General features: G+C 38.5%; 1 protein-coding gene and 1 pseudogene across 1 annotated transcript; one reads left to right on the top strand and one right to left on the bottom strand.

The window, feature by feature from the left end:
• The first annotated feature begins 31,554 nt into the window (after positions 1-31,554).
• LOC104106313 (receptor-like protein EIX2) lies at positions 31,555-34,458 on the top strand. Its single transcript, XM_009614836.4, has one exon. The coding sequence runs from the start codon at positions 31,594-31,596 to the stop codon at positions 34,375-34,377; it is 2,784 nt and encodes a 927-aa protein (XP_009613131.3). The 5' UTR covers positions 31,555-31,593; the 3' UTR covers positions 34,378-34,458.
• Positions 34,459-37,190: 2,732 nt separating this feature from the next.
• On the bottom strand, positions 37,191-53,258 carry LOC104106306 (putative disease resistance RPP13-like protein 1; annotated as a pseudogene).
• Positions 53,259-72,089: the final 18,831 nt, after the last annotated feature.

Below are 72,089 nucleotides of genomic sequence, written 5' to 3'. Positions count from 1 at the left end.
CGATTTTTTTATGCTTATTTTTATACCTTGTGCAATTTGTCTTGTTGTTGGTAAATTGATAACAATTTGATTTATGTTGAAATTGAGGGCCTGTGGCTATTTCCAAGCGGAATATAAAATGAAATGTGGGCACGAGGTGTCATGGGTAAATAATGAGGATATCTGGCACGTGAATAATCCGTGTAGTTGTGATATGAAATGTGGGCACGATGTGCTATGATGAAATGATAATGATAATTGGCACGTGAATTGTCCGTGCAATTGTGATATGAAATGAGGGCAGGAGGTGCCGGGAAAATATGATGATGTAATTCTGGGCACGAGGTGCTGTGAAAACATGAAAAATGGGCTGACACCCGTATTTATGAAAAATATGAAAATGGGCTGAGACCCATATTTTTATGATTATGAAATGAGGTGTCACATGGTGACTCTTTAATTGAAAGGATTATATTTAAAATATTTACTTGGAAGGATCTTTACTTAGAAAGTATTATATGAAAGATATGTATTTGAGGAAATTATATTTGAAAAGATTTATTGAAAGAATTATATTTGAAAAATAATTATTTGAGAAAATTATATTTGGAAGAGAATTATTTGGAAGAATTATGTGTAAAAGATATTTATTTGAAGGACTTGATTTAATTGGGTGTAATTGTACTTATTAATTGTTGAGAGATATTAATGGTATTCTTGTTGTCTGTTGTGCATATTACTGGTTGTTTCATGTCGCCCTGTTGTTATTTGTTTCCTATTATCTTGTATATTATATTGCACAGGTTATTAGACTAGTGAGTGTCTTGACTGTACCTCGTCTCTACTCCATTGAGGTTAGTCTTAATACTTACTGGGTACCGACCGTGGCGTACTCATACTACACTTCTGTATATTTTTGTGCAGAGTCAGGTATTGGAGATATCAAACTTGAGCAGAGTTAAAGCGTGATCGTAAGGATTCAAGGTAGAGCTGTTTGGCCGTCGCAGTCCCTTGGAGTCTTTTCATTTCATTGTACTGTTAATTTGTAATCAAACAGTATTGTATATTCAGTTCTCGTGATCATTCCATGTATTCAGTTAGAGTTCGTGACTCAGTACTACCAGTCTTGGGAGGTTGTGTATTGTAATTATTTCCGCTGTTAGTTTCAAAAACCAAAAATGGCTTCAAAAGGTAATCTAAGTCGGCTTACCTAGTCTTAGAGACTAGGTGTCATCACGACGCATGTGGTGGAATTTTTGGTCGTGATAATTCGGAAGGGACTCGGAGAAAATAGGACAACTGGGTAGTAGACGGGACCAGTATGGTAATGGTAGGATCGGTCCTTTGGGTAATTACGATGTGGTAAGACTTTACAAATGCTTTGGTGGTAATATTCTTGGGTTTGGCGACCTGCGAGGCTTGGTCGAGTTAGAGGAATTTAGTTCTAAGGGCTTGATTATGTCCAAATGGATTCCAAAGTACTCTCGATGGTTTGAGCCGGATACTTTTCTACCGATGTGGGGAACGTGTTGTGTATTGTGTTTCCTCCTAGAAGAAGCAAGAGAAAGGGTTCTAACTAATAGGGTATGTAAATTGTTGGTGACTCAAAATTTATAATAAGATTCTTGTGCTTTTCACATGATGGCAAGATAGATGTTATGTGTTGTGCGAAAAGTTAGATTTATATGTACGAGTTGGCACAGTCTTGAAGAGAAGGTAACAAATGTTGGACAACATGGAAGGTTCCAAATAACTAGATAAATACTATTACTGCTTGCTGTTGTATGAGAAGAGGGCGGATTTTAGAAGGCGCATTGTATTTTGACTTACGGATGTATAAATTAGTATTGCGGTACTCACATGGTTGATAGGCTGCTGATATTCAAATTTTGCCAAGTGGCACGGAAGAACTTTTAAAGTATTTCTCTTGGGATGATCGTGTGTGAGAGAGTTGTTAGGAATTCGGGCGGCGAAGATGGAATCAAATATGGTGATTCGCATGTTCTATGGATTTGGAGATTGGCAGTCCTCGGGAACAAATTGTTTTATGGTTGTGGACTGTGAAATTGTGGCCGAAGCTAGCCAGGTGATAGAATATGTTATAATTCAGTCATTATGGATTTTCGGAGGGATTGTTATCTATTTCTGGGTAACCCGAGTTGATTTGGGGTTCCATTAGTAGGCCCAATTAAGATGTGTATTCTACACAGGGCCATAATGGCTGGATCCATACTTCTATTATTGAGGGATGTGTCATTCGGTTGATGTTGAACTTATTCATGTTGTGAAATGATCTGTGAGTTACTCCTTTATGCTACGAGGAGTTGTGATTCATTGGTTATGTGCACAGATGGTGCGGTTCTATTTGAGCTTTATAGCGGAATTTGAGCATGATAGTTATTTGGGTATTGCATGATCGATTGCATAATGGTTATGTTCTTTCAGGTTTTGTGTGGCGTTTTTGTCATTTACCTCTTTTTGGTTATTGATTTTTAGCGGGGTGGCTCGAGGTATATATTATGGACCAACGTTTGGATGGGGTCACGCATTGCAGTGGAGTTATGTTAAGGTATGAACCTTGTGTTAGAATCAGGTGATGGTTCTACGGTTTATCATGAATTTTCATCGTTTCGTTGTGGCGGTACTTGTTAATCTGGCGGGGCAGTTCTCTCATTTGAGTCATTTTTCATGATTGGGTACATTTGAATTGTTTCCTATTCGTGCACGGATGGCACGGGTTGTGGATCTGAGTTATATTTGTGTGGCATGTCTATGGAACAATTGTGTTTAGTAATATAAGGTCATTGGACCTAGAATGGGTACTATCAGGTTTGATTTCGGTATATTCGGGAGTATAATATTGAAAGTCGGCTCAGAAAGTGATTTTGGTTCTGGTTGAGGCGAGAGAGCTCCGTGACTCGTTGATCTGGTAAGTGGTCATGAAATTTCGCGTGTTTCTTTTTTTTTTATCAACAGTGTATGAAGGTTTAGGGATGAGGTTTGGTTCGATATGGGTTTAACACTAGTATGTGGTTGGTTTCGGAGTAGTCACTGTGATCAGGAATAGTTCTACGAGCATGTGAGTTGTGTAATATGCTAGGTGATTATGTCTGCGGTTATGGTTATGGCTTGATACAACTTGTTCAAACTCATACAGTGTGTAAATGTAAGATTCGTGTCTTGAAAGAAATTCTAAAGGTTGGAAATTAAATTCCAAGGTTTATGGGTTAAAGTTAAATCAATGATTTCTGTCGTATTGAGTTGTCAAGCTTATATGGAATTGGGTGACGTGGGTTCACCCCCGGGTACATGTGTGGTAAGATGGAATAGTGATTTGATGGCTTGAAAACAACTCTTGGCACATTCGAGAATGTAATGACCCGATAGGTCATTTTGAGTATTATAACCCTGTTTCACCATTTATTTCTCAAATTGTACTTTACAGTTGTTGTGTGAATTGACGGAGTAATTGGTTCGGGTCCGGTGAGGTTTTGGAATGAATTGGAACATTTAGTTCCAGAGTTTAAACTTAACTTAAAATAGTGACCGGATGTCGACTTATGTGTAAACAACCCCGGAATGGAGTTTTGATGATTCCAATAGCTCCGTATGGTGATTTTGGATTTAGGAGCGTATCCGAAAAATTATTTGGAGGTACGTAGTGGAATTTGGCTTGAAATGCCGAAAGTTGAACTTTTGGGAAGTTTGACCGGGGGTTGACTTTTTTTATATCGGGGTCAGAATCCGATTCTGGAAATTGGGATAGGTCCGTAATGTGAAATGTGACTTGTGTGAAAATTTTGAGATCAATCGGACGTGATTTGATGTATTTCGGCACAAGTTATAGAATTTGAAGTTTCAAAGTTCAATGATTTCGAATTGAGGTGTCATTCATCGTTTGGATGTTGTTATGTGTGTTTTGAGGCCTCGACTAGGTCCGTGTTATGTTATAGTACTTGTTGGTATGTTCGGACGGGTCCCGAGGGGCTCGAGTGAGTTTCGGATGGTTAACGGATCTAATTTGGACATAAGGAAATGTTGGGGTTGTTGCCTACTAGTATGATCGCACCTATGGAGCTTTTGATCGCAGGTGCAAAGGCGCATGTGCGCGAAATCAGTCGCAGAAGCGGCCAAGTGTGGAACTGGTCAGTGCTCGCAGGTGCAAGGAATTTTCCGCGTCTGCGAGGCCGCAAGTACGAAGGTGTTGGCTCATATGCGGACTGGGGCTGGCGTGAGGCGAATGCAGGTGCAAAAGGTAATGCGCATCTGTGAGCACGCAGATGCGAGGCTTTGGAAGGATGGTTGTTTCCATAGGCACGAATTTTTGTCCGCAAAGCGGATGTGCAGGTGCGAGCCCAGGCACCGCAGGTGCGTAAATGCCTGTGCAGTGTTAAATACAAGGGTTTCGAGATTTTTCTCATTTTGGATATTTTCGAGCTCGGTTTGGGCGATTTTAGAGAGGAATGTTTCTACACAACTTGGGGTAAGTGTTCTTGACTCCCTTGTGGTTATATTTCATGAATTAATCTTTATTTTTGGTGTAAAATTATTGAATCTTCAAGAGAAATAGAAGGAAATATCTATAATGTCACAAAATAAATTTTTGGAGTTTGAATACCGATTCAGAGTCGGATTTGAGTGAAATAAGTATGGTTGAACTTGTCATTGGATGGGTTGTCGTATTTTGTGAGTTTCGTCAGATTTCGAGACTCGGGCACCACGGGTGAGTTTTGGGGCGTAATTTTGGATTTTGTGGAAAAGTATTAGTATTTTGATATGGAATTAATTCCTACAAATTGTGTGGAATGAATCAAATTAATTGTGGTGGATTCGAGCCGTTCGGAAGTTGATACGCGCATAATAGAATTTCTGGAGCATTGTTTAGTTTGCTCGACATTGGATTTGGCTTGTTCGAGGTAAGTAACGATTCTAATCATGGAGCTGAGGGTATGAACCCTAAATATATGTATTCTGTGAATTGTTGGGAGGTGACGGGCATGTGGGCGTGCACTATGGAAATTGTGACATAATTATTTCTGTGGAATTTAGTAGTCAAATAATCTTGGCATTTTCCATGCAACTTTATGTGTTAAAGAAATTGAGCTGAAAAGCATAATAAATATCATGTTGAGACTATATGCCAGTATTATTGGGACCTACAAATGTCATATTGCTATGAATTATTTGTTTTAAATTGAAACTTCATACTTAGTCATATTCATTTCATTGCATATCATATCTCAGTCTCTGTTGTTATTAGTTGATATATCATATCATCATGTTTGGGATATTTTCATGATATTGTGAGCCCATGAAAGAGAGACCGGAGAGATTGATGACTGAGTGAGGCCGAGGGCCTGATTGTGAGGATAATTATGAGATCGGGTTGCACGCCGCAGCAGGCCATATTGGCTTTATATACTTTATTATTATTATAGCACGTGAGTTGTCCGTGCGGATATAGATATTGATACTATAGCACATGAGTTGTCCGTGCAGCACGTGAGTTGTCTGTGCAGATTATAGCGCTTGGGATGAAGGAGCGCCTCCGGAGTCTGTACACTTCCCCAATGAGCGCAGGTACCTACTGAGTGCGAGTGTCAATTGCCGAGTGCTGAGTAACTGGGAGGCATGAGAGATGGTAAGGTATGCCCGAGGTGCTTTTTACGAGTGATTGTGAGGTAAGCCCGAGGGGTTGTATACTAGTGATTGTGAGGTCTGCCCGAGGGGCTGTTTATGATTTTATCACTGCGTTGCATCGCATTAGCATGCACGCATGACATACAGGTATAGAGATGTATTTTCCTCATGTTGTACAGCAGCATCACATCATTCATGATTTCTCACACATTTTGACAGATGTGCATAGTGATGCATTTGTTTTTACACGGGTAATCTGGAAGGAAAATGAAACATCTCATTTATTATTGAAAAGGTTTTTGGGAAAAAATTATTGTTTTCAAACATATTCATATTTTTGGCAACTTCGGTAAACGATTTGGGTTTTCACTGATGTACTTGAAAGGAAGAACTATTTTTGAAATCATGATCTAACTGGGCATTTTATCTCTGAGTTACTTCAAGTATTATTTGCTTTATGTTGTTATGCACTGTTGTGGACTAGCGGTTTTGGACCCGACCTTGGTAGAAGCTCGTAACTACTTTCAACCTAAGGCTAGGTTTGTTACTTACTTAGTATATAGGGTCGGTTGTACTGATACTACACTTCTGCACATTGCGTGCAGATGTTGGTTGTTGTTGTTGCTGTGCTCGATGGTTGCCGGATCTGAAGATGTACTTGCGTTCTTGTTGTGGCTGCATCTTGTTCATGGTAGCCTTAGATTTATAAAAACTCTATTTATGTACTATTCAAACAGACTATGTATTTATTTTATTTCCGCTTTGTAAACTATATTCTTAGAAGCTCATGATTTGTACTACCAGTTCTTGGGGAATGTATAAGGTTAATATCCTTACTTACTTAAATTGTCTTGTTAAATTACGTTGGTATTGAATAGGGAATAGTTGGCTTACCTATCGAGTTGGGTTAGGTGCCATCACGACTTGTTGTATTTTGGGTCCTAACATTCACGAAAAAGGAAAGTAAGGTTATCAAGAAAAACCCTTTGCGAACGCGAGGGAAGAAGTGCGAACGCGAAGCACAAGGGACGGAACCTTCGCGAACACGAGAGGTTGAACGTGAACGCGAAGAAGAAATATGGGGCTGCCATGAAGAGCTTCGCGAACGCGAGTGGCTAATCGCGAACGCGACGGAGGAAAAGGCAAACCTTTATGAATGCGAGAGGCTGAATGCGAACGCAAAGAAGGAATATGAGGTAGTCAGCAGTAACACTTCGCGAACGCGAGATGCTCTTCACGAACGCGAAGAAGAACACTAGAAAACAAAAACAGGCGTTCAAAATAGGAGGGAAATGATCTGTAGCCCATCTGAAACTCACCTGAGGCCCCCGGGACCCCGTCCAAACATACCAACAAGTTCCATAGCCTAACACGGACTCGCTCGAGGTCTCAATTCACATCAAACATGTTGAAACTACGAATCGCACCATGAATCGAAATTATGAACTTCCAAAATGTCCAACTTCGAAAACTCGTGCCGAAACCTATCAAACCAACCCGGAATGATGTCAAATTTTGCAGGCAAGTCCCAAATAACACAACAGAGCTGTTCCAACTCTCGGAATCACATTCTGACCTCGATATCAAAAAGTCCACTTCCAGTCCAAATCTCCAAAAGTTCTGTTTTCACCATTTCAAGCCTAAAGCAGCTACTACCTCAGATTCACAGTCCGGACACGCTTCCAAGTTAAAAATCACCCAATGGAGCTAATAGAACTGACGAAACTCCATTCCGAAGTCGTCTTCACCCAGTTCCGACTACGGTCAAAATCCTAATACTTAAGCTTCCGTTTTAGGGACCAAGTGTCCCAAATCATTCTAAATCATCCGGTAACTAAATTCAACCATGCACGCAAGTCAATACACATAATAAGAAGCTGTTCAGGGCCATATGCCTCCAAGCGGGGCTTAAATTCTTAAAACGATAAGTCGGGTCGTTACATTCTCCACCTCTTAAACAAACGTTCATCCTCAAACGTGCTAAGAATTATTCTGAGGTTACCAAATTGATGATTTTTACTTTTACACATATACTCACGGTTGATCCTTCGTTACCGCATTTGAGATAAGCCCGACAACACCATCTCCATTGAGATTATTTTTTTATCCATATTTGTAAACTTTAAGACCAATTTATTACACTCCAAACATTTTCAAAAAGCGATTTTCACAACAACGCACGGTATTAGTCTAACCTGGCTATAGAAAATCGTGCCTACGCACACATCAACTTTCTTGATAGTGTGGAAGTACTTCAAAAATTTTCTAGGGTGTTACATTCTCCCCCGCTTAGGATCATTCGCCCCCAAACACATAACATAACTTATCTCTTCTTTTGCATGTCTCAATCCCCCAAATATTTACCTCAACAGGGATCATACATGTAACTACACCATCTGGTGTATCGGCCTCGGCCACACTATAGCAATCATATCAACGGGCTGGGTCTCCACCTCTTAGGCGCCCTCTACCCGCCTGTCCTCCACCCCTAACTGGCTATGTACGTGGAGTATTAACTGGAATACCCACTGTAAGAACCCCGCGCTGGTGGTGCATTAAAAGAACTTACTGTAGCACCCCGAATATTATGAAATTGTTTTTTCTTTTGTGGCCCCGCTAATACTGAAATGTAGAATTATTAAGGACACATGAATACCGCAAGCCCCAGCATCATCCCATATAAATCTCACCTCTTAATCATATACAAGTTTCAGAGAACCTTTCGTTACCACGTAAATGCATCTCAGGCCAAAACTGGTATAACACATGACCCCGCAATCTGATCGTTGATAGTGGACTTCCCTCACTTGGAGCAAAGCCAGAGGACACATGCCGATGTTCCAAAATACTAACCTTCACCGATCATAAGTGTCACGACCTAGAATTCCCACCGTCAGGACCGTGATGGAGCCTAACATTTCACTTGTTAGGCAAGCCAATGTTAGAGAATCATTAAACCAATTCTTATCCTATTCAGTAAATAACAGCAAATTAGCTAAGGTAAAATATAATAAGTTCGTAATAATATAAAAAAAATGTATTAATTACTACCACCCGGATCTGGAGTCACAATTCACGAGCATTCTAGAATTTACTACAAGTAATAGTATGAAAGGAATACAAATGTTTGAATGAAAGAAACAGTAGAAAAGAAAGTATAGATGGGGACTTCAATGTATGTGAACTCCGACATATCTACCTTGAGTCTCCGGATAGCGGTCCACCAGCAAAATCTCGATCAACCTGAGCCGATACCAAAATTTACGCATAAAGTGCAGAGTGCAGTATCAGAACAACCGACCACATGTACTGGTAAGTGTCAAGCCTAACCTTGACGAAGTAGTGCCAAGTCTAAGGCAAGGCACCTACAAATCAACTTGTACAATTTAACAGTGTATATATAAATAACAATAATGAAGAGCTAGACAGGAAATATCGGGTGGGGGAAATATGCTGGGGGAAATACGAGATAAAGAACTACAGCACAATGATAACTGGAACAACCAATATACTATGAATCAATAGGAACATGAATACAGTAAAGGAAAAAGACACGGCATCACCCTTCGCGCTTTTACACTCAATTCTACCATAAATTCAATAGAAACGGTACGACATCACTCTTCGTGCATTAACTCTCATATTATGGCACGACATCACCTTTCGTGCTTTTACTTTCACAATATGGCACATAATCACCCTTCATGCATTAACACTCGCAATATGACACAGAATCACCCTTCATGCTTTTACACTAACAATATAGCACGGTATCACCCTGCGTGCATTAACACTCCCCCTTACCATAATGCAATGAATAAATAACAACAGAGAGATAGAATAACAGGTACAAACCTTACTTCAACATTTAGCTCCACAATTTCAATCTCAACTTTGACATAAATGCTCAATTATCACTAGAAAATCCGTAAACATGATAAGAACGGTCAATTTAACAACACTAGTAAAGACACGTAGCAATTAGGCGCTATCCGTAGACTCAATGTAAATTTGGCGGCGTATAAGTACTCGTCACCTCACATATATGCCGCTAACATGAATTTCACATAACAAATAATCTGAGGTTCCTAATTCCCTCAAGTCAAAGATAGACACAACACTTACCTCACTCTAAAGGCCACTTAATTCTGAATCACAGCTTTTCCTCTAGATTTCACCTCCAAACCACTTGTATCTAATTCAAAAATGACTCAATAATATCAAATATTGATAAAGGAATCAATTATATTGCATAAATTTAATTTCCCAAATGTTTCCTCCAAAAAGTCAAAAATCGACCTCATACCCGCTTGGTCAAAACTTGAGGTTCGGACCAAAATCTATTTACCCATTCACCCCAAGCCCGGATATATAATTGGTTTTGGAATCCGCCCTCAAATTGAAATCTAAATCCTCAAATTTCTGAAATCCCTAGTTTCTACCCAAACCTCTAATTCTACCATGACAACTCTAGATTTTAGGTTGATAATTCATAAAATGTAATGGGTAATTGAAAGAAAATGGTTTAGAATCACTTACCAACACGTTGGGGAAGATATTAGCTTTGAAAATCGCCTCTTGGTCCGTCTGGTTCTTGAAAAAATGGATTTATGGCCTAAGTCCCGTTTTTGGATTATATTAAGGGTCGGGCGACAGTGTGCATGGCGTTCGCGAGGTCACTTTTGCGTTCGCGAGACATTGCTCTCGTTCGCGAAGGTTACTCCCCCTGGCCTTCGCGTTCGCTAGACGTTGCTCCCGTTCGCGATGAAGGAACGACCAGCCCTCTCCCACGTCCTCAAGTGCTTTGCGTTCGCGATGAGCCGGTCGTGTTTGCGAAGGGTAAATCCCCCATCACATCGCCTTTGCGACCAGACCTTCGCGTTCGTGAAGAGTAAACATCATCCATCCTAGTTTCTACTTCGCGTTTGCGAGAGTGCCTTCGTGAACGCGAAGAAGGAAACCAGAAGGCATCAGAATCTGCAGAAAACCAGATTTTTCAAAGTCCAAACATCCCATGGCAGATCCAAAATTCACCCGAGCCCTCGGGACTCCAAACCAAACATGCACACAAGTCTAAAAATGTCATACAAACTTGCTCGCGAGATCAAATCTCCAAAATAACACCTAGAACTACAAATTTAGCGCCAAATCAGATGAAATTCTCAAAAACACTTTAAAATTTTTATTTTCTCAACTGGACGTTTGAATCACGTCAAACCAATTCTGTTTCTCACCAAATTTCACAGATAAGTCTTAAATATTATAATGAACCTGTATCGGGCTCCGGAACCAAAATACGGACCCGGTACTAACAATGCCAAACACCAATAAATTCTTAAAAACCATTGAATTTCATACTTTTAATTTTCATCAAAAATTCATAACTCGAGGTAGGGACCTCCGAATTCGATTTTGGGCATACGCCCAGGTCCCATATTTTCATACGGGCCCACCGAGACCTTCAAAACATGGATCTGGGCCGTACCAAAAATATTGACCGAAGTCAACTAAATCAACTTTTAAGGCAAAACTTCTTATTTTTGTCAATTTTCAACATAAAAGTTTTTCGGAAACATGCTCGGACTGTGCACGCAAATCAAGAAGGGTAAAAATGAGATTTTTAAGGCTTAAGAGCGTATAATCGAGTTCTAAAACATAAGATGACCTTTTGGGTCATCATAATAAGACACCTCAAGCCATTTATTTGGTGCATGTCACCCTCGTGACAGTTAAACTCGCTTTCTCCAGTGCCTTGGCTGCTAGTATGTACCCTTCGCTAAATAGAAATCCCATACGAACTACATAGTCTCTAATACCACCATCTATCTTCATATCTACATCCACCCCGTGGCCCTACCACGATTGTGACGATTAGGAAATTAATTAAACCTTCTTAAGAGCTTACTTATAAACCATATGTAAGAAACTGCTGCACCCCCACGTGCACAACTGAAGGATCTCTAAATAATTTCTCATCCTCGATCTAGATGACACGTTGTAATAATGGTTGAACAACCCTGGCACCCTTATAACCCCTCTGTAGTATCACCAACCGTTGGCTCATAGTTGATACTGAGTGCGTAATTTCATACACGAGTGGATGCAAAAGAACATAAGATATGTGCTTCAAGCTGAATAAATGCCGCACAATACGGAATGAAACAAGTGAATTATTCCTACTAGCTCTGTAGTCTCTCTAAGATAAGTACAGACGTCTCCATACCGATCCGCAAGACTCCACTAAACTCGTTCGTGACTCCTAGAACCTATGAACCTAGAGCTCTAATACCAACTTGTCATGACCCAAAACTCCCACCACAGGCATCGTGATGGCGCCTAGTCTCTAAGACTAGGTAAGCCAGTTTTTCCATTACATTTCGAAGCATTTTTTTTAACTAACAGCGGAAATAATTACAAATATAACAACCTCCCAAGACTGGTAGTACTGAGTCGCGAACTCTAACTGAATACATGGGATGATCACGAGGACCGAATATACAATACTGCTTGATAAAAATTTAATAGTACAATGAAATGAAAAGACTCTAAGGGACTGCGACAACCAAGCAGCTCTACCTTGAATCCTTACGATCTCTCTTTACTCTACCCAAGTCTGATATCTCCAATACCTGGATCTACACAAAAATGTACAGAGAGTGTAGTATGAGTACACCACGGTCGGTATCCAGTAAGTGTCAAGACTAACCTCAGTGGAGTAGTGACAAGGTACAGTCAAGACACTCACTAGTCTAATAACCTATGCAATATGAGATACAAAATAATAGAAGACAAATAGGAGTAATAGCAACACCAATCAATTAGTGTTTTAAACAGCAAAGCAACAGGAATACCATAAATATTACTCAAACGAATAATAAACACAGGTACAACCAATTAATCAAGTCTCTCCAATATACATCTTTTATCTATAAGTTTTTCAATAAAAGTCTCTAGAATATAATCATTTTCAATAAATATATTTCGAATATACTTTCTTCAAATAAATATCTTCCATTACAATTCCTTCATAAATATCATTCAAGTATAATTCTTTCAAGTAAATATCTTTCTAACACAATTCTTTCAAATATAATACCCTTCTAATATAATTCTTTCAAATAAAAGTCACCATGTGATACCTCATTTAACTTTCCTGGCGTGAGAAATATATTCAATATATCACATCAAATGGAACTGCAATACCTTCGTGCACTTGTCTCATTCTCACACAATATATATATATATATATATATATATATATATATATATATGTAGATCAAATAAATTACACGGTACCACCCTTCGTGCATTTATATATTTCTCACCGTGCATGCATATAACAGTACCAACTAGGTGGAAGAAATATCAATAACAATAAAAGAAATAAAGTGGAGGCACACAGGAAGCCACAAGGACTACAATTCACATAGAAGACATAGGTACACAATAACATCTCAAGATAAAGGCATGAATATATACACAACAAACGTTATCACAATGTAATGTATGTCTCTCGACCTCGCCTGCACGGAAACACCCTTCGTGCCATGCATATATGATAATATAAAAATAGTTTCAAGGCATCACCCTTCATGCTTTTACTCTCGTCCTCACTTGATAATATAAATGAAATAGCACGGCATCACCCTTCGTTCTTTACACTCTCAAATAGAACGGCATCACCCTTCGTGCTTTACACTCTCAAATGGAACGACATCACCCTTCGTGCTTTACACTCTCAAATGGCACAACATCACCATTTGTGCTTTACACTCTCAAATGGCACGACATCACCCTTCTTGCTTTACACTATTCCTTACCAAGCACATGCATTTCATTAACAAGTAAGGTAGGAAGCATAAATAACATTAAGGAGAGTGTTTAAACCACAACACGATGCAACAATTCATATGACAATTTTCCACTGACCACAATCAATTTCCAAATATGTAGCAAAATCAATAAATTTCTCAACAAATAGCCCAAGGCTCCACACAATATATAATAAACCTCAAAACAATCAACATAGGTGAAAAATACTCAGTATAGGGCAACACCTTCATTAATCCAAATTCTTGATAATTATATTAACTTCTCAAATTAAACTTATTTAATAAATATTTGCAGATAAGGATTCCATCATGAATTTAATCCCAAGAAAAATATCAAATCAAAAAATACACGGAATTCACATAAAGTCCAAGTGACCATAACACCAAATTATTATATAAACTACAACTTGGCAAATAAGGAACGAGGCGTGATAATTCAAGGATTTACTAATACCAGCACTTATCTAATTTAATACATAAAAATGCCTAAAACTTTAAACCAATAAAATTTTCACATATAAGCCCGAGTACGTACTCGTCACCTCGCGTACACGGCTTTTCACATTTCACAAATGTCACATAAGACTCGATGCCTAAGGGGTAATTCCCCTACTCGAGGTTAAGCAGGACACTTACCTTATTGAAGTTATGCAGATATTCAAAAATCGCTTTCTTACTTGAATTGACCTCCGGACAGTTCAAATCTATCCAATTCAAATGTATAACTTCATTAAAATTCATCGGAAATAATTTCGGATAATAATATGCCGACTTAAAAAACAATTCCAAAAATGTAATAACCCGACAGGTCATTTTGAGTATCACAACCCCGTTCCCCTATTTACTGCTCAATTTATGCCTCACAGTTGATCTATGACTTATCGGTTTAGTTGGTTCGGGTCCGGAAGAATTTTGGAGTGAAATGAGACACTTAGTCTCACAATTGAAAACTTAAGTTGGAAAAGTTGACCGGATATTCACTTATATGTAAACGACCTCGGAATTTAATTTTGTTGATTCCAATAGCTCTGTATGGTGATTTTGTACTTAGGAGCATGTCCGGAAAATTGTTTGGAGATCCGTAGTGGAATTAGGCTTGAAATGCCGAAAGTTGAATTTTTGGAAAGTTTGACCGGGGTGTTGACTATTTGATATCGAGATCAGAATCTGATTATAAAAATTGGAATAGTTTCATTACATCATTTATGACTTGTGTAAAAAATGTGAGGTCAATCAGACTTGATTCGATAGGTTTCGGCATCGAATGTAGAAGTTGGAAATTTCATAAGACTAAAGTTTCAAGTGAGTTCGCACAAGACCTAACTTCAAATGAATATAACTCTCATGATACGAAGTTTTATATGGTGTATTACATATCAAATGAAATAACTTTGAGTCTAGTTTCTAACGCTTCAAACTGTTTGTCATTTGGACATTCCTACAAGAAGGTATGATACAATTACAAACGGCTGGAAAAATGCAATTCTGCGACCAATTATGCAATCGCAAAACAGTTATGCGATCTCAAAACTGCTTCTGCGATTGCAAAACTGGTCGCAGAATGGACCAGAAGAGCCCAGTTTTAGGCGCCGATTTTGCGATCAATTTTGTGGCCCGCATACCCATTCTGCGGTCCATTATGCAACCGCAGACCTACTTTCGGAGGGTTAATTTTTTTATTTTCATAACTCGACCCCATTTTGATAAATAGGCTTTGGTGCTTATTTTGGGGCATTTATCTGATGATTTTAGAGAGAAGTGAGAGTGTTCTAGAGAGAGGAAATTGATGAAGTGTCTTGTTCATCAAATTCTTGTCCAAGGCTTGAAATCCAACAAGAAATCCCTCAAGTTCTTCAGCAAAGAGGTAAGGTTCTAACCCCTAATCTTCAATTTCGAGTTTGGGTAATGATGGGTGATTAAGAGTTTGATTCTTGGGTGTAATAGTATTATTTATACGTATCAATAAGGTTTATGGAAAGAGTGATGAATTCAAATGGGTAAAGATTGGGTTGAAAATGGTAGAAATCTTCAAAGACTTCAATTGAAGATTTGAGGGTCGAGTTAATGTCGAGATTTGGTGAAATTTGTATGGTTGGACTCGTGGTTGGATGGGCGTTAATATTTTGTAACTTTTGTCGGGTTCCAAGACGTGGGGCCCACGGGCGATAGTTTGAGGCTAATTTCAATTTTTTGAAAAATATTAGTATTTTGATATGGAATTAATTAATATAATTTTTGTGGGCTGAATCAAATTAATTGTGACTTGATTCGAGCCGTTTGGAAGTTGGTACGCACAGAATGGAATTTCTGGAGCATTGCTTAGCTTTCTCTACATTGGATTTGGCTTGTTCGAGGTAAGTAACTCTTCTAATCTTGGAGTTGAGGGTATGAACCCTTAATATATGTATTTCGTGAATTGTTGGGAGGTGACGCACATGCTAGGTGATGGGCGTGTGGGCGTGCACTATAGAAATTATGACATAAATGTTTCTGTGGAATTTTGTAGTTAAATAATCTTGGCATTTTCCATGCGATTTTATGAGTTAAAAAAATTGAGCTGAAAAGCATATTAAAAATCATGTTGAGGCTGTGTGCCAGTATTATTGGGACCCACAGAGATCATATTGCTGTGAATTATTGGTTATGTTGAAAATTCATACTCAAACATATTCATTTCATTCCATATCATATCTCAATCCTTATTGTTATTTATTGATACATCATATCATCATTTTTGGGCTATTCTCATGACATTGTGAGCCCATGAGACAGAGACTGGAGAGATTGATGACTGAGGGAGGCCGAAGGCCTGATTGTGAGGATAGTTTTGGGATCGGGCTGCACGCCGCAGCAGGCCATGTTGGCTTTATATATATTATTACTATTATATGGATCGGGGTTGCCCGCCTGCAGCAAGCCTTATTGGCTTATATTATGTCATGTGACTTGTCCGTGCAGCACGTGACTTGTCCATGCTTATTGCGCTTGGGCTGTAGGAGCCCCTCATGAGTCTGTACATATCCCCAGTGAGCGCAGTTAACTATAAATAGGGATCGGGCTGCACGCCGTAGTAGGTATTGTATAGCGCTGAGTGATTGAGTGTGCTGAGCACAGTGAGAGAGAATGCGAGACAGTGAGATTGACTACTCTAAGAGTGTGAAGACATGAGTACAATCTCTGAGATACATTGCATTGACATGCACACATGACATATATGCATAGAGATGTGTTTTCCTCATGCTGTACGGTATCACATTATTCATGATTTCTCACACATGTTGACAGATGGGCATAGTGATGCATTTGTTTTACAATGGTTATCTGAAAAGAAAATGAAATATTTTATTTATTATTGAAAGGATTTTGGAAAATTTTCTGTTTTCAAACTTATTCACATTTTTGGTAACTTTGGCAAAAGATTTGGGTTTTCACTGATGTACTTGAAAGGAAGAACTATTATTGTTGAAATTATGATGTGACTGGGCATTTTATCTCTGAGTTACTTCTGTTATTATTTGCTTTATGTCATTATTAACTGTTGTGGATCAGTGGATTTGGACCCGACCTTGGTAGAAGCTCGTCACTACTTTCAACCTAAGGCTAGGTTTGTTACTTACTCAGTACATGGGGTCAGTTGTACTGATACTACACTTCTGCACATTACGTGCAGATGTTGATTGTTGTTGTTGCTGTGCTCGATGGTTGCAGGATTTGAAGATTTACATGTGTTCCTGTTGTAGCTACCTCTTCTTTATGGTAGCCTTAAATTTATAAAAGCTCTGTTTATGTACTATTCAAACAGACTATGTATTTATTTCATTTCCGCTTTGTATACTCTATTCTTAGAAACTCATAATTCGTACTACTAGTTCTTGGGAAATTTAAAAGTTTAAGATAATTATTTACTTAAATTTCTTTAATAATTGTTATTGGAATTGGATAGTTGAAAGTTGGCTTACCTAGAGGATTGGGTTAGGTGCCATCACGACTAGTTGGATTTTGGGTCGTGACAAGGTGGTATCAGAGCTCTAGGTTCATAGGCTCTACAAGTCATGGGAAAGTGTCTAGTAGAGTCTTGCGGATCGGTATGATGACGTCCATACTTATCTTCGAGAGGATACAGGGCTTTTAGGATATATACTTCCCATCTTTCTTTCTTTATCGTGCGGAATTGATTCAGCTTGAAATATAACTCTTTGAATTCCTTCCACACATTCGTATGCGCACACGAGCGCTCTGTATCAGTTGTGCATCACCAGCTTGTGATTCCATGAACGAGGTTCGAAATGTGTATTCTGTGTTTTGGTGATGGGCCAGTCTGGAGGACTTGAGGCCATGGTTAGACCGCAGCTTAAGCTCAGTAGCTTTAGTTGTAAATTATGCTTTTGGATTCATATGTTCGGTAATGTTCCTTATATGGGAGTGGAGAGTTTCTTTTCTGCCAGCAAGGCGTATGTGTGGAGATTTGAAATTGAATCTGGCTGAGAAACTTGACATGAGTGACAAGAGAATGATTGCGAGCTTAGAGGATGATCGAGGTATTTTAGGGTTGGTGTCACATGAGCTTGAGAAGAATTTCCATTGAACTGACTACAGCATTATGGCAGTAAGAGAGTATGGTTATTGTGAGTTATCGAATATTTTGATCTATGGCTTTGAGCCAAGTGGGGGAGTCTGCTATCGGCAATTTAATTCATGGCTATGTGTCAAAATTTTGTTTTGGTCTAAGGTTTACTTGGCAATCTATGATGACTTACAGAGGTAGAGTTCGAGAATGACTCTAGTAAGGAAATTCCTGGATATGGGTTATATTGCACTTATGAGTATATGAAAGTCGTGGGATGAGTGAGTTGTTATTTGTGAATGATGTAGTGCGCACGGAGTATGAATTAGATAGGTGATATTAAAGTAGAGTTACTTCTTTGAGAGTTGTTGTGCTAATGGGGCACGTGTCCTTTGGCCCATTTGGGCGGTGTAATGTGGATTTAAACAAAGGGGGTGATTCTCTAGAAAGTTCTAATGGATTCGAGATTTATATGTAACAATTGAAAAAATTTGGCAGATTTGTTTGCGGCTAAAATCTGAGATTTAAGTTGGATGGAGTCAAGACTTGTGGCATTTTTGTCTATCATTATGGATTTTATATTTCGGTAACAGGAAGGTGAATGAAATGGCGTTAGACTCACACAGGGTATATTCAGAGTGAGTGTTACAGTTGTGGTATTTATGGAGTTGCTTAAAAAGAATACAATTGTTTAAGGGTCGTAGGGAGTTGTGGTTCTATGTTAAGGTTTCTGGGGTGAGTTATGGTTAAATATCGCAGTGTTTAGCGAGGAGAAGTATCAATTTGAAAGCAAATTTGGAATGGACTCGGAGAAATAGGACTGTTGGGTAGTAGGCTAGACCGATATGGTAATGGTAGGGTCGGTCCTTTGGGTAATTACGACGTGGTAAGACTTTACAGATGTTTTGGAGGCAATATCTTTGGGTTTTGGTGACCTACATAGTTTGGTCGAGTTAGAGGAATTTAATTCTAATAGCTTGGTTATGTGCAGATGAATTTCAAAGTGTTCATGATGGTTTCTACCATGGTTTGAATCAGATACTTTTCTACCAATGTGGAGAACATGTTGTGTATTGTGATTTCCTTCTGGAAAGAAGCAAGAGAACGGTTTCAAACTAATAGAGTATGTAAATTATTGGTGACTAAAAGTTGATAATAGGATTCTTGTGTTTTTCATATGATGGCATAATAGATGTGGTGTGTTGTGCGGGATTAGGATTTACATGTACATGGTGACAGTTCAGTCTTGAAGAGAAGGCAACCAATGTTGGACAGCGTGGTCAGTTTCAGATATTTTGATGGGTGTTATAACTGCTTGGTAATTCCTGAGAAGGGTTCGCATTTCAGAAGGCGCGTTGTGTTTTGACTTAAGGATGTTCATCGGTATTGCAGTACTCACTTGGTTGATAGACTGCTGATATTCAAATTATTGATATGTGACACAAAAGAATTATGAAAGTATTCCCCATGGGATCATCGTGAATGGAAGATGTGTTAGTCATTTAGTGCTGGAGTTGGGATCAGTTACGGTGATTCATGTGTTCGATGAATTTGGAGACTCGGAGTTCTCAGAAGTATATTGTTTCGGGGTTACGACCTATTTGAGGTGACTATTTTATTTAAAGCCCAGTGGAGGCACTAGTTGTGTTAATTATTTGTGTTATCTATATGCTATGAGTGCACATATATGTGAGGTTGAACCCATGTATGGGTATCAGGGCAAGTATTCCTACTCGAAAGAATGCTTAGGCTATGATATGCCTAGAGTTGTCTGTTAAGCGTAAAGTTATAGAGCTTCTTATGTTCGTACCTTTGTTAAAAATTATCTGGGCTACATTTGAGGTTACAAAGAGGCTAATTCCCCTGAATAAATGGGGTAGTTACAATTTATGCGTTAAATCGCCGATTTGAAGTGTGATAGCAGACTTTGCACATGCATACACTATGGCGTGTTATTTTTATTTTTTTTACTAGTCGAGGAGCATGAGAATCTTATTTCATTATCATATATACAATTGTACTTATTTAATTACTCATGTATGATATGCTGGGACTGGAGGCTTGTGACCATGCCGGGTGATTCATATTATTGTCATGTGAGTTGTCTGTGCCGTGTGTGGGAATTTTATTTCTATGATAATGTATCTGATTCATTAATTTCCTTCCTCTACAATTGTGCACATGCACCTACGGTTATCCTCTTCACGAAATTTGAGGAGTTGGTTGTAACATTACGGTTGTGGTGTGCTTGTTGAACTTGCAATACGGTTCTCTTCCTTGAGACAACTCCCTTATTTGGGTACACAGATTGCGCAGTTTATATTGATGTGGCATATCTGTGGGATAGTTGTGTTTAGTAATATAAGGTCATTGGACCTAGAATGGGTACTATCAGGCTTGATTATGGTATATTCGGGAGGATAATATTGAAAGTCGGCCTAGGAGAGGATTATGGTTCTGTTTGGGACGAGAGAGCTCCATGTCTAGTTGATTTGATGAGTGGTTATGAGTTTTGATTGTTTCTTTCATCATTGGCAATGTATGAAGGTTTTGGAATGAGGTTCTGTTGAATGCGAGGTTTTATACTAGTACTTGATTGGTTTTGAGTAGTTACTGTGATCAGAAATGGTGCTACGAGTATGCGAGTTGTGTAGTATCTTATGTGATTATATCTGGGATTATGGTTATGGCTGGATACAACTTGTTCAGGCTTATACAATGTGTAGATGTGAGATTCAGGTCTTGAAAATAATTCTGGATGTTAGAAATTTAGCTCCATGGTTTTTGGGCTAAGGTTGAATTAATGATTTTCAGTTATGTTGTATGGTCATGCCTATATAGTATTGGGTGACTTGAGATCACCTCCGGGTATGTGCGTGGTAAGGTGGAATAGAGATTTGGAGGTTAAGAACAACTCTTGGCACGTTTGAGGACGAACGTATGTTTAAGTGGTGAAGAATGTAACGACCCGACGGGTCGTTTTGAGTATCACAACCCAGTTCCCCCATTTACTACTCAATTTATGCCTCACATTTGATTTATGACTTATCGGGTTAGTTGGTTCGGGTCCGAAAGGATTTCGGAGTGAAATGAGACACTTAGTCTCATAATTGAAAACTTAAGTTGGAAAAGTTGACCGGATATTCACTTATGTGTAAACGACCTTGGAATTTAATTCTGATATTACAATAGCTCTGTATGGTGATTTTGGACTTAGGATCATGTCCGGAAAATTGTTTGGAGATCCGTAGTGGAATTAGGCTTGAAATGCCAAAAGTTGAATTTTTAGAAAGTTTGCCCGGGGGTTGACTATTTGATATCGAGGTTGGAATACGATTATGGAAATTGAAATAGCTTCATTACATCATTTATGACTTGTGTGCTAAATGTGAGGTCAATTGGACTTGATTCGATAGGTTTCGGCATCGAATGTAGAAGCTGGAAATTTCATAAGACTAAAGTTTCAAGTGAGTTCACACAAGACCTAACTTCAAATGAGTATAACTCTCATGATGTGAAGTGTTATATGGTGTATTATCTAGTTTCTAACGCTTCAAACCGTTTGTCATTTGGACATTCCTACAAGACATTATGACCAAATAACCAAAGGCTGGAAAAATGCAATTTTGCGACCAATTATGCGATCGTAAAACAGTTATGCGATCGCAAAACTGGTCGCAGAATGGACCAGAAGAGCCCTGTTTTGGGCGCCAATTTTGCGATCAATTTTGTGGCCCGCATACCCATTCTGCGGTCCATTATGCGACCGCAGACCTGCTTTCAGAGGGTTAATTTTTCTATTTTCATTACCCGACCCCATTTTGATAAATAGGTTTCGGGGCTTATTTTGGGGAAATTATCTGATGATTTTAGAGAGAAGTGAGATTATTCTTGAGAGATGAAGTAGATGAAGTGTCTTGTTCATCAAATTCTTGTCCAAGGCTTGAAATCCAACAAGAAATCCCTCAAGTTCTTCATCAAAGAGGTAAGGTTCTAACCCCTAATCTTCAATTTCGAGTTTGGGTAATGATGGGTGATTAAGAGTAAGATTTTTGGGTATAATAGTATTATTTATACGTATCAATAAGGTTTATGGAAAGAGTTTTGAGTTCAAATGGGTAAAGATTGGGTTGAAAATGGTAGAAATCTTCAAAGACTTCAATTGAAGATTTGAGGGTCGAGTTGATGTCGGGATTTGGTGAAATTTATATGGTTGGACTCGTAGTTGGATGGGCGTTAATATTTTGTAACTTTTGTCGAGTTTCAAGACGTGGGCCCCACGGGCGATTTTTTGAGTGTAATTTCGGATTTTTGGAAAATATTAGTATTTTGATATGGAATTAATTCCTATAATTTTTGTGGGTTGAATCAAATTAATTGTGACTAGATTCGAGCCGTTTGGAAGTTGATACGCGTATAATTAAATTTCTGGAGCATTGCTTTGCTTGCTCGACATTGGATTTGGCTTGTTCGAGGTAAGTAACTCTTCTAATCTTGGAGTTGAGGGTATGGACCCTGAATATATGTATTTCGTGAATTGTTGGGAGGTGACGCACATGTTAGGTGACGGGTGTGTGGGAATGCACTATAGAAATTGTGACATAATTGTTTCTGTGGAATTTTGTAGTTAAATAATCTTGGCATTTTCCATGCGGTTTTATGAGTTAAAGAAATTGAGCTGAAAAGCATATTAAAAATCATGTTAAGGCTATGTGCTAGTATTATTGGGACCTACAGAGGTCATATTGCTGTGAATTATTGGTTATGTTGAAAATTCATACTCAGACATATTTATTTCATTGCATATCATATCTCAGTCTCTGTTGTTATTTATTGATACATCATATCATCATTTTTGGGATATTCTCATGACATTGTGAGCCCATGACAGAGAGACTGAAGAGATTGATAACTGAGGGAGGCGGAGGGCCTGATTGTGAGGATATTTTTGGGATCGGGTTGCACGCCGTAGCAGGCCATGTTGGCTTTATATATATTATTACTATTATATGGATCGGGGTTGCCCGCCTGCAGCAGGCCTTATTGGCTTATATTATGTCACGTGACTTGTCCATGCTTATTGCGCTTGGGCTGTAGGAGCCCCTCATGAGTCTCTACATATCCCAGTGAGGGCAGTCAACTATAAACAGGGATCGGGCTGCACGCCGCAGCAGGTATTGTATAGTGCTGAGTGATTGAGTGTGCTGAGCACAGTGAGAGAGAATGCGAGACAGTGAGATTGAGTACTCTGAGAGTGTGAGTACATGAGTACAATCTCTGAGATACATTGCATTGACATATATGCATAGAGATGTATTTTTCTCATGCTGTACGGTATCACATTATTCATGATTTCTCACACATGTTGATAGATGGGCATAGTAATGCATTTATTTTACAATGGTTATCTGAAAAGAAAATGAAATATTTTATTTATTATTGAAAGGATTTTGGAAACTTTTCTGTTTTCAAACTTATTCACATTTTTGGTAACTTTTGCAAAAGATTTGGGTTTTCACTGATGTACTTGAAAGGAAGAACTATTATTGCTGAAATCATGATGTGACTGGCATTTTATCTCTAAGTTACTTCTGGTATTATTTGCTTTATGTCGTTATTAGCTGTTGTGGATTAGTGGATTTGGACCTGACCTTGGTAGAAGCTCGTTACTACTTTCAACCTAAGGCTAGGTTTGTTACTTACTCATTACATGGGGTAGGTTGTACTGATACTATACTTCTGCACATTGCGTGCAAATGTTGATTGTTGTTGTTGTTGTGCTCGATGGTTGCGGGATTTGAAAATGTACTTGCGTTCCTGTTGTAACTGCCTCTTGTTCATGGTAGCCTTAAATTTATAAAAGCTCTGTTTATGTACTATTCAAACATACTATGTATTTATTTCATTTTCGCTTTGTATACTCTATTCTTAGAAGCTTATGATTTGTACTACCAGTTCTTGGGGAATGTATAAGGTTAAGATAATTATTTACTTAAATTTCTTTAATAATTATTATTGGAATTGGATAGTTGAAAGTTGGCTTACCTAGCGGGTTGGTTTATGTGCCATCACGACTAGTTGGATTTTGGGCCGTGACAAAAAAGTCAACAAAAGTCAACGTAGGGCTCGCCTCTCGGAACCCCACAAAATGTTTATGAAACCCGAACTCCCATTCCGATACAAGTTCAACCATACCAATTTTATTAAATTTTGATACCATTTCGTCCCTCAAATCATGATTTTTCATTTTTGAAAATTTTCTTCAAGAACCACCATTTTTCTCAACTCAAAACATAATTTAAATGATAATAAAGATATAATCATGGAAATAAATAGATTCTAGGTAAAGAACACTTACCCAATCGATTTTCTTGAAAACCCCACAAGAAATCGCACCAAACCGAGCTCATGTGATTAAAATAGCCTAACCCTCGATTTGGAAAACTTATAATCTGCCCAGGTCTGAAAGCATCGCGAACACGGAGAAAGGCTCGCATTCGTGAAGAAGGAAAGTAAGGATGTCAGAAAAACCCTTCGCGAACGCGAGGGAAGGAGTGCAAACGCGAAGTACAAGGGACGAAACCTTTGCAAACGCGAGAGGTTGAACGCGAATGCGAAGAAAAAATATGGGGCTGCCATGAAGAGCTTCGCGAACGCGAGTGGCTAATTGCGAATGCGATGGAGGAAAAGACAAACCTTCGCGACCGCAAGAGACTGAACGCGAAGAAGGAATATGAGGTGGTCAACAATAACACTTCGCGAACGCGAGATGCTCTTCGCGAACGCGAAGAAGAACACCAGAAAACAAAAACAGTCGTTCAAAATATGAGGGAAATCATCCGTAGCCCATCCAAAACTCACCCGAAGTCCCTGGAACCCCGTTCAAACATACCAACAAATTCCATAACCTAACACGGACTCGCTCGATGTCTCAATTCACATCAAACGACGTCGAAACTACGAATCGCACCATGAATCGAACTTATGAACTTCCAAAACTTCCAACTTCAAAAACTCGTGCCGAAACCTATCAAACCAACCCGGAATGACGTCAAATTTTGCATGCAAGTCCCAAATAACACAACGGATTTGTTCTAACTCTCGGAATCATATTCCGACCCCGATATCAAAAAGTTCAATTCCGGTCCAAATCTCCAAAAATTCGGCTTTCACCATTTCAAGCCTAAATCAGCTACAGACCTCAGATTTACAGTTCGGGCACACTCCTAAGTCCAAAATCACCCAACGGAGCTAACGGAATCGAAGGAACTCCATTTCGGAGTCGTCTTCATACAGTTCCGACTACAGTCAAAACTCTAAGACTTAAACTTCTATTTTAGGGACCAAGTATCCCAAATCACTTTGAATCATCCGGTAACTGAATCCAACCACGCACACAAGTCAATACACATAATAAGAAGCTGCTTAGGGACTTATGCTGCCAAACGAGGCTTAAATTCTTAAAACGACAAGTCGGGTCGTTACACTTATGAAAATGCTAGGAAACTAGGAAGTGGATGCTAACATTTTGAAATGTGTCATTAATTATTGGTTATTTGCAATGTATAAAAAGCATTGGGCAGCCTAAAGAAACAAGCATATAAAAGCTTCTCATTACAGGTAGAGTTGAAAGTTTAAGTTAATTTTTTTTATCAAACTTAGAAAGAGATCATTCTTTTTGAAACAGACTAAAATAAACAAACGGAGTAATATTTTTCAAAGTCAAGAACAATCCAGCAAATCGTATCCACAACTTTATCATGGTCTTTTTTGTGTCCGCATGTACACCTCCCCTATCGATGAAGTGAAAGCTACCCAGCTAGATCCACAAGAGCGTATTTGGTGACTACGATTATTACTTAAAAAAATATTTTCAATGAGAAAAATATTTTGCGGGGAATTATTTGCCGCCCCTCGTTTATGGACAAAAGTTATTTTTCTTACCACTCTCTCAACTCTTTTATATTCACCAACCAATTTCCAATCAAAAAGTTCGTTCATCAAATCAAACACAAGCTTTCAAATGAAGAAAAGAAAAGAGATAAAAAGAAAACGTCATTAACTTTATAAAATAACATTGAAGGACTTATTGGTGGAACAAAATGCTAAGCAAACTAAGGTTTAGTGCATCAAAAGTGTGAGAGGGCGAAGGAAAGTTCTTCTGCCTCAAAATAGGAGTTTGACTGAATAGAAACAAGTCACTGGTACGTGAAGAATGAGTCACATAGTTCTTTGATTAACAGCAAAGAAAACCTGGTAGAAAGACTTCGTTCTCGTAAAAAAAAATGAGTAGCTTTATATTAATCAAAATCAGTTAACACAGTTGTATAATTTCACATAAGTTGATGATTCCTCTACAAACAAATAGTATATATTTAAGAGTCTGACAGCGAAAATCAATTAATCTTCTGAGCATGATCGACAAAAATTGTACTAGAAATATTTTGACATTCTCATTACATCTTTACAACTACTATTTTTTGTTGATGGAAATGTTTGCAAATTATTAAGAAAAGAATAAAAATGAATAAATCAGTCGAAAACAAAGACCTTTTTTCCTTTTTGTCCTACGTACTGAAATTCTTTAGAATTATTGACTTGTATGTCAAGGTCTACGGAGCATGGACCAACCAGTACTCTTATCCTAACTAATCAAACTGAAGTTATTTGAAAATGTATTAATTAAGCAAAAGACCTCGATCGTAGGATGTATTAGGAAAAATAATATATGTATTAACTTTGGTATTATTAATCTCTTGTTTTATATTATTTTTCAAACTATGTTGTATTAGTTATACACTCTATTCAGTATTATTTTTATAAATAGCAAACCGATGATATTAGCAATATCATGACATTTTATACGTGGATAAGCACGTATAAAGACAGAATTACACTTTCAAAACTTTTGTTACACCAAACCAAACAGTAAATATAAAATAATCAGAACATAACTAATCTCAACATTACGAATTTCAACATTACTAATACATCATATTCATTATCGTTCTTATGCACCCTACCAACCGACCCCTAACTTCAAGCTTTAGCGAATATCACTTGCCCTCTTTTAGAAAGACCTTATCTTTTAGTAATTCTTACAGCTATGCTTGCTATTAACTACCGTCCGAAAGTGACACATAGAAAAAAAGAAGCAAAAATGTCCATGTTTCTCTTTTCAATTAAAGAAAGACTTTTTACCCAACAAAAAAGACAGACTTCGTAATGGAGTCTTGGTTCTGGACTATTCATCGGCTGAATAATTGAGCCAACAGAGTGTGTTAGGTGTGCCTTTTGTTTCATTTACTTTTCCACCGCTCATTGTAGTGATAATTTTTTTTGGTTTCACCCGGTATACGGTATCCGTATTCACTACTAGAAATTCGGCAAAAATCGACCAAGGTTGATCGACCAACTTTGGTCGGACTTTGGTCGGTTTATCAATTTTTTTTTTATTTTTTTTTTTGACGAAACCGACCAACTTTGGTCGGTTTTCTTTGGCGCAAAAATGCGGGAAACTATTTTTGAGTCCCGCGAATTTTATGTTTCAAGAGACCGACCAACTTTGGTCGGTTTTTCAATTAATATAAATAAAAATTAATATTAAAAAAACCGACCAAAATTGGTCGGTTAATTCGGCGGGTCATTTAAAAAAACCGACCAACTTTGGTCGGTAATTTTACTTTTTAATAAAACCGACCAACTTTGGTCGGTTATTTTCGTGCGAAAATACAATTAAAAAGTATAAATCAAATAAAAGACAGTCTTAAAACAAAATGTATCAATGATCTAGTGGTAGAATAGTATCATGCCACAGTACAGACCCTGGTTCGATTCCCAGATGGTGAATCTTTATTTTTACATAAATAAAATACCGACCAACTTTGGTCGGTTTTTTTTTTGCAATATTTTTTTTTTTTGAATTTAATTGACCGACCAAAGTTGGTCGGTAATTTCCGACCAACTTTGGTCGGTATTCCTTTCCGACCACAAAAATACCGTCCACCCGTAAATGGTCGCGTTTTGGTCGGTTTTTTGCCATTACCGACCAAAGTTGGTCGGTTTTTTTGGTCGGTTTTTACCAGATTTCTAGTAGTGATTGGAGCCCGACTATATCTGGATTTCTGCCGTATAAAGCCCCATTCGGGGTAACCGCTCTCTATCATGGATTTTTCTATACCTATGGCTCGAACCCGAGACCTTTGATTAAGGGAGGAGCAATCTCATCCACCGCACCATATCCTTTGGTGGTTTATTAAGTGATAAATATCATAAAAATGTTTTAGAAATTGTGGAAATTTGAATGAACAGAGTATATATACACTACTATACAAAGACTACTGGAAGAATGCTCAGAGTGTATGCTAGCTGTGTGCCTGATTTAACAAAAGTTACATGTGCTTTCTTAAAAGACGTTATATCTCTCTCTTTCTTTCTTTTCAAAAAGTAAGACTTTTTAACCAACAAAAGACAAAGAATGCTCGTAACTTTAGATAGGGAGTAAAATATTTATGTACAAAAATTTATTAAAATTACAAAAATAATAGATATGAACCATAACTTTCTACTAAGATAAAATTTATGTACAAAAATTAATTAAAATTACAAAAATAATAAATATATACACATAACTTTAAAAATATAATGGTTCAATATTAATTATTTTTTTAAAATTAAACTCATAGATTTAAATTATGTATTCAGTTGTGCTTGCAACAACCCATTAAATTGTAACTATTTCAACGTATTTAGGAGACACACAGAAAACATCAAACAACAAAGGTACTTTAGAGTTTTCAATTGCCATTGTTGTTGATTTGTTGCTATATCCCTATAAATCTTAGTCTTCTTACATGATTAAACACCTCAAACACTCAGTATCTTAACATATATAGGTGCCTATTGATGCAGTGACGGAGCACGTTTAATGAAAGGGTGCTAACTGATATCTTTTTGTCGAAAATTAGATTGTATTGCTAAGTAAAATTTTTATTTTATTCAAATATATTATATGTTGAATCCCTTTATTTTTTCGTATTTAATTTTCGGCATACAGCAGACTTGTCCGGATTTAGCTATTCAGAGGAGACTTGAGGTATAGTTGCACGGCGTTCGCAGCTCTGAAGTCCTCTTCTGCTTTATCTTAGTTGTGCATTTTCTTTCAGACAACTTTATTTTCATTCAGATCTTTATTTGTATTATTTTAGTAGTTCGTGCACTTGTGACACCCGTTCTTGAATGGTATTTAGACATCGCTTATTCACTTATTTTCAGATTTTATTCCAGTTATTGGTTTCTTTATTATTATTTAAATTAAATTGTTAAAAATGATTAAAATTATTCTAACGTTGGCTTGACCAGCAAGTGAAATGTTAGGCGTCATCACGATTTCGAATGTTGGAATTTCGACTCATGACAACTTTTGGTAAATTGAAAAATATTGCTTAACTAGGTAATACAGTTACTATCATAGTATCTACACGTAAATCTTGGACAACATAAAGAAACAATCATATAACTATGTCCTGATTAAGGAAAATAAAAACAAAGACAAAGACTTCATAATGGAGTGTGTGTTTTCATGTATACTCCCCCAATTGATGAAATGAAAACTATCTACTAGATTCACCAATTATTGTATTTTCATAACAAGGATGATGGGATGATTGCACGTTTTGAAGTTAGAGACATGAACATTAGTCAAGTTGAGAAATTATAATTATAACAAAGATGATGGGATGTTTATTTTCTATTTATTAAATTATAATTATTTTTGTGGAATTATAATCTTCATTTGTCATCTGTGATTTTGTGAAACTTATTTTCATAAATGTTAGAATAGATGACTTACTTTATGAGAATCTTTGAAGTGCATGCTATAGAAAGACTTCATTGAATAATTGAGGCAAATAGAGGGCATGTGTTAGGCTTTCTATTGGAATGAAGTCCTCTCTGCTAAAACTTTAATACGAGACCCTTTTTTTTTTTTTTTTAGTGTGAATCCAAATTAGTCCACTATGTGAATGTTCAATTTCGAACTCGTAATTTTTAACGCGGAATAAAAACTTTGTGTGTAAAAATTCATTAAAATTACAAAAAGATATTAATGAATTGTGTCATATTTTTTTGAAGCGAAAGATATTAATGATTCACACTAATTACATATTTAAATAAGTTAATAGATAACTGATATAATCTATTTTCGCGCTATTGTATAATAATTTGTATACTCTCGGTAAATTATCTAGTGTTTTTGCTTATAGATTTTAGACTTACTTGGTCTCCTCTTCTAGTTTTTGCTTAATTTTTAAGTGAGTAATACCATCTAATTAAATAATAAAATGGTATCACCGAACTTTGAAAATTATCTAGTCTGAGGTGCAGTTTTCACTTTCTTCAAAGAAAAATGAACTTTCTCTCTTGTGGAAATATTTGTTGATCGGATAGCTTAGAAAATTAAACATTCAAACATGGTGGTAAACTTTTTTTACTTATGAAAATGCTAGGAAACTGGGAAGTGGATCCTAACATTTTGAAATGTGTCTTTAATTACTGGGTATTTGAAAATTTAACATTGGTACGTGAAAAAAGGGCACCATGGGCAAGGAAGACTTTGTAGAAAGACTTGTTCTATGAAGACTATTTCATGAATAAGGAAAATTACTATATTATCTTGGTTTTAATTTATGTGATAACTTTTTTCATTATAAGATGTATGACAATAGTCCATTATATGTCATATAGTTTTCTTTTTTACTCGATTAAACCCTTTTCTGGGTTAGAAGAATTTATTTTCGTTGATGTGACAGTCGTTTCAGACACATTTGATACTTCAAATTTTTCCAACGCTGTCATCTTCTTGTTAGAAACTTCACAGGCATAGTTTTTGGACGACACTGATTGGGTACCTTTTATATAATACATTTTATCCAAAAGCTGAGGCCTTTGTTTTTGGCTAATCTAATGGTTTGAAAATATTTTACGTTTTAATGTCTTTAGAGTTGACAACAACAACAACCCAGTATAATCCTACTAGTGGGGTCTGGGGAGGGTAGTGTGTCCTTACCCCTACCTTGGGGTAGAGAGGCTGTTTCCAATAGAAACTCGGCATCCTTCTCTCCAAGAACTCCTCACCTTACTCTTGGAGTGAATCGAACTCACAACCTCTTGGTTGGAAATGGAGGTGCTTACCATCAGAGCAAGAGATCATTATTTTTCATGGAATTAACTAAAAAATTTACCTCCAAGTAAGGGTAATTTTTTCTCCAATTAAAGAATTTATAAAATGATCACTACAAACTAAAAGGAGCTAAACAAAATGATCAATTAGGACGGTGTTATCCCAAACAAGGACACTTATTGTACTGTGCATAAGACTTAAATTAAGGTCCGCCAATTATATTTTTTTGTATAGTTTTTAAAAGGATAAAATACTTTAAAATCAACAAATTCTTTGAATTTTACAGTCAATATCTTTCTAGACAGTGTATTCTTGAACAACAGTTCTAAATGTTATATATATATGTATGCCTTCCCTAATACATTCTTTTCAGTTCCTAGTCTAAAGCTTTGCACATCATGAAAGCGTTACCGATAACATTCTGTTTTTTCTTGTTTTTCATTTTGACAAACACCACGTTTAGTGTTTGTATTGGCATTTGCAGAGAAAATGAGCAACAAGCGTTGGAGAGTCTAAAGAAAGAAGTATATGATCCCTCAAATTTTCTCTCCTCTTGGATTGTTGGAAAAGACTGTTGTGAATGGGAAGGAGTTGTGTGCCACAATCTGAATCGTCATGTGATTGAGCTACAGATAATCAATGATTTGTACGGACCAAATCTTGTAAGGATCAATAACCTTGAGTGGCTGCCAAGTCTTTTAAATCTTGAGAATCTGGGGATTTATAGTGTGGATCTCAGCAATGCAACTAACTGGCTACAGGTCATTAACATGCTTCCTTCTCTTGTTGATCTTCATTTATATAGATGTAGACTTCATTATATACCACATTTACTTCATCATAATTTTTCTTCACTTGAAACACTCGACCTTTCTCAGAACAACTTTAGTTCTTCTATTCCCAAATGGGTTTTCAATCTCCCTAGTCTTGTTTCTCTTGATTTGAGTGATAGTAATTTAATTGGCCCTTTTCCCGAAGGTCCCGTTAACTTTACTTCTCTCACGGCCTTCAGGGCAAGTGACAACTCTTTCAATTGTCTTTTACCGAGATGGTTGTTTGATCTTAATAATCTTGAATATCTTGAGCTTGGTTCTAGTGGTATTGAAGGTGCGATACCGAATGAGGCTAGAAACATAACAAAACTTAAAAATCTTGATCTTTCATCCAACAACCTCAACTCCACTATCCCGAATTGGTTATATCGATGCAAAGATTTGGAATCACTTAGGCTTTACAGAAACAATATTGAGGGAATAGTTTCAAATGCGATTTCAAATTTGAGCTCAATAAAGAGTATTGACCTTTCTAAAAATATGCTTTCTGGAAAATTACCAAATGTAATTGGAAAGTTATCGAAACTACGTTCGTTTAGTCTCTCTGAAAATCTATTTGAAGGAGAAGTATTTGAATTGTTCAACAGTAGGAGTAATTTCCTTCCAGCAGGATTGAGAAATAGTTCTTCTTTGGCGGAATTGATACTAAAAAACAATAAACTGACAGGAACACTCCCAGAAAGTCTTAGCCAACTCCCAGTGCTAGAAATCATTGACATCTCTAACAATAGGTTGGAAGGTGTTGTAACAGAAAGTCATTTCACCAACTGGACACAATTAAGACACTTCTTTGCATCTAACAATAATCTGACTTTAAAAGTGAGTCAGAAGTGGATTCCACCTTTCCAAGCCATTCGTATTCAAATAGGCGGCTGGAATATAGGTCCTCTGTTTCCCATGTGGCTCCAGACTCAAAAGAATATAGAGCGTGTGGACATATCAAATGGTGGAATACAAGGTGAGGTTCCAACTTGGTTTTGGAACTTATCTTCTCAAATTGAGTATCTCGATCTTTCTCATAACCGATTTTTTGGTGTGGTTCCAACCATCTCAACACCTTATATTTTGTTAATATTATTGGGTTCCAACAATTTCAGTGGTCCACTACCTCAGGTTTCACCCCATCTATTTGAGCTAGACCTCTCGAACAATTCCTTTTCAGGAGGTTTATCTCACTTCTTGTGCGAAACAAATAAGAACGGATCCTACATGTTGGAGATCTTAAACCTTGAGGGAAATGATTTGTCAGGAGAAATTCCTGATTGTTGGATGAACTGGTTAATGTTGAGCGTTTTAAACTTGGGGGACAATAACTTGATTGGAGGCATACCGAGATCCATGGAGGTTTTAAGTAATTTGAATTCTTTGGACTTCCGAAGAAATAGACTTACTGGTCCATTACCTTCATCATTGGCAAAATGTAGAGGGTTGCTGAAACTTGATTTAGCTGAGAACGAATTCGTAGGACAAGTACCACCATGGTTAGGAATGAAGTTTTCAGATTTGATAATCCTTAGCCTTAGCTCAAACAAATTCTATGGTGAATTGCCTCCAGAAATTTGTCACCTCAAAGATCTTCAAATCTTAGACCTTGCAAACAATAGTTTCTTTGGAACTATACCAAGGTGTATTAGCAATTTAACAGCAATGGTCGCCGGAGATAAGTTGGGGGAAGCTGATATTGAGTATGTTTCTTTTGATTTTGGAGAAATTGTGAGAGAAAGCGCAATGGTGACAACTAAAGGCAATAACTACCAGTATGATAAAACATTGGCGTTGGTTTCAAGCATGGATATGTCTAGCAATAATCTCTCTGGAAATATTCCTATAAGTTTTACCAGTCTTGTAAGTTTGAGATTCTGTAATTTCTCAACAAACCATCTAACAGGTACGATCCCTAATGGCATTGGCGACATGAAAGTGCTCGAATCCCTTGATCTTTCAAAAAATCAACTTTCTGGCCAAATCCCGCAAAGCATTTCGAGTTTGTCAACTTTGAGCTTCTTGAATATGTCTTATAACAATTTGTCGGGAAAGATACCTGTGAGCACTCAACTTCAAAGCTTTAATTCCTCGAGTTTCCAGGGAAATGAGCTTTGCGGGCTTCCACTCTTGGCGAACTGCAGTTCAGGTGGTCAAAATCCTGATGTTGATACTGAAAAAGATGATAGTGATGAAGATGAACTTGATTGGTTCTACATTGCAATGTCAATAGGATTTGGTCTAAGCTTTTGGGGAGTATGTTCTTGTTTGCTTTTCAAGAGATCATGGAGACATGCCTATTATCGTTTTTTAGATAGTTGTTGGGAATCCTTGTGTGTAAAGATACAAATATGGGGATGGATATGATTGAGTAGATTGTTATTCTCAAAAGTCTTATTCTATGCTTACTTTTCCTTCAATAAATAATAAAAGACTGTTTGCAGTTGATATTGTTTAGGCATTTTGTTTGAATCTCCCTGATTATAGTAGATAATTGTTCGCAAATTATATGACTATTTAAGGAAACAAAACAAATGTAAACTTGTTAAAAATTGCAAAGTTCTGAACTTGTGTTTTCTGATTTATGTTCGTCTACCTCTGAAAATTGCAAAGTTAATATCCTTTCAACTATGCGCGCTGCCAACAGATCAAAGGGCTGATAAATTGTATAATTGTTGCCTATAAAAATGATAACAGAAGATTCAAAAATAAATAATCCCTCTGTTTCAATCTCTCTTTTGCTACTAGTAGCAAAGGACTCATTTCCATGAAGAAATAATTTTGTATTGTTGAGCAGAGAAAGCAATCAATTGAACCTTGTACTATTATCAAATTCCTACAAAATAGAAAAGTTGTTCTTACTTAGCTGTAAATCCATTCTAGAGACGATATTTCTCATAACATAGATACAAATTCTAAGCTCTGGGTGATATCTGCACATCAGTAAGGAATTAAACATATCTTTTCTTATGAATGATGAAAACAAATTCCTGAATTGCTGCCAAAATCCCGGCAATGGAAGTATACTTATTTCCTAAAACTTTGGATAGTTATCTGCTCTATCCTTTTTTTTTTCCGTTGGAATTTAACTTCTGTATGTAGCCTTAACATAAAGATATGCTTTTGACGATGAGAAAAACATAATTCATCATTTATGTCAAACATCGTTTTCTGATTTGGTAAGATATTTTGGAAGAAAACCTGAAAGCATTGCAATCAAATGAAACTTGTTAAGCTGAGGAATTTGGTTGAGCAAAAGAATGTTAATTACTCAGAGCAATGTATAAACTGTGCAATATAAGCATAACGCCACACTCAGCTATAAGATCTGTAATGGCTTGCATATTGTAACCAAAATCCTGACAAAGAAAGAAAAAGATTGCTAAATTGAGATCAGAGCAATCTATCTATTTTAAGATGAATTTCCAAAGACAATAAACATCCGGATGACATATATGTGCATGGTAAAAGATCACCAGTTCATTACCTTAGCTATCAATTTTTTTGAGAAAATTATCTCAATTTCTGCATATACCAGATTTGTTTTTTACAATGTTTCAATGCAAATATAAGCATTTTAGCACCCTTTCTTGTTGTCATCCAACATTAAATTCATCTCGGTCTCAAGATGATTCCTCGACTTTATTGTGGCAATGGACACACTACACACTGCTCAACAAGACTTTTGACAGAGGAAAAGAATTAACAAACAAGCCAATAGAAATAACCAAAAATAAAGAGACGTCGCTGATCCATAGACATCGAAGCGATGTGAGGCACTGAAGACCTCTCGTCGGTAGTAAATGGAGCTCAAGAACCCCTTCTTCTAGCAGTGATTGAATTTGAGGTAAATTAAGATTATATAGAGATTCAAGAGAGGTGAGGCTTTTGAAAACTTGGGCAAGGCAAATGTTGTTTTTTTTTGCTAAGCTGATATCCTATAATGATATATAGTGCTGATATCCTATAATAATACATACATAGTTACCTATATAACTATGTTAACACATTTTCCTTGCCAAACAGAAGAATGAAATAATAAAGCTACTTATGAGTTTCAATTGCCAATAATAGTCCTTCATTTGTCTAGTTCTATGATGACTTCAATACTTGTTAATTTTTAATGTATCTTGTTTTTTCCCTATAAATACCAGTCCACATGCTACAATGGATTAACTTATAACTATGTCAGTGTATTTAAAGAATAAACTAAAAGAACTGGATTGCCTCAACATTAATCAATCTCAGGCCTTCTCATTTGGTGTATCAAAACTCATATGATGGATGGTTATATCAAATAGTTGAGGAAGAAAAGTCAATAATATGTTCAGTTATGATCAGTCTTGAATTACTTAGCGAGAATCTGATCATCGACACAAGTAGCAAACAGAGCTGTTGGATGTGAAATGGTTCCTACATTTGCGCTACCAAATGCAGAAACAACTGTAGCTGATTTATTCCAATCAGTATTGTACTAATAATGCACTAGTCCTTTAGGAAACACAAATTTGTAGAGTCTAAGTATAGAGCTTGTTACTACTATCTAACAATCCAACTTCTAGACTGCCCTGCACTACTAATAATAGCTCAGATGCACGAGGGTGAGTGTGGGGCGGGTTGACATCCTCGCCAGGGAACTGAAGGGCAGCAAGTGAAGTACACTGTCCATCCAAAGCTGGAAATTCCACTTTGCTAGCTTTCCAAAGTATAAGCATAACGTCACACTCAGCTATAGCAAAACCGCGAACATATCTTAATATGACAAAAATATCAGTTCTGATAGTTAAGACCATTGGACTAACTATCATAGCGCAGTAGACTCTACGCACTACTCAATACGATTTAACAAAGGAAAAGAATTAAAAACAAGCAAATAGAAGTAACAAAAAATAGGAAGCTACTAAAGTAGAGAATAACTTACATCTAGACTTCGAGGTGAAGTGAGGGACGAGGGAATACCTTCTTCGAGTTGTGACCAAACTTGAGGTGAATTACAAATAGATAGATATTTCAGATAAGTGAGGCTTTTGAGAACTTGGCTGCTTAATGTTTTCAGATTGTCTACTTTAAAACGTCGAATAGCTAGAGCAATGTAATTCCCAATTTTTATCAGCAAGAATCTCTTCGTTACTACCATCAAGAATGATGGTTTAATCTGTGAGACGGCGGAGTCTTTGGGATTGAGGCATAATGGTTATTGTTATTGTATGGACAATTGTTTATAATTAACATTTAGGCAACCTATTAATGTAAAAACTTCTTTACAGTGTTAGTGGATAGAAACTTACAAGAAGTAAGAAACACCATATAAGCAACATGCTATAATCTCTAACACCATCTTCAGCTATCAAATTTTGCACCAAAAACAATGAATTCAGTTGAACCCGTCCTAAATCTGGAGCTGAATTGAATAGGTCCAACTTCCGAAGAATGCATGCACATCTTTCACTAGCCAACTTGACAAAAGAAAATAAGAGACCATTGAAACTTTACTTTCTCTTCTCATTGACATTCAATGTTCTCTTCCTCAGAATCTCCTCTGTTTCTTGTACATTTTACAGTGCATTTACAGTTTGCTTTAACCGTTCACATCCAGAAGTTCAGATTACTCAATACAGAAAGTTCAATAATTATTTCGTCTTTTGCTTTCCGTTGGCCAATCGTAACCAGAGCAGAAAGGCCAAGTCCCTTCTCAGAGTAACTTAAATATCTCAACAGCTTTCCCTTCTCAACAACTCATTAAAACCAAACTGAAAAAAAAAAAAAAAAAAGGATATGTTAGAACTCTTCGCCAATCAATGTGACTATTTCAGCAGCCAACATTTGTATAGCTATACATGATTGATTCCTCTAGACAAGTAATCAACAATCATGGTTTTATCTGCCTGCGAAAATGATTCCTAAACTTTCTGCCAAGTGAAGAAGTTTCAATATTTCATAGCTCCCAATCAATTTTTTTACGATGAAGAAGCTATAAGAACAAAGCAAAATCAAGGGGCATCTCTGATGTTACTTGGTTTAACAATTAATCAACAACTGAAGGCTTCTCAATTATTCAAGATCTAGCATAGTAGTTTCAACGACATGACAACGTATTAACGGCCAAATCGAGCTAGTAGAAAAGGAAAGGAGGAAATCCTCAGCACACACACTCCACATCAATCCTTAAGTTGAGAACTCGAGTAATCTATTGGCCACTCCTTTCCCTTTCTCGATCAATTTCCACATCAATCTTTAAAATTATTTGCTTTTGCAAACTTCATGTGAATTTCTTACAGGGAACATGCAAAGTGTGCCTGATTGTAAATTTGAGATTGCATATATCTAACCAACTGTACTTGAACTTTTGCTTCTTCAAAGGACTGAAAGAACAGGAGTATAGGAATGAACAACCCTCATCATTGTTGTACATCCAGCGGCTGGGGAAACAAATAAACATTATGTGACAGGAATACTCTAATGAAAAAATCTGATCAGAAAATCTTCATACCGATGCCAAAATCCTAGACAAAAAAATAGAGAAGTATAACAAAGTTATTCAGATGATAATGCTCTAACGAAAACATATTAAGCTAAATGTCAGCATGCCTAAGATTCTCATATTTTTCCTTTTCTTTTACATTAATTACTTCTACCCAGAGGTATTAAATTACGAGGAGAGAGCTTATATTCGTTTAACTTCGTGTGAATAAGAGATAGTATGTGTTTTTCATGTCCAAAATTAAAATTGAAGGCAAAATTGAAGATAGAAAAGCAAAACAGAAAAAAGAAGTAGAAGAAGTATAGGAGATAACCATTCATGTTGTACAGGAAGTGACCGGAGAATTGGAGATCAGAAACAGGGAAACAAAGGGACGAATAACTTTCACGACAAAAATAAATGATGCACATCAGTCTAAAAGATTTTAAAATTTTTTTATGAAAAAGCAAAAGAAGTTTTAAAAATAAATAACAATATTTATTTGGAGAATCACTTACCTTGATCATACCACCAATGTGTTGAAATTGGCAAAAGTACCACATCGGTGGATGACAATTTTGAATGAGAATTTCACCCTATAAAAGGAGGCCTAATGTTTAGGATTTAAACACACCTCTCATTTGCCTTTTATCTTCTTAAGGCATTTGTATCTTCTCTCTTTAGTATTATTTCACTTGTAATTTTGGAGTGGAATAAAATATTGATTGTGTCCGAGGAAGTAGGCAAAATTGGCCGAACCTCGTAAATTCTGGTGTTCTTTTATTGTTGTCTTATTGTCTTGTTTATTATTTAGTGGTTGTCATAATTTTTGGTATAGTAGTTGTGACTCATTCACACTATATACATTTGGCTTCCGCAACAATTGGTATCAGAGCCAAGGTACTGTCTAAGTATGCTCTGTGGTTGCAGCATAGTCTGATCTTCCACATCAGAAAAGATCTATCTTGGTAACTGAGTCAAGGTTCTGTCTTGAGTATGCTCTGTGGTTGCAGCTTAGTCTGATCTTCCACACCAGAAAGGAAATAATCTTGATTTGTGTCGTCAGCTAGCTACTAAATAATATTTGTGTCAAAATGGGAGACAGTAAACAAGAAGAATCTACATCAAGTGTCAATAATACGTCATCGTTGGCATCTTCGCTTATGACAAGAATTGTGTCAAATGCAAAATTTGCGGTAGAAATTTTTGACGGGTCAGGACATTTTGGGATGTGGCAGGGCGAGGTTCTAGATGTTCTTTTTCAACAAGGGCTAGATCTTGCCATTGAAGAAAAGAAGCCAGATGTTATTGGAGAAGAAGATTGGAAAATTATCAATCGTGTTGCTTGCGGTACCATTCGATCCTACCTTGCTAGAGAGCAGAAATATCCATACACAAAGGAAACTTCTGCAAGTAAATTATGGAAAGCACTGGAGGATAAATTTTTGAAGAAAAACAGTCAAAATAAATTGTACATGAAGAAGAGACTGTTTCGCTTCACCTATGTTCCTGGTACCACAATGAATGAACATATCACCAGTTTCAATAAGTTGGTCACAGATTTGCAAAATATGGATGCAACTTTTGATGATGGTGACTTGGCCTTGATGTTGTTGGGGTCACTTCCTAATGAGTACGAGCACCTTGAAACTACTCTACTCCATGGAAATGACGAAATTTCTCTCAGAGAAGTTTGTTCGGCTTTGTACAGCTATGAACAAAGAAAGGGAGAAAAACAGAAGGGGCGGAGAAGGAGAAGCACTAATTGTGAGGGGTCGTCCTCAAAATCAAACGAGGGCTAAGAAGGGAAGATCCAAGTCGAGATCTAGACCCAGCAAAGATGAATGTGCCTTTTGTCGAGAAAAGGGGCACTGGAAGAAAGACTGTCCGAAGTTGAAGAATAAGGCCAGACATAACAATGGAAAGGCCATTATGGATTCAAATGTAGCTGATTGTGATGATTCAGACTTCTCATTAGTTACAACAGAGTTATCAACATCATCAGACATATGGTTGATGGACTCGGCTTGTAGCTATCATATGTGTCCCAACAAGGACTGGTTCGTGAATTTTCAAGAAGGAGAATATGGAGTCATCCACACAGCGGATAACAGCCCTCTTACCTCATATGGCATTGGTTCAATAAGATTAAGGAGCCATGATGGAATGATCAGAACATTAACAGATGTTCGATATGTACCGGGTTTGAAGAAGAATCTCATCTCTGTGGGAGCTCTAGAATCAAAAGGGTTCAAAATCATTGCAGAAAATGGAGTGATGAGAATATGCTCCGGTGCACTAGTGGTAATGAAGGCCAATCGGAAGAACAATAACATGTACTGCTATCGTGGTAGCACAGTTATTGGGACAGCAACAGTGACATCCAGTGATGACAAAGAGGCAGAAGCAACCAGGCTATGGCACATGCGCTTGGGACATGCTGGAGGGAAATCCTTGAAAGCTCTATCTAATCAAGGATTGTTAAAAGGTGTAAAGACTTGCAACTTGGAGTTTTGCGAGCATTGTGTCAAAGGAAAACAAACAAGGGTTAAATTTGGTACAGCGATCCATAATACTAAAGGCATTTTGGATTATGTACACTCTGATGTTTGGGGTGCTTCCAAAACACCTTCATTGGGTGGGAAGCACTATTTTGTAACCTTTGTTGATGATTTTTCCCGAAGAGTGTGGGTGTATACAATGAAGAGGAAAGATGAAGTGTTGGGAATTTTTCTCAAATGGAAAACGATGGTGGAGAATCAAACAGGCAGGAGGATCAAGTGTATTCGCACAGACAATGGAGGTGAATACAAAAATGATCATTTCAATAAGGTCTGTGAAAATGATGGCATCGTCCGACACTTCACTGTCAGAAATACACCACAACAGAATGGAGTGGCAGAACGTATGAACCGGACTTTACTGGAGAAGGTACGGTGTATGTTGTCCAATGCTGGCTTGGGCAAAGAATTTTGGGCTGAGGCAATTACATATGCATGCCACCTCATTAATCGTCTACCATCTGCTGCTATTGATGGCAAGACACCATTTGAAAAATGGTATGGAAAACCTGCTGTAGATTATGACTCTTTGCACGTGTTTGGCTCAATTGCATACTATCATGTGAAAGAGTCAAAATTGGATCCGAGAGCAAAGAAGGCTATATTTATGGGGATTACTTCTGGAGTCAAAGGATACCGCTTATGGTGTCCAGAGACAAGGAATATTATATTCAGCAGAGATGTTACCTTTGATGAATCTACCATAACAAATAAGATGACAGTTGAAGATGTCAAACAAACTGGTGGTGCATCAAAGCAGGTGGAGTTTGAGGGAAAATTTATTTTTCCTACACAAGAAGCAGAGGAGGAAACTCATGAAGATTACCCTCTGGAAGAAGAGCCAGTAGAAAGGGAGATTCCAACTCAGGAACCTCGACAACAACTTGAATCAATAGCAACCAGCAGGCCAAAAAGGACAATAACGAAACCTGTTCGTCTTATAGAGACGGTTGCTTGTGCAACCTCAATTGTAGCTGATGGTGTTCCTACCACTTATAAAGACGCAATCCAAAGTTCAGAAGAAGATAAGTGGAGGATTGCCATGAATGAAGAAATGCAGTCCCTTCATCAGAATCATACATGGAAATTGGCCAATCTCCCGAAGGGAAAGAAAGCAATTGGGTGCAAATGGGTATTTGCAAAGAAAGAAGGATTTCCTAACCAAGAAGATGTTCGCTACAAAGCAAGATTGGTGGCCAAAGGATATGCTCAAAAGGAGGGAATTGATTACAATGAAGTATTTTCTCCAGTTGTAAAACATTCCTCCATTAGAATTATGTTGGCTTTGGTAGCACAGTTGGATTTGGAACTAGTTCAGATGGATGTAAAAACTGCGTTTTTACATGGAAACTTGGAGGAGGAAATCTACATGACTCAGCCAGAAGGATTCAAAGTTGCTGGAAAAGAAAATATAGTATGCAAACTTGAAAAATCGTTGTACGGATTGAAACAATCTTCTAGACAATGGTACAAGCGATTTGACAAGTTTATGTTGCGGCAAGGGTACAAGAGAAGCAAATACGATCATTGTGTGTATTTGCGCAAACTTAATGATGGTTCCTTTGTATATCTTCTCCTATATGTTGATGATATGTTGATAACTTCCAAGAATTCGGAAGAAATTGATAAGTTGAAGATTCAACTGAAGGAGGAGTTCGAGATGAAGGATCTGGGTGAGGCAAAGAAAATTCTTGGCATGGAGATAATAAGAGATAGACGTACAAAGAAACTCTGTTTATCTCAGAAAGAATATTTGAAGAGAGTACTAAAGCGTTTTGGCATAGATAAGAAGACTAAGCCAATTAGTACGCCACTTGCTCCCCATTTTAAGCTAAGTACTACTATGTCGCCAAAGGATGAAACTGAACAGGAGTATATGTCAAGGGTACCATACGCAAATGTTGTTGGTAGCTTGATGTATGCAATGGTTTGTACGAGACCTGACATTTCACAAGTCGTTGGAGTTATTAGCAGATATATGCATAATCCAGGAAAGGAGCATTGGCAAGCTGTGAAATGGATTCTACGGTATATTCATAGTACTGTAGATGTTGGGTTAGTTTTTGAGCAGGAAGGCAATCGGTCTGTAGTTGGATATTGTGACTCAGATTTTGCGGGTGATCTGGACAAACGAAGGTCAACTACTGGTTATGTGTTTACTTTTGCAAAGGCACCAGTTAGTTGGAAGTCTACTTTGCAGTCAACAGTTGCTTTGTCTACAACAGAGGCAGAGTACATGGCTATTACGGAGGCTGTGAAGGAGGCAATTTGGCTTCAGGGGTTGCTAAAGGAGCTTGGTATTGAACAAAAAAATATTACAATTTTTTGTGATAGTCAAAGTGCTATTCAATTAGCGAAGAACCAAGTTTATCATGCAAGGACGAAGCACATTGATGTTCGGTATCATTTCGTACGAGAAATCATAGAAGAAGGTGGAGTCACGGTGAAGAAAATTCATACTACGGAGAACCCTGCTGATATGCTGACAAAAGTGGTGACTGCGGTCAAGTTTCAACATTGTTTGGATTTGATCAACATTGTTGAACACTAAAGATTGAAGATGAAGACACAACCAAAATTTGTTATTGAGAGAAAATTGAAGATGTGGAATTTTGCCAAGGTGGAGATTTGTTGAAATTGGCAAAAGTACCACATCGGTGGATGACAATTTTGAATGAGAATTTCACCCTATAAAAGGAGGCCTAATGTTTAGGATTTAAACACACCTCTCATTTGCCTTTTATCTTCTTAAGGCATTTGTATCTTCTCTCTTTAGTATTATTTCACTTGTAATTTTGGAGTGGAATAAAATATTGATTGTGTCCGAGGAAGTAGGCAAAATTGGCCGAACCTCGTAAATTCTGGTGTTCTTTTATTGTTGTCTTATTGTCTTGTTTATTATTTAGTGGTTGTCATAATTTTTGGTATAGTAGTTGTGACTCATTCACACTATATACATTTGGCTTCCGCAACACAATGATCTTGCATACAATAGGAATTTGAGCAATTATTGGCCACTCTTCCAGTTTCATAATATGATGGTTTGTTCGAGGACGAACAAAGGTTTAAGTGTGGGGTAGTGATGTTTGGCATATTTCGATATGTGTTGATGTTACTTTACCCATGTTTTAACCGCTTCTTGATGTTATTTGATCTTTAAAATGCCCAACATGGTTTAATTATTGGTTTTATGACTAATTGAGTTGTGTGTGGTGAATTAGGGTGTTTGGAGTGCAAAAATATGAAGAAAAGGTGCTCTAGGTAGAGGAAGAGAGATTGGATGCGTCGCATCCATCTAGAAAAAGATCAGTTCGCGCACCCTTAGCAGTGAAGTCAGCCCATAGCATCCGCCATAGCATCCGCACCTGGGCAAAGCTGAGATGGAGGAACTAGGGGTGGATGCGTCGCATCCACCTTCGCATGCAAAACTGAGAAATGGAGGACGAGGTGGATGCGTCGCATCCACCTTAGCATCAATCCCTGAAGCTGATTTGGACTAGGAATAGGAGAGCTTTGGCCCACGACTTTTGTACGCAATATATAAGCCAAAAACGCCTCCTTTAGGTCAGTTGACATATGGGAGAAGGGGAAAAAGCCACAACAAAGTTCTAAAACTACGGAATTCGTCTTGAGTTCCTATTCTCTCTTTCTTTTATTGATTTTTATGCACTCTTGTGAATTTTTTATGATTGCCTGAATATGAGTGGCTAAGAACCCTATTGTTCTAGGGTCATGGGTATACATGAATGTTGATGTTTGAAGTTTAATTTGACGAAGTTGATTTTATCATATTGGGTTGTTTATTTAATTCTGTTTTTAATTATTTTGCTGAGTAGCTAACAGTGAAATACTATCTACGAATCTAGAGCTGAACTCGAAAGTGGGAACTCTAGATTGCATATAGAATTAAATAGAGCAAGTTCTTAAACCCGGGCATCGGGGAAATGATTCTCAATTGGGATAGACATATACCTAATTGCCTTGCTCGGTTGCAATACAGGAATTGTAAATGCGTTCTTGTTAAGTTTAATTCTATAGACATATAGGTATTAAGTTAGCTTGAATAGGCGAGTAAGGGCTCGACAGATTTTTATGAGCAATATCAACCCTGTGAACCAACAATCCAGATAAATCAATTAGTTATTTTAAGCTAAGAATGCAACATGATTGTTAAATAACTCGTGACCCTGGAATATTATCTCCCATTGATTGTTATTTAAAACTATTTAAGTGTTGTGTTGATTTCTGGTATTCCATTACTTGATAGTCTTTAGGTAGTAAATTAGACAATTATCTATTTTATAAGAAATCGCTTGAATCGATAAGCTAGTTGAGTTTGAATTAGTCAAAAGTTAATCATAAGTACTCGTGGGAATGATAATCTATTCACTACTCTATTACTTGACGACCACGTATACTTGCGTGAGTGTGTTTGGTCCCAACAGGTTTTTGGCGCCGCTGCCGGGGACCTAGAAATTAGCTACTTGACTGAGTTAAGCTGTTATTACTTATTTGTTCAAGTTTTAATTTTCAGTTTGCCTTGTTTGTGTTAACGCAGGTTCTTCCCTTGAATGCGGAGGAGTAGAAGTGCAAACAACCTACTTCCTTTTGATCCAGAAATTGAACGAACACTTCATAGAGTGAGAAAGGAAGTCGAAGCTAGAACGAGAATAGAAAGGGAGTTGGACATCGTAGTTCAACCACAGCCAATAGAGATGGCAGGTAATAAAGAGCGTCTGGTGATAGAAGCCGCAAGGCCCAACCTTGCTAATATGACATAAATAAATGATGCACATCAGTCTAAAAGATTTAAAAAAAAATTATGAAAAAGCAAAAGAAGTTTTAAAAATAAATAACAATATTTATTTGGAGAATCACTTACCTTGATAATACCACCAATGATCTTGCATACAATAGGAATTTGAGCAATTATTGGCCACTCTTCCAGTTTCATAATTTTGAAATGTGGTTTGAGCATTGAACAACAAACACAGTGCATACACAATCGTTAAGTTGAGATCCAATAATCAATGAGCTAGAGTAGCTAATTGTCACCAAAATCCTGACAAAGAAAGAAAAACGATCGTTAAGTTGAGATCAGATAATCATACAAAATAGCACTTACATTATGCCGATGCTTTTAAATGTTAAATTATGGAATACAAACTTTCTGTCTTGTATGCCTTTGAACTGCCAGTAGAAATATCAAAGGTCAAGAGATAACATTTGCATTACTCCATAACCACCACATCCTTCCTCAACTCACTGTAAAAAGAGAAACAACAAAAATAACATGAATTTCCGTTGAGGTAAAACTTCAAGCAATACTTAGACAAAAAATAAAATTGTCAAGTAAGATTGACTCATATTTCAAATGACTATGCACATCTGGCTGACATATATGTGCATGATATAACGTAATGTTTATATCTTCAGTGCAAACCCTTGAATATTTGAAACAAAAACTGGTGTTTTAACTATTGTGCTATACTGATAAAATCTTAGTATTTGCTATCAAATGCAGTCGCATCAACTTAAAATCAATTTGATAGAACATGTGCTTAGATAACGGGGATCAGACATTGGAAATCTTATCCAATTTCTTTAAATCTCAAGTTTGATGTAACTCTTTTCAAGGTTTGGCTACCTTACTGAGAAAGTGAGGTTGCCTTTATCTGGACCTTTTATCTTCTGCATATATCTGACCAGTTGTATTAGAACCTTTGCTTCTTTGCAGTACATCCAGGGAAAGGATATCGCAGGCAAGTTAACTGAAAAAATAGATTATGTTAATATGAGGACAGAACTTCAGTCAGCATATACCTGATGAGGTGACCGTCAATCAATTTAAATGCTGGGGATATTATTTTAGACAATCTGACTTCCCTGATCATCCTTTCAACTACATTGCCAATGGCTGATAAATTGCATTAGTGTTAACTATCAAAAAGCAGAGTTAACAAGCAATTTGAAAATCATGATATATTTTTACTTTTCTTTTGGATCAGTGAAAATCAATAGATCTATTACTACTTAAAAGAACAAGATTATTTGCAAAATCTCTTCAAGCAGTTTTTCTACAGGGATAAGCCAAAAATATACCTACTGAAAATCTTGCACAATATCTCCTGAGAATGCCAGCACGACACCCCTTTCACCAACTGAGCTACGAGCTGTAATAGATTTTTCAAGTAAGATACACTCATATTTCAAAAGACTATGCACATCCGGCTGACATAATCTATGTATGTTAAAATTACATTTTGCTATGAATTTCTTAGATAAAATTATTAATTCCAGCCTATACTACGTCTTTTCTTTTCTTACTATGAATAAAATTTCTGTAGATGACATACCTTTTTTTGTCATCTTTCATCCTGATATGAAGATGCATTACTCTAAACCATATCCTCCTTGCTCAACTCACTGAAAAAGGGAAAGAACAAGAATACATGAACTGCTATAGAGATGAAAGTTCAAGCAATACATGAACTAAAAATCTACAAGTAAGATGAAGAGTGAGATATTTTTTCAGAAGAATACATGAATTGCAATTATATATGCTAACTACTTTCTAGAGCAAATTATTAATTCTATTTACAATAAGTTTTTGTCATAATGTAAAAATATTTCTGTAGTTGCAACATATTAGTAGCTCTTTTGACAGCTAACCTTAAATTTCATCTCGAGCAAAGATGCTTCCTCGACTTCACAGTGCAAATAGACGCTACACACTACTCATATAACGAATAAAAGGAATTAACACGCAAGGAAAGGTAAGTACTAGAAACTTGAAAAACAACTACAGAAGGAGAGACAGAGAAATTAGCATCACATGAATGCTGAAAAGGGACACATGCTTTTGCTATCAGTCAGGCAAAATTACTCTTACATTAATGAAAAAAATAATCTAGATGAGACAATATCTGAAGCCGTATTGCTGTCAAATCCTGACAATGCAAGTTTAATTATTTCCTAATACGTTCGGATGGTTGTCCCTGATTACACACACACACACACACATTGAAATATAATTTCTATATGGAGCTTTAGCATAGAGCTCTGTGTTTAATGAAGAGCAAAGCATAATTCATGTCCCAGGAAGCAAATTGAACATCAATAATAGTGGAGAGCTACATAGTAGGATAAATCATTCTTCTTAATCAAGAGAAGAAGGTCACGTTGTTCATGGTTGGGTTTAACTGGAAAAGAGTACAAATACTTTTTGATTCATTAGAGAAACTCCTAGCAAACTGGTTTTCAGTCGTCAAACATGATCAAGTGGTGCAATCAAGTGAAAATATTTAAGCAGAAGATATTGTTAGAACAAATAAATATTAATAGAGTGAAGCCTTAAAACTACTACGTACATCATATCTATGTTGATTAATCCACAGTAGTGAAAGAATTACTCGGAGTAATTCAAGAATTAGTGTCAATCTGAGCTATAACAAAATAATGGCCTACTTTAACTTGGACAACAGACCAGTTTTGACTGTTAAGAGCAGTGGATGACTTAAAGAGAAATGACTAGCCCTTTTCACTGACTGATTAAAGAGAACTAATGCTGGCAAAATTCCACACAAAAGAGAAGTATGATTCTTCACTTACATTCTGATGAAAGATCACAGTTGAGGTCATTGCCTATTTAATAGAGAATTTCAGCACAATTTTACTTTCACCAACTGAGTAAGGAGTTGTAATAGCTTACAAGAAGTTACCAAAATCCTGACAAAGAAAAAAAAAATCTAAGTTGAGATCAGATGATCATACATAATAACCTTAACATGGTCTTTTGTCTTTTATAGATAGGAAACAAATTTTCTGTCTCATGTACCTTTGAGTAGGAAAAAATGGACTTTACACGTCCAGTAGACAGATATGTGGAGTAAATTATTTCAATTTGAACCTATACCTGGTTTCTCTTACAATGTTGTAGCGCAGATATAAAGATTTATGTAGTTGCAACATACTACCGTTCATCCCAAAGTGAAGATGCTTCCTCTGTTTCATAGTGGCAATAGACTCTTCACACTGCTCAACAAGCAGTGTGAAGTAATTAGCAGAAAAGCAAAGAGAAAAGCTACTTGAAAGAAAAAAGAAAAGAAAAAGGCTTAACTTACATCTGTTTGAGCACCTTCGCTTGAATCATTACAGGTATTCCCGATCGATCTTTATGGTGGGAATATGAGCAATATTTGGCCAGTATTTCCCCTTCTCAAATTCTAGGAGTGGTTTGAGCAATGGGCAGTGACAAATATTTAGTACAGAGATTGAAGAGGGCATCCCTTTTACTGGAAGAGATTGGAGTTTAGAGCAATCCAAGATACTCAGCTTAGATAGGGAGGAGGGCAGCGCTGATTCTGGAGGAGGTTGGAGATTACCGCAACGACAGATAGGTAGCAAAGAGAGGAAGGAAGGCTTTCTTTTTACTTGAAGAGATTGGAGATTAGGGCAACTCAAGATGGTCAGCTCAGAGAGGGAGGAGGGCAGCGCTGATTCTGGAATATATTGGAGTTGATAGCAAAAGCTGATCTCTAGACGTTGAAGCGAGGTGAGGCGTTGAAGACCTTCAGTCGGTAGTGAATGGAGCTCATCATGGTCAAATAATATAAGCTGAGAAAGAGACGAGGGAAGCCCTTCTTCCAGCAGTGACTGAATTTGAGGTAAATTATAAGTACGTAGATATTCAAGAGAGGTGAGGCTTTTGAGAAATTGGCTGCTTAATGTTTTCATATTGTGTATCCAAAGTAGTCGAATAGAGCAAGGCAACTCCCAATTTTCACCAGCAGGAATCTCTTCGTCACTACCATCATGGATGATGGTTAACTCTGTGAGTCTCTGTAAACCCCACTCTTTTCGCCCATTCACCAGTTTCTTGCAATGTTGGATCTTAAGGACTTCTAAATTGAAGGGCAATCCTCCTTCAGTAAAGGACTCGATTTCTGGACACTCATATAGTTCCAGTTCCTTAAGAGATGGAAGGAGTTTCTGCATATGTTCTGGCAGCGACTTCAGATTCTCGCAGCGCATAATATTCAAAGTAAGCAATGACGTCGTTTGAGCCACCGAAAGTATTTCAAGATTCTCCCAGTTATAAATTCTGAGACCTTCAGTCCCGTTGGGAATCAAAAGCCTTGTAAGGTTGTGGCAACTTTCTACCCTCAAATAGCGTGCTTGTGGGACCAACTCATTTATAGAATCACATTCTTCCAGATCCAATTTCTCCAGAAACATGTTACTCATATCGCCAACTGAAGACTCCAATTTCAATTTCCCACAACGCTTTATCTCTATTTTCTTCAATGTATTTGACAGACTACTAAAATGCAAGGAGGTAAGAGACTGACAGTCAGTAATATATAATTCAACAATATGCTTCATTCCCTGAAATTGAGACAAAAACAGTTCAGCATGATCAAAAAGAACTCCAACCTTAGGAGAACCTTCAACTTTAAACTCTTTTAGACTTGAAAGTTGGTTAGGTGTCTCCAGATTGAGTTCCGGACAATTTGAAATTGTCAAACTTGTCAGAGAACAAATATTTTCGGGCAACTTTCCAATCAACTTGGGGCAAGTAACAATTGAAAGATCTTGAAGTGTAGGAAACTCTCCATTCCCTAATACGTGCCACTGTTTCCACTCCAGCATCTCTGCAAACTCAAGTCGTTCAAGAGAGTTGAAAGGCTTTTTGGAGGATGAACTACCGTAGAATTCGTCAGTCACCTCTATTATTCGACGCATCCCTCGAATTGCAAGGAATTTCAGAGATGGAAGCTGGCCTAATGCTGGCAAGGAATAACAGTCCTTGCAGTTGCTTAGAGACAATTCCACCAGCTCAGAAAATGAATAATCAGCTAGCCAAATTGGAAAGTTTGTCCCTCTATATCCGTTGATCTCAAGTTCTTTTATGTTTGGATTTGGATGTAGCTCACCAAGTATGTCTCTATCATTTTGTAAGCTGTCCACAATATTTACGCTCCACTCCAATGATAACTTTTCAATATGTTCCTTTCCTCTCATGTTTGCCTTCAAAGCTTGGCTTCCGTCGGCCACATTTTCCAACTCTAGAATAGATAGAGATCCATACAAGTTATGTAGTTAACCCAGATCTTCCATTCTCGAACCACTGCTACCACCAATAAAAAGTTCAACTCCCAATAACACATGGATACTTTTCAACTTGCTCAGATGTTGCGGCTTCTTCAAGCAAGGAGTGTCGCCAATGTCAAGGTGACGCAAGTTGATCAATTTTGTCATTTGCATCGGTAACTCCACAAGATTTTGACAACATGACAAGAGAAGTGTCTCTAAGTTATAGAGTGCACAAATTGAATCTGGTAACTGCTTTATCTCTGTCAAAGAAAGGTCCAAAAATCTTAGAAGTTTTAACTTGATGAATAAGTCATTCGGCAACTCTTTGATAGCATAATGTGACAATGATAATGCCCTTAAGGATGTTAGTCTTGGCAATATGTTATGCATCACCCTCTTGCTTAGAGAAGGATCATATAGCTTGATTCTGTAGATCGGAAGCAATGTCCTCAGCTGCTCCAATTTGTAGAGAGGTTTCAACTTTTCAAAGTCACCATAGCCCATTGAATAGGACACGTGTCGACTTCGTTCCAACATATGAGACTCTTGGTTCTCTTCCAATCTGATACAAAGTTTTGAAGATGCAATTTGGGCCAAATCATTCACAAGGTCATGCATTAAGAATTCCTCTGCATTATTTTTAGAAGAATTTGGGACCTTTTCGAAAAGTGATCTTGATTGCAACTCGAGAAAGAATAGGTTGCCTAAATCTTCAATTATTTCATCTTTTTGTAACCCCTGTACTAGACCATTAGCAATCCACAACTGAATGACTTGCTTTTTCCGAAATGGATAATCTTTCGGAAATATTGCACAGTAAGAAAAACATTGCTTTAAATGTGCAGGAAGATCATTGTAGCTCAACATCAATGCTGGTAATATGCCATTGTAGGGCAGCTCCCATACTTCACTTCTCAAAATACGTTTCCACCCTTCAATCTCTAATTTGGAACGTAAAATGCCAGCAAGTGTCTTTAAAGCTAAGGGCAATCCTTTGCACTTAGCTGCTATTTGTTTTCCGACTTCTACATGTTCTAGATGTTCCTTAGGATCCATGTTGTCAAATGCATGTCTTTTGAATAATGACCAAGAGACATCACTAGACAAAGTATTCATGCTAATTTGCTCATTACCCATCGTCTTGGCAACACTTTTCTTACGTGTCGTCACAATGATCGTACTTCCTGCATCTCCTTGAACAAAAAGATTTTTCAAGTCATCCCATGCATTATAGTTGTCATTCCAAACATCATCCAGAACAATAAGAAATTTTTTACCCTTTAAGCTTTCCTTCAATTTGACCTGTAGCTGATTAAGATTGTTATCGTCCTTTAAGTCAAATGAGCCAATTTCTTGAAGCAAACCTTTTGTTATTCTGAAAGAATCATATGGTTCAGACACACAAAACCAAGCTTTCAAATCGAAATAGTCTTTTACCTTCTCATCATTGCAAACAACTTTAGCAAGTGTTGTCTTGCCAACCCCAGGCATTCCAACAATAGGAATTACTCTCAAACTTTTACCATTTGTATCAACAGATAATAAACGGCCCACCAATTCCTCTATTTCATTTTGCCTGCCAAAGATTTCAGATTCATCAACTACAGAAGTATCTTGTCTAGTACTAGTTCCTCGTTTACCCGAATCAAGATACCCCGTTAGGCCAAGGCGGCCGATTTGCTTTTCCAACTCCTCCAATGTTTCAATGGTCTCTTTCAACTTCTCCTTTATGTTAAGAAAATATTCATCACTCAAGCACAAGTTGAGGTAACTTACTTGCTGATTGCTTGTTTCTGCATGATTTTTATGCTGACCTTCCACCTTAACTCTCAAAACTTCATAATTGATTTCTTCAATTAAGTTTTCAGCACTGTCCACGGCATCTTGAAGCTCATTTGATGTCTGCTTATTCTCTGCATCACTTAGCACAGCTTGAAGACCAAGTAAAGTCATCTTCAACCTCTTTAGCAGTCGAACATCATGCTTTCCCCTCTGAAACATCTTCAGCAGCTCGGCCCGAGGAGCAAGCCTATCAAAGAGAACATTTAAAGCTGAAGAGAGAAATGCACCTCCAACTGCTAAGCCAATCTCCATTTCTGAAAGCTGCAAAGTAAAACAAGAAAATCAAAAAATGATTAAGAACTTGGAGAGGATTAATATTTCAATCTTAAAAATAGTCTTAGTTTTACCTGTTCAATGCAAACAAGAATGCTCTACTAGCTGCATCCGTGCTTTAGCAAAAGTTACTTGTGCTTTAACAAGAATTTCTCTCTTGCTTTTGCTGAAAAATAAAAGCAAAACTGTCCCTTTTTTTCTCTTTTCAAAAAGTAAAGACTTTTTACCCAACCCAAAAAAAAACAAAGACTGCATAATGGGGTCATGTTTCTCACTATTCATTGAATAATGGGAATGTAGAAAGGGACTGAAAAATAAAAGAGCCTAAAACGATAAGTTTCTGTACGGTATTTGTTAGGTGTGCCTTTAGCTACATTTACTTTTCCACCCCGAAAGAGAAATTCAAAAATAGCTAGATTTGCAAAATGATAATTGAAAAATAGTCATAGTTTCAAAAGTAATCGAAATTTAGTCACTTTTCATGTAAGATAAATTTGAACGAAAACACTGTTCAAAATTCAGAAAATATTCCAGTATAATATATTGAAGTTCCAATATACTAGAACTCCAGCATAATATACTGGAGTTCTAGTATAATATATCGGTCCAGCATAATATGCTGGAAGTTCATACACAGATGCTCTAATCTCCAGTATATTATGCTACAACTTTCCGCATGTTGGAGTTCCAGCATAATATGCTGGAAGTTCATACACAGGTGTACCAATATCCAGTATATTATGCTGGATCGGTCCGTGTTGAAGCAAAATAGTGGCTATTTTTCAATGATTTTGCAAACGCTGGCAATTTTTGAATTACCAGTCCGAAATCTGGCTAGCCCGTTCTATTTTTACTTATTATAATGATAATTGGGCCTACCATATCATGTATATTGTGGGGGAAGTGCACAATTGGCCACTAATTAGAGATGTCTTTACTCTTTAGCCACTGTTTAAAATATATTTACTCTTTAGCCAGTGCTTAATAAATTTTTACTCACCCGGACGAAAATACCCCTATGCTACACATGGGTATTGTCTAAATATTAAGGACATAGTGTCCTTAACTTCATGAATATTGTGTAAATATTAAGGACAAAGTTTCTTGTATTTTCACCTTCCGTTCTTAAACTTTAGGACATCGAACCAACTAACCCGGTATATCATAATATAGCTGAAGAACACAAAAAAAAGCAGAAATGGGAGAAACGGGGCAATAACTCTTGAAACGACCGGCCGGGTCGTTACATGGGGTTTAAGTGATTTCTTCACATTGTGAGTTAAATACATAGTTTTACATGGATTCAAGCATGAAAATTGGTATTTTTGGATTTTGATCACGAAATTGGACATGGAATTGAGAATAAATTATATATTTTAGTTCGTAATGTTATGGGTAATGATTATCTTCGATTGTTTTTGGAATCCGGGCACGTGGGCCTGAGTGACTTGACTTTTCGAGCGGAGTAATGATAGAATTAATGGTGTTCCTCTAGACATGTGTAGAGTGATAGAATTGGTATTGTAGAGATTTCACGAGATTTCATAATTTGCCACGAAATAATGTTGTTCCTATTATGGATCTCTCACGCGCTATGCATTTTCATCGAACAATTTTCCTTATTCTAATTCTAATGGGATCAACAATTTTCCTTATTCTAATTATAACTCATAGTTTATTCGTGAGTGGGGGGGAGGGGTCAAGGACCCATTTAAGCTTCTTATTCTAATGGGATCGAGCCGTTTGTCTCGGCAAGATTTATGTACCACACTCTCATGGAAGCGGGTCGTTCGCCTCGGCAGTTTAATAAATGCATCTATGGTTCGTGTCGTTCGACCCTCGACAGTGCACAGATTATGATGGGATCAGGTCGTACGCCTCGGCATTTCTATAGAATATCCTCATGTAATAGTGCGCAATATTTGGCAAGAAGCTAGTGTATCTGTGAGTTTTCCCTGATTTGAATTATAACAACCTATTTTGTGAGGTCTATTATATATATATACTGTCACGACCCAAAACTAACCATGTCGTGATGACACCTATCGTGGTACTAGCCAAGCCGACACATTACCAAAGCAAATTGATATTTTCATTTTAAAGATAATTTCAAAGCTATTTAATATAAAATCTTCATAAAGAAGTTCAAATCAAAACAAAAGTGCGGAAAAGAAAAAGCCCGACATCGGGGTGTTACTAGCCATGAGCATCTACTATAACTTATCTGACAATATCGAGACTAACATAGTCTGGAAAATAACTAAATACAACTAAAGGAAGATAAAACTAAAGGAAGACAAGAGGGAGAAGAGCAGTGTTGCGATCGCCAGGCTACCTTGCTATCTCTGAGAAATCTGGAACCGAAATAGTCAACAACTGCTACCGTGTCCAGATACGCCTGGATCTACGCAGAAGATGCATGGAGTAACGTGAGTACGCCAACTCAGTAAGTAACAACAGTAAATAAACACTGAGAAGTAGTGACGAGCAATAATGCAAGTAAAGTCCATATCACAAAAACTCAGTAAAATACGACATGCTTTTAAAATCAGAGTTTGAATCAAATAAGCTCGTTTAAATCCAGTTCCAGTAAAATCATTTAAAGACATCTTTCAACAGTTTTCAAACAAAGGGTCAATGCAAAGGTGAGTAAAAATGATGAAATCATAATCATCCCCTCGGGCAAAACATCACTCATATACAGCCCCTCGGGCAAATCTCACAATCACTCGTATACAGCCCCTCAAGCAAATCTCACTATCACTCATGCCTCCCAGTCACTCAGCACTCGGCACTCGCACTCAGTAGGTACCTGCGCTCATTGGGGGGGTGTACAAATTCCGGAGGGGCTCCTTGAGCCCAAGCGCTATATCAAGCCAATCATGACATAAATCAATGAGACCCTTGGCCTATATCAAACATGTTGCGGCTTGCAGCCCGATCCCATAAATATCCTCACAAATCAGGCCCTCGGCCTTACTCAGTCATAAACCTCCCAAGCCTCTCGGGCTCTCAGTAAAACAAAGTATTTAGCCCAAACAACATTTATATGATGCATCAAAATAGAGTAATAGAGACTGAGTTATGAAGTAAACAAATATAAACATGACTGAGTATAGATTTTCAATCGAAAACAATGAGAGGATAGAAAGAAAATACCTCTAAGGGTCCAAACAACACTGGCATAAGGCCGAAACATGGCATCCAGCCTGATTTACAGAAATTCTTTCTAAAATATATACGAATCATATAGTTTCAACAAAATATTCAACTTTATAGTTAATAAGGGACGAACCAAGTCATAATCCCCAATGGTTCACACCCACACGCCCGTCACCTAGCATGTGCGCCACCGCAAAATAGTAAAATAATACAAATATTTGGGGTTTCATACCCCCAGGACCAGATTTACAATCGTTATTTACCTCGAACCAATCAAATCTCTACTCCGCGATGCTCTTGCCCCTCGATTCGGCCTCCAAATTCTCCAAATCTATTCACAACCAGTACAATACATCAATATACGCTAATGGAATGAATTCCACAAGAAAAACTATCAAATTAGACCCCAAACCCGAAATTGGCTCACACTCGGCCCCCGGGACCACGTATCGAAATCCGATAAAAATTACAAAATTAGAAAGCCCATTCACTCATGAGTCTATCCATTCAAAATATATCAAAATCCGACACTGTTTGACCCCTCACATCCTCCCATCAAACTCTCCAAAATCCCAATCCCTAACCCCTCATTTCACCCCTAATTTCCACTAATTACTCAATAAAACAACGGGAAAACACCATAGATATAAGTATTAGAGCTCAAGAAACTTACCTCACTGAAAACCCCTTGAATCTCCCTTCAAAAGCACTCCAAAAGCTCCAAACATCGATTGCAAATGGTGGAAAATGGGCCAAAATTCGCGAAGTGTGCTATTTACACTTTCTGCCCACGCTTTTCGCACCTGCGGCCTTATTTCCGTGCTTGTGGGACCGCACCTGCAAGAACCACTTAAGTCCTCAACTTCCGCTCCTGCGCCCTAGGTCTCGCACCTGCGCAACACTTCCGCTTCTGCTGAACCGACTCAACATTTCCTTTCCTCATTTGCGCTCAAGGCCTCGCACATGCGGGCTCGTAGATGCGACCAATCCTTCGCACCTGCGGCTCCAGCCCTGTCCTTCCATTTCTGCATATGCGACTCCATCCAACACACCTGCGATCTCACACTTGCGGCTCCCCTTCCGCAGGTGCGGAAAACACAAGAAGCTTCAGAAACCAGCAAAAATAGCTATCTCCCAACACCAAAAATCAATCTGTTAACCACCCGAAACACACCCGAGGCCCTCAGGACCTCAACCAACCATACCAATAAATCATATATCAACATAGGAACTTATTCGAACTTTCGGAACACTCAAAACAATATCAAAACACCAAATTACCCTCGGATTCAAGCCTAAGAACTTCTAAACTTTCAAATTTCGCAAACGACGCCGAAAGCTACCAAACCACGTCCGAATGACCTCAAATTTTGCATACACATCACAAATGACACTAAGAACCTACTCCAACTTCCATAATTCCATTCCGACCCCGATATCAAATTTTTCACTACCGACTAAAATCGCCAAATTTCCAACTTTCGCCAATTCAAGCCTAATTCTACCACGGACCTTCAAATTACATTCCGGACGTGCTCCTAAGTCCGAAATCACCTAAAGGAGTTAACCAAACCATAAAAATCCAAATCCGAGATCGTTTACATATAAATCAACATCCAGTTGACTTTTCCAACTTAAGCTTCCTAATAAGAGACTAAGTATCTCATTCCACTCCGAAACTACTCCGAACCCAAACCAACCAACCCGAGACAATACAATACAGCTGAATAACACATAAAGAAACAGAAATGGGGAAAACGGGGCTATAACTCACGAAACGACCGGTTAGGTCGTTACATCATCCTCCTCTTAAACAAATGGTCATCCTCGAACGAGTCTAGAAACATACCTGGAGTCTCAAATAGGTGTGGATATCTGCTACGCATCTCCCTCTCGGTCTCCCAAGTTTCCTCCTCTACAGGCTGACCTCTCCACTACACCTTCACTGAAGCTATGTCCTTTAACCTCAACTTTCGAACCTGCCGATCCAAAATAGCCACCGGCTCCATATTATAAGTAATATCAACCTCCAACTGAATCGTGTTGACGTCCAAAATATGGGACGGATCACCAACATACTTCCAGAGCATGGAAACATGAAATACCGGATGCACACTTGACAAGCTGGGTGGAAAAGCAAGCTTGTAAGCCACCTCCCATATCCTCTGAAACACCTCAAAAGGCCCAATGAACTGGGGGCTCAACTTTCCCATCTTCCCAAACCTCATAACACCCTTCATGGGTGATACCTTCAGCAAAACCTTATCTCCAACCATAAAAGACACATCACAGACTTTCCTGTCCGCATAACTCTTCTGCCTAGACTGCACCGTGAGAAGTCGCTCCTTAATCAATTTCACCTTGTCTAATGCATCATGTACCAAGTCTGTACCCAAGAGCCTAGCCTCACCCAGCTCAAATCATCCTACCGGAGATATACACCTCCTCCCATATAAAGCCTCGTACGGAGCCATCTGAATACTCGACTAATAACTGTTGTTATATGCAAACTCCTCGAGCGGCAGAAATTGGTCCCATGAACACCCAAAGTTAATGACACAAGCGCGCAACATGTCCTCCAATATCTGAATAGTTCACTCGGACTGCCCGTCTATCTGAGGGTGAAAAGTTGTGCTCAACTCAACCTGAGTACCCAACTCTCGCTGCACGACCCTCCAAAACTGCGATGTGAACTGAGCACCTTTATCTGAAATGATGGAAACTAGGACACCATGCAGGCGAATAATCTCTCGAATATAAATCTCAACCAACCTCTCTAAAGTGTAAGTAGGACCAACAGGAATGAAGTGCACGAACTTGGTCAGCCGATCCATAATAATCCAAATAGCATCAAACTTCCTCGAAGTTCGTGGGAGCCCAACTACAAAGTCTATGGTGATCCACTCCCACTTCCACTCCGGGGTCTCTAATCTCTGAAGCAAGCCACCCGGTCTCTGATGCTCATACTTAACTTGCTGACAGTTGAGACACCGAGCTATAAACCCAACTATATCTTTCTTCATCCGCCTCCACCAATGGTGTTGTCTCAAATACTGGTACATCTTCACGGCACTTGGATGGATGGAATACCGCGAGTTGTGGGCCTCCTCAAAAATCAACTCCCAAAGCCCATCTACATTAGGTACACATATCTGGCCCTGCATCCTCAACCCGCCATTATCACAAATATTCACACCCCTAGCATCACCTTGCCAGACCTTGTCCTGAAGAACGAGCAAGTGGAAGTCATCATACTGGCGCTCCCTGGTACGGTCATAAAGAGAAGACCTAGAGACCACACAAGCCAATACCCGACTCGGCTCCGAAATATCCAATATCATAAGCTGACCTGCTAAGTCCTGAACATCCAATGCCAAGGGTCTCTCTACTGCTGAAAGATATGCTAAACTCCCAAACTCTCCGCCCGGCGACTCAAAGCATCATCCACCACATTGGCCTTCCCCGGATGGTACAAAATAGTGATATCATAGTCCTTAAGAAGCTCTAACCCTATCTGCTGACGCAAATTAAGATCCTTCTGCTTAAACAGATGATGCAAACTCCAGTGATCAGTATAGATCTCACAATGAATCTCATACAAATAATGACGCCAAATCTTAAAGGCGTGAACAATGGCTACTAAATTAAGATCATGGACATGATAGTTCTTCTCATGGGTCTTCAAATGGCGAGAGGCATAGGCAATCACCCTACCCTCCTGCATTAGAACACATCTAATGCATATCCTAGAAGCATCACAATACACAGTGTAAGAACCAGAAGCTGATGGCAAGACTAACACTGGAGTTGTGCTCAAGGCAGTCTTGAGCTTCTGAAATCTCTCCTCACACTCGTCCGACCACCTGAATGGAGCACCCTTTTGGGTCAATTTGGTCAAGGGCGATGTAATAGATGAAAATCCCTCCACAAAATGACGGTAGTAACCTGCCAAACCAAGAAAGCTCCTAATCTCTGTGGTTGAGGAAAGTCTAGGCCAACTCTGCGCCGCCTATATCTTCTTCGGATCCACTTGAATACCCTCACTGGACATCACGTTCCCCAAGAATGCTACTGAACCGAGCCAAAACTCACACTTGGAAAACTTTGCATAAAGCCTCTCCTCCTTCAATCTCTATAATACAATCCTCAAATATTGAGCATGCTCCTCCTAGCTATGAGAGTACACCAGGATGTCATTAATGAATACAATAACGAAGGAGTCCAAATAGGGCTGGAATACACTGTTCATCAAATCCATGAACGATGCTGGGGCATTGGTCAGCCCAACAGACATCACTAAGAACTCATAATGGCTATATCGGGTCCTGAAAACTGTCTTAAGAATATCCGAATCCCGAATCTTTAGCTGGTGATACCCGGAACTCAAATCAATCTTGGAGAACACCCTCGCTCCCTGAAGCTTGTTAAATAGATCATCAATATGAGGCAAATGATACTTGTTCTTGACTGTGACCTTTTTCAACTACTTGTAATCAATGCACATTCTCATGGAACCATCATTTTGCTTCACAAATAGAACCGGTGCACCCCAAGGTGACACACTAGGCCGAATAAACCCCTTATCAAGGAGTTCCTGAAGTTGTCTTTCAACTCTTCAACTCCACCGGTGCCATATGATACGGTGTAATATAAATGGGCTGAGTGCCCGGCACCAAATCAATACCAAATTCAATATCCCTGTCAGGCGACATGCCCGATAGGTCTGCAGGAAACACATCCGGAAAATCATGTACTACCGGAACAGAATCAATGGCAGGAGTCTCTGCACTAACATCCCTCACAAAAGCCAAATAGGATAGACAACCCTTCTCAACCATATGTTGAGCCTTCAAATATGAAATCACCCTACTAGGTACATAGTCTATAGAACCGCTCCACTCAACCCTTGGCAACCCCGGCATCGCCAATGTCACGGTCTTAACGTGACAATCTAGAACAACATGACATGGAGATAACCAATCCATACCCAATATCACATCAAAGTCGACCATACTGAGCAACAAAAGGTCCACTCGGGTCTCCAGACCCCCAATTGTCACCACACATGACCGATATATGCGGTCCACAACAATAGTATCACCCACATAAGTAGATACATGAACAGATGAAACTAAAGACTCACGGGGCATATCCATAAAATGAGCAAAATATAAGAAAACATATGAATATGTGGAATTAGGGTCAAATAATATGGAGGCATCTTTGTGATAGACTGAAACAATACCTGTAATCACAACTTCTGAAGTAATAGCATCTGGCCTGGCTAGGAATGCATAGAAACGGGCTTGGCCACCACCTGATCGACCTCTCCCTCTAGGGCAACCCCTAGCAGACTGACCTCCACCACTAGCTGACTGGGCAGGTGTTGATGTAACTGGTGCCGAAAGTCGATTGCTGACTCCTTTGCTGAGGCGGACCCCCATGACGATGAGGACACTGTCTCCACATATGTCTAAACTCCCCACACTCAAAACAACCCCTGGTGCTGGTAACGGGGACTAAAAGGGAACCCTTAGCACCAAGATAACTGGTAGAAGAACGTGGCATGGAGGAGCCCTGAACTGATGGAGCACAGGACGAACTCTGGGCCGGGAGGACACTGAGCTATGAGTGGCACTGATGAGAACTGTGAGAATCATGGCCCGATGATGCAACACGGTAAACAGGGTGAGCTGACTGAGCATGCCTGAATGGACGACCTCTACCGTGCTGGAACTGACCCCCATGATGAGCACCACTAAATCCACCCTATCCACGAGGCCTCTTGTCCTCCCTTTCAACCCTTTCCTGACCGAGAACCATCTCGATCTGTCGAGCAATGTCGACAACCTCATCAAAAGTAGCACCAGACACCCTCTCTCTGGTCATAAGCAATTAAAGTTGAAACCCGAGGCCATCTATAAACCTCCTGATCCTCTCGCGGTATGTGGGAACCAACCAGATCACACGATGGGCCAACTCGGAGAACCGCATCTCGTACGGGACTGAGGTACAAACTTCTCCTGAAAGAGAACGGAGAATTGCTGCCAAGTAAGGGGTGCTGCACCAATCGGCCTACGCCTCTCGTAAGACTTCCACCAACTAAATGCAGCCCCAGAGAATTGGAAAGTAGTGAATGAGACCCCACTGGTCTCCAGAATACCTGCTGTCTGGAGCATCATCTGACACTTATCTAAGAAATCATATGCATCCTCACCCTCTACACCACTAAAATATAGAGGCTGGAGTCTCCCAAACCTCTCCAATCTATGCTGCTCATTCTCAGGTATAACAGGAACTACATAGTCCTGAGCAGCTGCAACCGGCTGGGCTGGTGGTGCCCCTGGTGTCTGAAGTCCCTAAACAACCTGCTCCGGTGTGCGAACGGTGGGAGGCTGAGTGGCGGCCTGAGATATAGAGACTGCCTGAGCAAAGCCAGTACATACTGATAAGATTTGAGCTAGGGCCTCCCGAATGCAAGGAATCACAATAGGCACAAGTGGTACCTGAGCTGGTCTCGCTGGAGCATCAGCGATTGGGATCTGGTTTGGATAAACTTGAGGGTCTACAGGTCCTGCCCCGGCTTCTGTGTGGGCTGCACCTTTATCCCTACCACGACCTCGACTACAACCTCAGCCTTTCGCGGGCCTAGCTGATGGTACTGGTGGTTGGTCACCCTGTTCGGTAGTGCGAGTCCTCACCATCTGTGAGAGAATGAAACAATAGAAGTTTAGTTACCAAAATCAATGGATTTGCACGACAAGAATTCAAGAATGTGAGATTTTTCCTAAGGGTTCTGCAGCCTCTCAAAGATAAGTACGGACGTCTCCGTACCGACCCGCAAGACTCTACTAAACCTGCTCATGACTCGTGAGACCTATGTAACCTAGGCTATGATACTAACTTGTCATGACCCAAAACTAACCGTATCGTGATGGCGCCTATCGTGGTACTATGAAAGCCGACACATTACCAAAACAAATTGATATTTTCATTTCAAAGATAATTTCAAAGCAATTTAATATAAAACCTTCATAAAGGAGTTCAAATCAAAACAAAAGTGCGCAAAAGAAAAAGCCCGACATCGGAGTGTCACTAGCCATGAGCATGTACTACAATTTGTCTGACAATATCAAGACTAACATAGTCTCGAAAATAACTAAATACAACTAAAGGAAGATAAGAGGGAGAAGAGTAGGGCTGCGATCGCCAGACAACTACCTTTCTATCTCCGAGAAATCTACAACCGGAATAGTCAACAACCGCTACCGTGCGTAGATATGCCTGGATCTGCACACAAGGTGCAGGGAGAAACGTGAGTATGCCAACTCAGTAAGAAATAATAGTAAATACAGACTGAGAAGTAGTGACGAGAAATAATGCAAGTAAAGCCCATGTCACAAAAACTTAGTAAAATACAACATGCTTTTAAAATTATAGTTTGAATCAAACAGCTCGTTTAAATCCAGTTCCACTAAAATCATATAAAGACATCTTTCAACAGTTTTCAAACAAAGGCTCAATGCAAAGGTGAGCAAAAATGATGAAATGATAAGCATCCCCTCGGGAAAAATAACACACATATACAGCCCCTCGGGCAACTCTCACAATCACTCGTATACAATCCCTCGAGCAAAGCCCCCATCACTCATGATTCCGAGTCACCTAGCACTCGTCCCTCGGCACTCACACTCAGTAGGTACCTGCGCTCACTGGGGGTGTGTACAGACTCCGGAGGGGCTCCTTCAACCCAAGCGCTATATCAAGCCAATCATGGCATAAATCAATGAGGCCCTCGGCCTATATCAAACATGCTGTGGCGTGTAGCCCAATCCCATAAATTTTCTCACAAATCAGGCCCTCGACCTCACTCAGTCATAAACCTCTCAAACCTCTCGAGCTCTCAGTAAAACAAAGTATTCAGCCCAAACAACATTTATATGATGCATCAAAAAAGAGTAATAGAGACTGAGTTATGCAGTAAACAAGTATAAACATGACTGAGTATAGATTTCCAATCCAAAAAAATGATAGGATAGCAAGAAAAGACCTCTAAGGGTCCAAACAACACTGGCATAAGGCCTAAACATGGCATCCATCCTGATTTACAGAAATTCTTTCTAAAACGCATAAGAATCATTTAGTTTTACCAAAATATTCAACTTTACAGTTGATAAGGGACGGACCAAGTCACAATCCCCAACGGTGCACACCCATACGCCCGTCACCTAGCATGTGCGCCACCTCTAAATAGTAAAATGATACAAATATCTGGGATTTCATACCCTCAGGACCAGATTTACAATCGTTACTAACCTCGAACCGATCAAATCTCTACTCCGCGATGCTCTTGCCCCTCGATTCGGCCTTCAAATGCTCCGAATCTATTCACAACCAGTACAATACCATCAATATACGCTAATGGAATGAATTCCACAAGAAAAACTATCAAATTAGACCCTAAACCCGGCCCCCGGGCCCACATCTCGAAGTCCGACAAAAATTACAAAACTAGAAAGCCCATTAACTTACGAGTCCATACATATGAAATTTATCAAAGTCCGACACCGTTTGACCCCTCAAACCCTCCCAATAAACTCTCCAAACTCCCAAGCCCTAACCCCTCATTTCACCCGTATTTTCCACTAATTACTCAATAAAACAACGGTAAAACACCATAGATAGGAGTATTAGAGCTCAAGTAACTTACCATAGTGAAAAACCCTTGAATCTCTCTTCCAAAGAACTCCAAAAGCTCCAAAAACCGATTGCAAATGGTGGAAAATGGACCAAAATTCGTGAAGTGTGTTATTTATACTCTCTGCCCAAGCTTTTCGCACCTGCAACCTCATTTCTGCGCCTGCGGGACCGCACCTGCGGACAAATCCTTGCACTTACGAGAACCACTTAAGTCTTCAACTTCTGCACCTGCGCCCCAGGTATCGCACCTGCGGGCGCGCACCTGCGCAACACTACCACTTCTGTGGAACTGACTCAACACTTCCTTTCCGCATCTACGCTCAAGGCCTTGCACCTGCGGGCTCGCTAATGCGACCAATCCTTCGCACCTGTAGCTCCAGCCCTGGCCTTCCATTTCCGTATCTGCGACTCCCCCCAACGTACCTGCGATCTCGCACCTGCGGCTTCTCTTCCGCAGGTGCGGAAAATACCAAAAGATTCAGAAACCAACAAAAATAGGTATCTCCCAACACCAAAAATCAATCCGTTAACCACCCGAAACATACCTGAGGCCCTCGGGACCTCAACCAACCGTACCAGCAAGTCATATATCAACATACGAACTTAGTCGAACCTTTAGAACACTCAAAACAATATCAAAGAACCAAATTACCCTCCAATTCAAGACTAAGAACTTCTAAACTTCCAAATTTTGCAAACGACGCCGAAACCTACCAAACCATGTACGAATGACCTCAAATTTTGCACACACATAAAAATGACACTATGAACCTATTCCAACTTCCAGAATTCCATTCCTACCCCGATATCAAATTTTTCACTGCCGACCAAAATCGCCAAATTTCCAACTTTCGCCAATTCAAGCCTAAACGGGCCTCCAAATTACATTTTGGATGCGCTCCTAAGTCCAAAAGCATCTAACAGAGCTAACCTAACCATACAAATCCAAATCCAAGATCGTTTACCCATAAGTCAATATCGGGTTGACTTTTCCAACTTAAGCTTCATAATAAGAGACTAAGTGTCTCATCCACTCCAGACCCGAACCAACCAACCCGATAAAATACAATACAGCGGAATAACACATAAAGAAGTAGAAATGGGGGAAACAGGGTTATAACTCACAAAACGACCGTCTGAGTCGTTATATATACCTATATAGGCTCCGGTTGAGGAGGAATTTGCTAATTGAGAGCTTGAGTTTATTGTAAAGAGGAGAGTTGTACCACGTATTTATACTTGTTTATTTCGTTTATTTACTCTGCCTCATATTTGTTTACCTCTTTACTCTACATGATATTATTGGACAACTAGTAAGTGTCGATGTCGACCCATCGTCACTACTCTTCCAGGGTTAGGCTAGATACGTACCGGGCACACGTTAATTTACTTACTCATACTACACTTGCTGCATATTTTTGTGCAGGTACATTTATGTCTGGTGGTCTTTTGGGCGGAGAGGCACGGATGATTACGGGGACTTATCGTGAGCTGCATTTCATGTTACGATCTACAGCTTGCAGAGTCTCCATCAGAGTTATTGATGTTCTCCTGTCTAATTTGTATTCCAGACAGATGTTGTATTTTATCATATTTCCTAGTTGATGCTTATGCACTTGTGACACCGGATTTTAGGGGTGCTTACGGGTTGTTCATTATTGTAGTTGTGAAAATATTATCATTTACCCTGTAAATTCTATTTTTACTATTAAATTGATAAAAATTATGATTTCAAAAATACTAAAATGAGTAATTAAGTTAATCATTCATCGTTGGCTTCCCTGATGGCGGTGTTGGTCGCCACCATGGCCTTTAGTGATTTTGGTCCGTGACACTTTAATTAGGGCATTATATAACACAAGCAAATATGTTAATTAAGGGAAAAACTAAACACAATATACTTAAAGTAGCAAAGTTGATGAATAGTCCAAGGTGCAGGTTTTCCCTCTCTTAACTTCATCTCGATTGCCATCACAGTCACCCTTCACTTTCAACAAAGAAAATTAGACTTTCTCTCTTGTGGAAATATTTGTTGATCTGATAGCTTAAAAAATTATACATTCAAATATGGTGGTCAACCATTCTTAATTATGCAAATTCCAGGAAACTAGGAAGTGGATCCTAATATTTTAAAATATGTCTTTAATTACGGGTTATTTGCAAGGTATAAAAAGCATTGGACAACCTAAAGAAACAAGCATATAAAAGCTTCTCATTAAGGATAGAGTTAAAAGTTTAAATTAAATTATTTTTTAAATTTGGAAAGAGTTCATTCTTTTTACAACATACTAAAAAGGAACGGAGGGGGTAATATTTTTCAAAGTCAAGAAAAATCCAGCAAATCGTATCCACAGCTTTATCATGGTCATGTATGGGTCCACATGTACACCTCCCCTATTGATGAAGTGAAATCCACCTGACTAGATTCACAAGAGCGTGTTTGGTATGACTGCAGTTATGACTTCATCAATTGGGGGAAAATAACTTCCCTCGCTTATGGACAAAAGTTATTTTTCTTACAACTCTCTTAAATCTTTTATATTCACCAAAATAATTTCCAAACAAAAAATTCTTTCATCAAATCAAATACAAGTGTCACGACCTAAAAACCTAACCTATCATGATGGCGCCTATCGGGGAACTAGGCAAGCCAACTTTCTCAATATGCTTTTAATATATATATATATATATATATATATATATATATATATAACAGAAGTGAGCTAAAGCAGTTAAATTAACAGAAAGTTTACATAACCACGGGGTAAAGACCCAAAACACAAGTGCAGAATAATAACCCGACATCGGGGTGTCACTAAGTCATGAGCATCTAATAACAATCTAGAAACCGAATCTACTACAGTTTGTGCCAAATGCCAAAATAAGAGAAATAAGATGATAAGGAGGAGGAACAAGGACTGCAGACGCTGGCAGCTACCTCGTAAGTCTCCGAAAATTTAGCCCGCGCACGAACTCAGCGACCGCTAGAACCGTACACACCTGGATATGCATATGAAGTGCAGGGTGTAGCATGAGTACAATCAACTCAGCAAGTAACAGAATTAAATAAGGAACAGAGAAGCAGTGACGAGCTATGAAAAAAATACAGTTCATTTCAAAAGTTTTCAGTAAAGAGTGAACATGCTTTCAAATCCGATAGTTTAAGTCAAATTAGTTCGAGCTCAAGTAAAAAATTATGAAACTTCCAGAAATTTTACATCAACAGCAGATAGCAACAAAGTGCAATAATAAATAAGAGCAAGTGCATCTTCTCAAGGAAACAATCACTCAACTCATCTCAACAGCTCATACTCTCGCTCTCATCCCTCAATACACACTCTCAATAGGTACCTACACTCACTGGGGGTGTTCAGACTCCAGAAGGTCTCCTTCAGCCCAAGCGCTACAATGTTACAGCGTGCAGCCCAACCCAATATTGTTGCGGCGTGTAGCCCGATCTAATACCAATGCGGCATGAAGCCCGATTAAAAACTATTGCTGCGTGCAACCCGATCTAATATATATATATATATATATATATATATATATATATATATAGCCCGAAGGCTTGTTTCGGCGTGCAACCCGATCCTATACACCTCACATAGCTCACAGCTCGACACTCAGGCCCTATCTCAGTCACTAGCCTCTCTAGCCTCTCGGGCTCACAAAATATCACAATAAACAGCCCAAACAGAGAGTACAACAAGTATCAACAAAAAATGAGACAGAGGTGAGATATAATACACAAGTAAGTCGGTGACTGAGTACAAGACAACAATTAGCAGTCAATTCAACAAGTATTTGACCGATGCGGGTCCCAACAGTGATATCATATAGCCTAAGCATGGTATCTAACATGAAAGGCAGTCAATTACTCAAACAAGGAGAAACATGTAATAATAATGGACTATTCGACTATACAGTCTCCCGGGTATAACACCCCGGAAAACTTTGAAGAACTCAAGTGTAAAGCCCGGTAGAATTTGCAAAGAAAATAATATTTCATGGTGCCGGACTAGGCTTATGTGTTTGAGGATTGTAGAAATTCTTCGCGGCGAGCTTGCGAGCAACGACTCTGACTTTTTGGGTTGAACAATGCACAGGAAAGTAAAAGAAAATTTTTGGCGGAATAGTGCATTTCTGCGGTCCATTATGAGACCGCAAAATCACTCTGCGGGCCGCATAATGGCCGCAGAGTGAGACAATTAATTGGGTCAGTTGGAAGCAATTATGCGGTCGACTATGCGACTGCATAAATATTATGCGATGCATTATGTGATCGCATAACAGTTATGCAGACCGCATAGTTACTGCATACACAGACAACTTTTTTGATCATTTTATCAGCAATTATGCGACCGATATGCGGTCCACATATCCATTATGTGGTCGCATATGCGACCGCAAAATTGTTCCGAAGCTCCATTTTTGGGTTTTTAAAACCCGACATTATTTTGTTAAAAACACTATTTGGGACATTTTTAAGCCATAATCTGATATTTTAGAGTGAGAGAGAGTGCCCTAGAGTGAGAAGGTGTTCTTCAAAAAATTTCTTCAATTCTTGCTCAAAGTTTGGAAGATTTAGAAGGGAAGCTCACTAGGTCTTCATCCTAGAGGTAAGATTCTACACCCTAAACCCTAATTTCGAAATCTTCTTAAAATGGGTAACTAGCAAGGTAAGTTTTGGGCATGAGAGTTGTTTATTTTACATACATATGTTATCAAAGGGTGTAGGAAGATTGTTGAGCTAAAAATGGTAAAGCTTGGGTTGTGGGATGATGGAATCCTTCATAAAAAGGACATCGAAACCTTATGCACATCTAGTGTTTGATAAAATGCTCAAGTGAGCTAGAATCATGATCATCTTCCAAATTTTGATTCAATTTGTTATATTTCTACAATAGCTTGAAGTTGCTAAGAATTCTGGAACGTTTTAGAGTTTAAGGAAGCTTAAGTGAGGTATGCTGGCTAAACTCTTCTCTTATAATTGAATCCCACGATATTCATGTAAATTATGTAAGTCCCGAGTGATTCATTATGAAACTGGCTATTCCGAGTAAGATTGAGTTGAAAGATATATGTTCAACAAGTATCCCAAATGCTTTATTCATGTTATGTTACCAATTGAGGATGTGTTAAAATATGGGGTGTGTATTAATAATGTTTCGACCTTAAGTCAAGTTCAAATGAAGGCTATTATGCCAAATTTTGTGAAATATATCGATACTAAAAATCTCCCAATGTGAGATATGAGAATTAATTTGAACACAGTCTTGATCCTAAATTGAGGTTGGATGTTAATTAAGGCTTTCATTGATATTATGATAATCTTATTTGTATTATTTGTCATTCTTTTGAGGGACTGTTTAGTTATACATACTAGTGTTATACGACGGTACTAACATCCCTTTTGCCGGGGGCGCTGCATCTTTAAATGGATGCAGGTGGTTCCACAGCAGGAGATATTGATCAGTGATAGTTGTACACCTTCTTCCCAGCTGACTCGGTGTGCCCCACTTCATTCCGGGGTCATGTATATTTTGTACTTTATGTATTCGATTTGAGGTATAACCGGGGCCTTGTTGCCGGCATTATCATTGTACTCTTCTTTATCTATAGAGGCTCCGTAGACATAGTGTGGGTTGTGTATTGGTGCAAGGAAAGACAAACTATGTTATATTATGGTTGTATTACTTGTTCTAGTTAAGACGACTAAAAACGATGGAACTATTGGTAATGAATTCGTATTGTGAACATGAATACCTTTTTGTCTAATTAATGAAAATATGTATTATCTTCATTCGTGGATGAGTTTGGGTAGAAAGAAATTTAACAGGCTTGCTCAGTCGGGTTCACTCGGTTGAGCGCCGATCGCGCTCCTCGGTGTTGGGGCATGACAAACTTGGTATCAAAGCCTAAGATTTTAAAGTCTCCTAGGATGTCTCGGAGCTGTGTCTAGTAGAGTCCTTATTATCAGTGTGTTGTCGACCTCATCTATAATTAGGATGCTACATGGACATTTAGGAATAATACCCTTCTTTCACGTTCTTGATCGTGCGATAAAGCTGGTTGTAAGATTGTTCCTCCTCTTAACTCCGGAGTTGCTCTAATTTTTAGTACATGGCGCCTAAGAAGAAGGCAAGAACTGTCCAAAGAGCCAATGTCACCCCAGTAGTGACAGTTGATCATATAATTTATGATACGGGTGAACACCCGAGGAGTGAGAATATTCCTCCAGCTACTACACTGCCTGACTCTACTACAACTGATCAGACCGTACCTGTCCCTACACCTACTGAGGGTGCAACGGTCCCTCCAACTGATATACCAATTCCACCTCCAGTTCCAGCTTCCGATTCTGGTGTTTCTGATGTTGATCTTAGGGGATCCATACAGATGTTGGCTCAAATAGTGGCTTCCCAGACCTAGAGGTCAAATGTTGCACCCACTTCTTCCAGTCAGCCAGGAGATTCTACTGGTTCCAGGGTGAACAGATTTCTCTAGTTGGATCCTCCAGTGTTTACGGGTACTAACCCAGAGGAAGATCCCCAGGATTTCATTGATGACATGCACAAGACTATCAGAGTTATGCGTGCTACTGAAACAGAGACAGTGGAATTGGCCTCCTACCGCCTGAAAGAGGTGGCATATTCTTGGTTTGAACTATGGGAGGAGTCCCGTGAAGAAGGGAGCCCTCCGGCGAGGTGGGGTGAGTTTGCTGATGCCTTCATTGATCATTTCTTGCCTACCGAGACTAAGGCAGCCCGTGCTGCTGAGTTTGAGAACCTGAGGCAAGGTAGCCTGAGTGTGTGGGATTACCATATGAGGTTTGCGTACCTGTCTAAATATGATATTTACATGTTGCCCACTATGGAGGCTAGAGTTTGCCAATTTGTACAGAGCCTTAGTCCCTTGGTAATTAATGAGGCTACTACAGCTGCCTTTTATTCTGATATGAACTATGGAAAGATGGTGGCATTCGC

This window comes from Nicotiana tomentosiformis, chromosome 1, assembly GCF_000390325.3.
Source record: "Nicotiana tomentosiformis chromosome 1, ASM39032v3, whole genome shotgun sequence".
Classification (NCBI taxonomy): domain Eukaryota; kingdom Viridiplantae; phylum Streptophyta; class Magnoliopsida; order Solanales; family Solanaceae; genus Nicotiana; species Nicotiana tomentosiformis.
This window is presented reverse-complemented; position numbering and strand designations above follow the sequence as displayed.

What these genes read in the sequence shown, in the direction of transcription:
- LOC104106313 (XM_009614836.4), top strand. Translation starts at nt 31,594, where the DNA reads ATGAAAGCGTTACCGATAACATTCTGTTTTTTCTTGTTTTTCATTTTG.